We start from the raw sequence: 72089 nt of genomic DNA, 5'->3' as shown, positions 1-72089 counted from the left end.
CAATGTTACACTTCCGCTATGCAATAATGCAAGATACAGATTGTGAATCCACCATTTCACCAGACAAGTCCTCAACAAAAAAAAATAATCAAGTAAATCGAACCAAAATCTCACCGAAATCGGAGGAAGAACTCTAGTGGGTAGTGGCACAGTGCCGAGATACAAGACTGGAACGAGCGAAAAAGGCCCAAGAGCTCGGGGAAGGAGAAGACCGAGTTTTCTGCTCTGATTCCGGCAAGCTGGAGAATCGACGACGGGCTTGGAGTTTGGGAGAAGTATTTCTTTTTTTTTCTTTCTAGAATGCTTGTTCTTATTTTTTTTCTTTTTTCTTGATTTTGTTGATAAATGAGAATCTTGCGATTCTTTTCTCCAAGTAAGATAACGTTTTTTATTTTTATTTTTTTGGATACAAATTAAGTTAGGGCTTATCATTGATAGGTTATCAATTATTATTTATGGGCTTTTTAAAAATAAGCCCATGAACATATCATTATATTTTTTTTTTAAGATTTTGGTACCCAAAATATTTGGGCTTGAGGCAATTGCCTCACTTATTACACAACAGATCTAAGTTTAGTATACAAAGGTTGGGGGCAATATTATCTCATCTCAACTAAGGTAACTATTCTACATGATATATGAAGTTGTGTTCTTCAAATGAGCAAATAATCATGTTTTACATTTTTCAATAAAGCTTAGCGGTTAAAATTACTCAATGCTAACATGAATTATACAATTCTCTCGGAATTGTTGATTTGATACACTCAAGAACTCATTAGCCATATATGTATATATACACATATTGCTATCATGTTTTCCATTTTGTTTATATGGTAATCTATCCTTCCAAATATTTTTATGTCCACATATTGAATATGAAATGGTTGATAAAGATGAAGTAATGTGACACATCAAAATGACCTGTGTTAAGGGAAAAAAATTAAAAAGCCTTAAATCTCAAGATAATAAGATAACTAATGTATTTAGTGGTGAATTTTCTATTGAAATAATTGTGAGATATGTATAGTTTTTGTGCAACTTTTTATAATAGATGTGTCATTATTTATCTTCTAAACTTCCAAACATATATGAACATTCTAACTCTGATAATCAGTAATGGAAGAAGAAAATATGATTAGGCCAGTTATTGGCTACTCATTTAAGATGAAATAAAGATTCATGTCAAATCTGAGAATTAAACAAAAGGAGGTTATGAAGTGGGTCTTATGGTTCTACAAAGGTGGACCCCTGGACTTAGGAATCCACGGCCATTGTGTTTGGTTGGGTTTTTAAGACAGAAACTATACAAGAACTGTTGAGTACTAGAGGAGATTAAATTATGTGTTTATGCTTAATGAAATGAAAACAAGATGAAAATTCAATTTACAAATTATTGAAACTCTTTCCATATTAATGGTTGAATGTGTTTCTCCCGGAGTCTGGATGATATTAATTAGTGAGTTTATTGAAGAAGAATTCTGTGAGTTGAAGGGTATAGAGAATGGACCAATTGGATTTTGGGATTTTGAAGTTCATTAAGTTTATCTTGCTATAAACTTAGAGTCATGTCATACACAACTTTGGAGGTTAAAAGAATCATGGGAAAATACTATATTACATTGGAATCAATTAAAGCTGAAATTGGAATTTTACACTAAACTGATGAAAATTCTACAAATTTGAAGGACCATATAGGAACGTTAAATTGAAAAATTGAGCAAAGAAATTGTGAAACACTTTAGTCACGTTTCTGAATGTTTTGGAGACTTGACACTTGGCCTAGGAGTTTTGACTGGACAAAAATCATTTTCTAAATTCAAAGTCTATTTCCACCAACTGTCCAGTATTATCCTTAATAAATTAGTTATTTGGTACACCACTTACAAAACTACCTATGCCTGGATGATGTTATGGAAGAGAGCTTCATTCCAGTTTTAGTACGTGTTGAACATTCTCCAGAAAATCTAACTCGATTGAAATTGTGAGCATTAGAAATAGTTTCTATAGTAACATTTATCGGACGGATAATAGTGTTCCCTTAAGTGTGTTCTTAATTCTTTTATTGATTTTCTTTTCCACTACTAGATTGATAATAGTGGAATTGGTTGTTTTTTTAGTGTGGAAATAGGTCACTTTGGCCCAAACTATTATAAATTTTATTGTCTTTTCTTTTGTTGTTTGACTACTCTTGTTTTTTTATACCGAATATATTATGGTGTTGCATATTATTCATATTTTTCACATTGTTGGTTGGTTTGCATCTCCTTTGTAATTAATATTTTGGTAACTTCCTAAACATTATTATGTAAACAAAATGATAGATCCTTCACTAAATTGCATAATCTTTCATAGAAGTCACATATTTACTTTACTTACTTGAACAAAGTTATCTTAAAATAATATTTTCATTATTAATTAAGATATTTTTTAATATCCAACTACAACGTGAACCATAATTTCATTATGGTGTGTTTGAAATGGTACAATCAATGGTTGGGTTGATGTTGGTAGAAACAGTAAGTACACTAATTAATACAACACTTTAGGGATGAATAGTGTTTTACTTATAAGCCTAGAGACTATATTGCACTTATTATTATTATTATTATTATTATTATTATGATATACAATGTAAAAGAAACATTATTAGAATTATTTTAGGAAACTCATGACAAATTACTATCATAATCTTTTTTATTTTATGATTGGCTAATACGTCAGACAATTATTGTTTTTTTTCTTTTCTTTTTTCTATCTAGATTTATATTTACAACATAACTATGTTAGAATCCCAAAAAACTAATAATATATATAATTATAATCAACAGATTTGACAAACGAAATATTATAAACTCTTTAACTCTCCTTTTTACCATATAACTTATGTCTAAAAACTATACATGACACTAGCGAAGGTGAAAGTAAGGCACAAACAAGATTCTCTAGAATACGCATTAATACATGCATTCTATGTTAGCATGTCTCTTTCACTAATTAGTGGTTTAGGATCTCAATAATAGAATTATTCAGCCATCCGTGCCAACAATAAGATAAAAAAAAAAGAATATTACATTGCTAAAATTTTCAGCGCGAGACTATATATTAATTATTTTTTATGTTTCAAAACTGATGAAAAAAAGAAATAAAAGAAACACATGAACTATTATTAATTAAGGAAATTATATTTAAAGAAATTAATAACCTTACCTTATCTACATTGATCATTTGTAATAAAAATGAACATGTATGAAATATGTTGATTTGTTGTAGGGAGAACTTAAGTTCTACAGAACAAGACTTGTTTATGGGGATTTAGAAAGAGGTAATTACTGGCCCCAAATTATAAACATCATTACGCATACACATGTAAGTTAAGAAGTGTACGGATTAATAAATGTCTATTTTATCGTATTATATCTTCAGAAGTTTAACATTTAAGACTTTAGGTCATAACAACATAAATTATGTATAGTTTCATCTCACTTCTATTATTACAATGTCGTTTAAAATTTATTTGTTTATATATGTATTGTTTTTATTTGGTCAGTGAAAATATGAGTTATTGAAGAGAGTTTTTTTATGTACTTTGAGTCAACTTAAATTTAAAGTTAATGAGAAGATATGCTTGTACACAAAAAAAAAAATTCTTAACTTAATATGAATCTGCATGTTGCTATTATATTCTTTATTATGTTTTCTCCTCCTTTTAACTTTTCAATTATTTTTATGTCAACAAGTTAAATTTGAAATGGTTAGTAAAGATGAAGTAATTAAAGATAGTGAGACAAATTGAAATTGTGTGTAAAAAACAATGTTAAGACGCCCTATACATAAACCAAATAAGACACGATTTGATGATGAATTTTCTTTTAATCTTATTTAAATGATTAAATATACAGTTTTCTTGCAGTTTTTTAATAATATATGTTTTAGTAGTTGTCTTCAAACTTTCGAGATTGATTTATAAATTGTCAAGGAAACAAGAAAGTTACCTATGATTTTAAAATTGCAAAAGAATCCATAAAAAAACTAAAAAAAAAAACATTTTAGAACTAACTAACTAGAATAAATTGGTCTTATTGATGAGTATTAATCAATCCTTCGTAAAATCTTAGAAGTGGTAAACACAAAATCTTGTTATTGCTCTATGAAGATTATCCACTTGCTTTCAAAGACTGGAAACTATTTGGGAACTCATGTATATGCTTAAAAAAATAAGATTGAACTATGAGTTAATTAAGGGCAATATATTCAGTCACTCTATCATCCGTAAGAAACAATTAATTAATAACCTTACCTTCTCTCCATTGTTCTTTTTTTTTAATCCACACTTGTTTAAGCTAGTATATATTATATTGTAATAAATATTAGGTATATATGCAGTATGTTGATTTGTAGTAGGGAGAATTTAAGCACTACAGAAAAAGACTTGTTCATGGGGATTCAAAAATAGGTAATGACTGGTCCATAATATAAACATCATTTTGCATACACTGACTGAATGTTTGATTTTCTGGATAGATTGATGTTTTATTTTGGGACGTTTCTATATACAACATATAATTTATGCAAAAAAACTTATATGATTGGAATGTAATATGATTAGATACAATATGATTGGAATGTAATATTCTTTTTGTTTTCATCATTTCACAATTTTTTATTTTGAATAGTATTTGCATTAGAAAGATGATCATTTAGGCGGTATATAAAAGTTATGATAGATTTATGGTAGGAAATTCATTAAAGTGATGTATTGATTGTTGAATGTTTTCCAAATAGATTGAAGGTGAGAACCTTTTATAAGTTGGAAGTGGTGAACACAAAATCTTGCTGTTGCTCTATGAAAATTATCCACTTGCTTGCAAGGACATGAAAACTATTTGGGAACTCATGTATATGCTTAAAAAGAAGATTGACATAAAGAAGTTGGAGAAATCAAGAAGTGTTGTTTGGAATGAAAATAAAGAAATATATATGTAGAGTCTTCTTTGGGCAACCAAATGATGGATCTTTCCCTAAAGGACATGTATCTTACAAAGTTGTTGTCTTGTCTTGTTGACATCATCGCTCTTTGTGTTCATATAGTTGTCTTAGTATGATATATTTCTTATTAATAAAAAATGTTCTTTTAATATTCAACCATGCAATATGAACTAAAGAATATGAATAAGGTAAGTAACACTACTACAACATTTTGATGAAGTCATGTTTTAATTATAAGCCTTTAGAGTACATTTTACCCATCGTTATACATATATTATGAAAAATAATAAGGTTTTCAATTGTGCATGTTTTGTCGTATTATAATATATAATTAAAACAAGTTGATCTATTATATTAATTAACTCATGACAAGTATCAAAATCTTGTCATTTTTAATTGACTAACATGTCAAAGGAGATGAATTTCAGTTTTTTTTTCAATCTAGATTTAGATTAATTTTAAATTTATGTTAGAAATGGCCAGAAAAGCATAATTATAATGTTATATAGTTATAATCAACAAACTTAAATAAATAATTGTTTTCAATTGCAGTTCTCTGTCTTACAACATAACTTTAGAAAGCATACATGCATAACAACTCTCAATGCTAAACAACACTACCATGATTCATTAGAATGTATATTAATACACTCAACTTCACATTGCCTCCTTTACTTAATTCTTCATTTAAGTTTCATCCTGCGTAACAATAGAATTATAAATTCAGTTATTCGAATCAACAATAAGAAAGGAACATTTTAGAACTTTGTAAGGTATGTTTTGTCATATGCATGCACTAACTCTAATAAATTGCTCTTATTGATGAGTATCAATCCATCCTTCATAAAATTTATACGGTAGTCATTTGAAAAATAAATATGATTGGATTGTAATATGATTAGATACAATATGATTGAGATGTAATATTCTTTTTGTTTTTATCATTTCACAATTTTTTATTTTGAATAGTATTTGCATTAGAAAGATGATCAATTTAGGTGGTATACAAAAGTTATGATAGATTTATGGTAGGAAATTCATTCAAGTGATATATTGATTGTTGAATGTTTTCCAAATAGATTGAAGATTAGACCCTTTTAAAAGTTGGAAGTGGTGAACACAAAATCTTATTGTTGCTCTATGAAAATTATCCACTTGCTTGCAAGGACATGAAACCTATTTGGGAACTCATGTATATGCTTAAAAAGAAGATTGATATAAAGAAGTTGGAGAAATCAAGAAGTGTTGTTTGGAATGAAAATAAAGAAAGATATATGTAGAGTCTTCTTTCAAGTTGGGAAACCAAATGATCTACAAGTTAATTAAGAGATGTTTATAGATTCTCCATGTCCCATTGCAAGGGAGTGTCTATTTCACTAGCAGTCCACTTCAAGGTGTTAAATGGAGACTACCCAAAGAATGAAGATAGATGCAACTGTAACTTGTTCCTTATTGCTTGTGATGGCTTGGAATAGGCCAATACTCATTGAGGATGAAAACAAGATTCATATCAAATCCGATAATGACACAAAGGGAGACTATATATGAAGTGGGTCCTATGGTTCTACAAAGGTGGAGTTGAGAAATTGAGGATCCAGGAACCGCGACTTTGTTTGGTTGGGTTTGTGGACAAATCATGCAAGGTTGTTGACAAAGAGGAGATCAAGGTATGTGTTTATGCTTACGGAATCAAAACAAGTTAGGAAATTTAATTTACAAATTATTCAAACTCTTTCTGGTTGTGTGTCTTTCTCTTGGAGAGTTTTATAGGAGGGGAATGGTTGAAAAGAGTATCTGGTGAGCTTATAATTGGTGAAGAATTCCATAAGTTAAAGCGCATACAGCATATGAAAGTATGAACAGGATGGGATGTTTGGATTTCAAAGAGAATTAAATTTCTCTTGTGATGAACACCAAGATAGATGATAGATAAGCTCTTTCACTTATGATCAAGGTGGATATTTATTATGAATGATGATCTATAAAGTTAGAATCATGTCCTAGACAACCTTAGAAGTTTGAGGAATCATGGAACCTGATTAAATTATTTTTGAAGCAATTAAAGTTGAAATTTGGTGATTAAAATAAGCAGCCAATTTTTTTTGAAAATCTGAAACACCACAGTAGAAAAATAAATGGTATCAATTAGTTAATTAGTTAAATTGAAATATTGAGAATAAATTTTATAAAACAATTTGGGCATGCTTTTGGATGATTTGAAGACGTTGACATGTGGCCCTAGGAGTTTTGGCTAAACAAAATCTATTTTTAATATCAATTTTTTCAATGTTAGTGGTTTATTACAATTCAAGAATTTGTATGTTATTTTGTACATTCCCTTCCATTTTATATGGGGTGAAAAATATAGCATTATCTAGAAACCTAGCCTCAATTTAAAATCGCGAGGATTGAGAAAATAATTACTTTAATATGTTTTTAATTAAAGAGAATTAATATGACACTAACAATTGTGACATTCCATTTTCATTTAAAGCGTTTCTAATGAGGATGAGAAAATGCTTTCTAAGTACCATTATACGGTTTGTCGTTAGTTTGTTCTTTTTGTGTATTTTGTTTTCTTATAAATCACCTAATTATTCACAGTACTAATTATTTTTACTTGTTTGGAGTCTTATTATTTGTTATTTGGTTGCTTATAAACTTTTCTTTTATATATCAAAGTTCCTTGTGTTAATGTTCATTACTCTTGTATTTCTCATTATTAGTTATTTTAAATAGGTTGTTTCACTAGTAAAAAATGTGTTTTTAATGGCGAAAATTTACGGCGGTATTTAAAACCGTAGTTAATACCTTGTTTTTAACTGTGGTATATAAAACCGCCTTTAAAAGTCTTACATTTAACTACGGTATATAAAACCACCTTTAAAAGTCTTACATTTAACTGTGGTATATAAAAACCGTAGTTAAAAGTCTTATCTTTAACTGCGGTTTTTTATATCGTAGTTAAAGTCTTATTTCTAACTATGGTTTTTTGTTTTTTATATCCGAGTTAAAATCTTACTTATATAGATCCACATTTAAAAGTTTTATATTATTATAAATCATAAAAAAAATTATTAATAAATTTTAATTTTTATTATTTTAAAAATTAATTGAGATAAGTTTCAAAAAAGAATATTAGATAAGTTAATTAAAATATATATACTTGTAAAATATTATTTTATCAGTTCAATAAACATACCTTACATAAATTAACAATGAAAAAAACAAAATAATAAAATATTATATTGAGACTTCATATTTATATATAGTTTTATATCCTATCCACTTGATTTAATTTATAAATAATTCTAAAAATAATATGAAATCTTATTAATATGTTTCTCTCTCATAATTAATGACTAATTAAATAATAAATTAATTTATTACTAATTACTTTTATAAAATAATATCTATATATATATATATATTAAGATAAAATATTTATTATTTTTTAACCTTTATAATTTAGTATACACTATTATATTTTTTAAGTCAAATAAATTTTAAAAATATAGAAAAACAAGTTTTTTTTATTTACATTATTAAAATATGTTTAATGAAGATTTGATATTGTCAAAACTATTTTTTTATTAATTAATGGAGATAAATTGTTATCAAATATTTATTTAGAATTTTTATTGTATTATTTTTTAAATTTATATTCCAATTAGATTCATAAAATAATATAATAAATCTAGTTTATTAATAGACTAATTCATCATTAATTATTTCATAAAATATTATTTTAAAGAAAGAATATATATATATTATATATATATATTATATATATATATATATATTATATACAATAAAATATATATAAAATATAAGTTTAAAGAAGTTACTTTGTCAATAATTATATATAATTATAAATTAAAATATTAACCTATTATATCGATTAAATTTATATTAAATTTAGTTTCATAATTTTATATACATTTAGTTTATTAATAGACTAATTCATCATTAATTATTTCATAAAATATAATTCAAAATAATAAAAAAATCTAGTTTATAAATTTATATTTATATATAAAAAATGTCTTATACAAAGTAATTTGTTTTGTGAATCACAATTATATAAAGATTTTGAATATTTTTTTATTTAAGATTAGTTAATGTAATTATCACAATTAATAGTAAATAATTTAATCACATTTACAATTATTATATCTAAATTTCAAATAATATAATATATATATATATATTATTTATTTTAATTGAAGATAAATATTTTATCATTTTAATCAAAATTTATATTTAAATTATGTCTTTTATAAAATAATATATAAATATATATTAAGATAAACTATTTATCATTTTTTGTATAAACCTTTATATAATTTGGTATTTACTATTATCTTTTTAAGGGAAATAAATTCTAAAAACATGAATAATTAGTCATTTTTATTTTATTTAGATTCTTAAAATATGTTTAATGGAGATTTGATATTGTCAAAAATATTTTTTTTATTGATTATTGGAGATAAATTGTTATCAAGTATTTACTTAGCATTTTATTGTATTATTTTTTTAACTTATATTTTAATTAAATTCTTAAAATAATATATATATATATATATATATATATATATATATATATATATATATATATATATATATATATATATATATATATATATATATATATATATATATATATATATATATATATATATATACTAATTAACATTATTAAGACTTTAAACAGTAATGAAATTAGTTATAACCACTAATATATTTATTATTATAAAATATATATAGTGATTGATTCAATAATTATATATTATTATAAATTTAAATATTAAACTATTATATCGATAAAAAAATTTAGTTTCATAATTTTATATATATTTAGTTTATAAATAATGGTAAAAATAATATTAAATTTTATTAATATTTAATTATTAATTAAATAATAAATTAAATAATAGACTAATTCATCTCAAATTAATTCATAAAATTAAATTTTAATTAATAACAAAAGTCTAATTTATAAGTTTATATTTATATAGATAACAAACGTCATAAAAACTAGATAGATTGTACAGTTCATCACAATTACATAAATATTTTTAATTTTTTTTATTTAAGATTAATTTTATATTAAATAATTTAATTATATTTACAAATAATATATCTAAATTTCAAATAATATAATATATATATATATATATAATATTCATATATTTTAATTGAAGATAAACTCTCTATCATTTTAGTCAAAATTTATATTTAAATTACTTTTATAAAATTATATATATATTAAAATAAACTTTTTATCATTTTTGTGTAAAATTTTATAATTTGATATATATATTATGACAAACTCTTTATCAAATAAATTCTAAACATATGGAAGACTAGTCATTTTTATCTCATTTACATTCCTAAAATATTTTAATAAAGATTTGATCATTTCAATGATTATTTTCTTATTGATTAATGGAGATAAATTGTCATCAATTATTTATTTAACATTTTTGTTATATTTGTTTTTTAATTTAGTTTAAACTCAAATACCAGTATTTGAAATTGTAATTTGTTTAATTATTAATAATATTTTTTGTATTTTAATTTATAAATTATAAAATACAATAAAAATATTTTTGGTTTTTAATTAATGAAAACTAAAAAAAATAAAAACTAATTAAGAAAGTGTGTGAAAGTATTTTTTTTATTTTTTTTCTAATTTATGTTTTGATAAATATTTAGGATTTTTAATAATCTAGTAATCATAAGTAATAATAAAAGCGAAGGAAAAATATAAACTTTTTAATACGAGAATATAAATATATTTTATAAAAAATTATTGTTTATAAAATTTATAATTATATATCAGTTTATTTAATATTAGTGTTTATTTTTTATAATATTTGTACTTTATAAAATAAAATAAAATTTTTAATTTTTAAATATGAATAAAAAATATAAGAATTTAATTAAAAAATAAAATGCATATAATATCTTTGAATTATATAATATGTAAATTTATAAATATAATTGAGAATTATTGTATTTAATATTATGTTATTTTTAATTATATAAAATAATAAAAATATTAAGGAATTAAGGGTTATTTATTCAACTTCACCCAGTCCTCCATTTTCTTCTCCACGGTTTCACCTTCCTCTTTTTGTGGAGCTTAACCTACCCTAGTTGATCAGTTGATCGAGCACTATCTAAATTCTTATTCTCTTTTTCCATTATCTACATTCCCTATTATTTTTCTAGCGCTTCACCTCCGTACATTTGAAGAAGATTTTTGCATTGTTTCATCTAGCTTCCTGGTACATTTAAAGAAGATTTATGCATTGTAAGTATAGTACACCCTAGTACATTTGAAGAAGATTTCTGCATTGTAAGTATAGTACTTTTGTTTCATTGGCCAGGTCCTCCATCTTGTAGATAATGATTATTTGTAAGTTTGTAAAGATGCATTTATTAAGTTGTGTTATGGTGTATTAATAGAAGCATTAAAGAAATTTGGTCATTGAATATAATTAACTTTATTTATGAATTTTATGTTATCAAAATGTCGTTGTTGTCATTGATATAAATTTGAAAAAACTAATGTTCTAAATTTATTTCCTCATTTTTCTCCATGATTTTATTTAAGTGATAGTGATCTCTTTTGGAATAAGACAAGGACAAATAGATGGAACAATAAATTTTCTTTGAGGGAAATTTGCAGCGCCACATTTTCATGTTAGTATGAATTCTCTCTTCCAATTAATTTATCAAATGTAATTTATATCAATTTATTTAATATAGTAAATATTTTACTTATTTCTTGTTTGTTAAAAGAGAGTAAAAAAGTGTAATTTGTTACTAATTGATAAATTTGTATTTGAATCTTTTATAGGTGGGAGAAGGAAGAAAAGGAAGAGGGAGAAGGAAGAAAAGGAAGAGAAGTTGTTTCAAATTTCGGAATTTGATCATTTTTATTGATATAATAATGTTTATTTTGTATGACTTTAAATTCTATATAATTATATTTTGATGTAATTATATTTGGATATAATTATATTTTTAGGTAATATTATAATATAAAAATGGAGTGTTAATTATATAATATTATTTTGAATGATTTTTATTGTTGTCAATTGAATATTAACTACACTTATAATCAACTATTTTTAAACTCTAATTTGTAATTAGAGACAATTATTTGTGATAAAAATATTGTTTTTATATATAGCCAACTAACTGTTAACTTATGAACACTATTAATTGTAGTTATTAAACAGAAGTTAAAGACTATTACTTACGTTAAAAATATCGCATTTATATATAGTCAACTAACTATTAACTACGGTTTTTGTACCGCCTTTATAGCCACTATTAACTGCGGTTTTTAAACCGTAGTTAGAAACTATTACTTGCGGTGAAAATCCCGCCTTTATAAGTAAACAATTTACTACGGTTTTAAGAACCGCAGTTAAAGACTATTAACTGCGGTCTTATAAACCGTAGTTAGAGACTATTAACTGCGGTTCTATAAACCGCAGTTAAAAGTTAGTATCTGCGGTAAATTTACCGCCCTTAATTGTCAAAATCTCTTTAACGGCGGAACTATTAACGGCGGTTGACTACGGTAATTTTACCGTCGTAATTGTCTTTTAGCAACGGTAAATTATACAATAATGGCGGTAAAAACAGCCCTTAAATGTTACTTTTTTACTAGTGTTTGTATTTAATTTTTTGATTAATTTTTCAACTTGATTACTTAGCCAAAATGATGGATCTTTCCCTAGAGGACATGTATCTTACAAAGTTGTTGTCTTGTCTTGTCTTATTGACATCATCGCTCTTTGTGTTCATATATATTTTACCTTAACAAGTTGTCTTAGTAGGATATATTTCTTATTAATAAAAAATGTTCTTTTAATATTCAACCATGCAATATGAACTAGAAGAAGATGAATAGGGTAAGTAACACTAATAACATTTTGATGAAGTCATGTTTTAATTATAAACCTTTAGAGTACATCTTACCCATCCTTATACATATATTATGAAAAATAATAAGGTTTTCGATTGTGCATGTTTTGTCGTATTATGATATATAATTAAAAGAAATTGATCTGTTATATTAATTAACTCACGACAAGTATCAAAATCTTGTCACTTTTAATTGAATAACATGTCAAAGGAGATGAATTTCAGTTATTTTTCAATCTAGATTTAGATTAATGTTAAATTTATATTAGAAATGGCCAGAAAAGCATAATTATAATGTTATATAATTATAATCAACAAACTTATATTGATAATTGTTTTCAATTGCGGTTCTCTTTCTTACAACATAACTTTAGAAAGCATACATGCATAACAACTCTCAATGTCAAACAACACTACCATGATTCATTAGAATATATATTAATACACTCAAACTTCACATTGCCTCCTTTACTTAATTCGTCATTGAAGTTTCATCCTGCGTAACATTAGAATTATAAATTCAGTTATTCGAGTCAACAAGAGATATATAATAAATCATTGCATTGTAAAATGAATACCTCCTCTCCATTACAATCGGAGCATATAAACTCATCTATTTGTTTTACTTGATTTATAGTCATACCAAGACAAGAATGATGGTACCTACATAAAGATAAAGATAGATGAAAAAATCTCCAATTTAGTAAAACTTAATATTAAATAAATTCTAAACTCACTTATAGGGCACATTACTAATTACCCAGAAATGTGGTGTTCCTAATTCCAACCTTAAAAAAATCAATTGGTAATCCTAGAAAGATTATTACCAGTTTTTGCATTCTTCACACTGCACCATAAAATGGTCTGGGTTCTCAGGTATTTGGCATTTACAATACCTTCAAAATATAAGACCAATCAATCCCAAAAACTACAAAATCTATAACAAATTAGACAGAACCAAACACAATATACTTACACTCTAACGCGAATAGGTAAAAAAAGACCGATTGCAGCTTTGTATTCAAATCGGCAATAGTAATCCTTAGCTCCAACCCTCTCTAGCTTGGTGTAATTCTTGAAAGAATGAACCATACACTTACCTTGAATCGTGTAAGCACTCTGAAACTCATAGTGGTCAGACAAGAACAGTTCTTTCTCACCATGGAATAGTTTACGACCTCCGTTGGAATCCTCCGGCCTGTAATACCATCTTATCTGAACTGTCACATTATTTATATTGTCTATCTGGATCTTGTTAATCTGAGCCACATAAGGAGTAGTATTGCTCTCCGGTGATCGCAACAGCACATTGTCTCCAGCTTCAGAAACAAACCATAATGTATAAAGATATCATAATAACAAAAAGAAAGAAAATCGACAGCCATAATGTATAAAGAAACAAAAAGAACAATCATATGAAAAAAGAGACAGATTCAATTACCTTTGACGACTTTGTTGGTGCCTCTGATAGTGTAGGAGTCTAGGTTGCGTTTGACTGCACTGGTTTTGGCCATCTAGTGAGAGAAAGTGAGGGTAATGTAGGGTAGGGTTAGGAGAAATAAAGAATAAATGGGCTATTGTTCTCTTATGTAGTACTAAAATTTACGGCAGCCATGGGCTAAACCCTAGAAATTCGTCAATAGCTGTGTATGGTTACGGCGGCCATGGGAAAAACCCTAGATATTTGTCAATAGCTGTGTATGGTTACCGCGGCCATGGGATAATTGTTTTGCTTTGATGAAAACATAAATAACGTCCAGGATTATTTGGATTTGTTGAATTTTTTTGCTTAAACTTATCATTAGTTACTCAAAGTTCAAAGTACACTCAAAATTTTAGTAAAATTTATTATTTAGTTATTGTTTATTTTGAAAGTGAGTAACTATCATTCTTTCACGTTTTTGTAAAGATGGCAAGCACTGAGAAATAACAATAAGAGGTTGTCTTAAGTTTAGTTCAAAAGATTGTTAAACACAATCAACTTAAATATTATTTTAAATGATTCAATTTTCAATAAACAAATATAATAAATTTTAAATTAACTCGAAAAGATTCTTTAGGAGATTGAGTTACCTCTTCACTGTTGATATCATCAAATTGTCTCTTTATCCGAATGATGCGTTTTTTCGGAAAATAGGTTCAATTCTCATTTCACTTGCAATATGTTCGGCTTCAACCAAGACTTGATCAAATCCAGATTCTCTAAACTCTTGGAGAAAAAAATAAGCCCCTTTCACTGTCTAATAGCAACATCAATATCCATTTTTTCTGATTGGAGAGACTTACTGACAATGTTAATCTCATATAATAACTTGTACCAAATTATTATTCCGGTTAGGAATTCAAAATTCTCAAGTTCAAATGATGCCAAACCCTCAGTTTCACTCTTTATTTTTGAGTCATAAGAAGTGTTTGCCAAATCAATTAAAGCATCTCGTATTTTTAAAGTCTGGTCTTTTATGGGCTTCACACTTTCAACATGGCTTTCCCATCGTGTTTGTGATAATGGCTTGACCGTAAGACCTTGTACATGATCTTTGAAGATTTTCCACCGCTTGATAGAAGAAGAGAATAATGAATCTATGATTAACCACAATGTTACACTTCCGCTATGCAATAATGCAAGATACAGATTGTGAATCCACCATTTCACCAGACAAGTCCTCAACAAAAAAAATAATCAAGTAAATCGAACCAAAATCTCACCGAAATCGGAGGAAGAACTCTAGTGGGTAGTGGCACAGTGCCGAGAAACAAGACTGGAACGAGCGAAAAAGGCCCAAGAGCTCGGGGAAGGAGACGACCGAGTTTTCTGCTCTGATTCCGGCAAGCTGGAGAATCGACGACGGGCTTGGAGTTTGGGAGAAGTGTTTCTTTTTTTTTCTTTCTAGAATGCTTGTTCTTATTTTTTTTTCGTTTTCCTTGATTTTGTTGATAAATGAGAATCTTGCGATTATTTTCTCCAAGTAAGATAACGTTTTTTTTTTGTTTTTTTGGATACAAATTAAGTTAGGGTTTATCATTGATAGGTTATCAATTATTATTTATGGGCTTTTTAAAAATAAGCCCATGAACATATCATTATAATTTTTTTTTAAGATTTTGGTACCCAAAAATATTTGGGTATGAGGCAATTGCCTCACTTATTACACAACAGATCTAAGTTTCGTATACAAAGGTTGGGGGCAATATCATCTCATCTCAACTAAGGTAACTATTCTACATGATATATGAAGTTGTGTTCTTCAAATGAGCAAATAATCATGTTTTGCATTTTTCAATAAAGCTTAGCGGTTAAAATTACTCAATGCTAACATGAATTATACAATTCTCTCGGAATTGTTGATTTGATACACTCAAGAACTCATTAGCCATATATGTATATATACACATATTGCTATCATGTTTTCCATTTTGTTTATATGGTAATCTATCCTTCCAAATATTTTTATGTCCACATATTGAATATGAAATGGTTGATAAAGATGAAGTAATGTGACACATCAAATTGACCTGTGTTAAGGGAAAAAAATTAAAAAGCCTTAAATCTCAAGATAATAAGATAACTAATGTATTTAGTGGTGAATTTTCTATTGAAATAATTGTGAGATATGTATAGTTTTTGTGCAACTTTTTATAATAGATGTGTCATTATTTATCTTCTAAACTTCCAAACATATATGAACATTCTAACTCTGATAATCAGTAATGGAAGAAGAAAATATGATTAGGCCAGTTATTGGCTACTCATTTAAGATGAAATAAAGATTCATGTCAAATCTGAGAATTAAACAAAAGGAGGTTATGAAGTGGGTCTTATGGTTCTACAAAGATGGACCCCTGGACTTAGGAATCCACGGCCATTGTGTTTGGTTGGGTTTTTAAGACAGAAACTATACAAGAATTGTTGAGTACTAGAGGAGATTAAATTATGTGTTTATGCTTAATGAAATCAAAACAAGATGAAAATTCAATTTACAAATTATTGAAACTCTTTCCATATTAATGGTTGAATGTGTTTCTCCCGGAGTCTGGATGATATTAATTAGTGAGTTTATTGATGAAGAATTCCGTGAGTTGAAGGGTATAGAGAATGGACCAATTGGATTTTGGGATCTTGCTATAAACTTAGAGTCATGTCATACATAACTTTGGAGGTTAAAAGAATCATGGGAAAATACTATATTACATTGGGATCAATTAAAGATGAAATTGGAATTTTACACTAAACTGATGAAAATTTTACAAATTTGAAGGACCATATAGGAACGTTAAATTGAAAAATTGAGCAAAGAAATTGTGAAACACTTTAGTCACGTTTCTGAATGTTTTGGAGACTTGACACTTGGCCTAGGAGTTTTGACTGGACAAAAATCATTTTCTAAATTCAAAGTCTATTTCCACCAACTGTCCAGTATTATCCTTAATAAATTAGTTATTTGGTACACCACTTACAAAACTACATATGCCTGGATGATGTTATGGAAGAGAGCTTCATTCCAGTTTTAGTACGTGCTGAACATTCTCCAGAAAATCTAACTCGATTGAAATTGTGAGCATTAGAAATAGTTTCTATAGTAACATTTATCGGACAGATAATAGTCCTTAGAGAAGCTGTAGGGATGCTCAAATCCAAGTTTTAAGGTCTCAAACAGAAAATTCGAAAAATCTGAAAGCTTGAAGCTTGAATGTTGGGTATTTGATTTCTTCGATTTGAAGGTGGAGGGTGGATTCCTTGGTTTCGAATGACTCAAGGGGTGTATTTAAAACTTCCCTAAGTAGGTGGAAGCTTCGAGTACACTAAATCAGAAAAAATCTATTAATGACATTTTGGTTGTTCTTGATCCCACTTGAAGATATAAGGATAAATCACCCCTATGGGGGAGTAGTAAAAATGATCACCGAAGTATGATGATCATTGTATCTTTTGAATCAGCCGAAAAGGTAGACTATCGGCTGAGTTTCAAGTTGGAAAAATTGAAGACGGATCTTCATCCTTATATTTGCGGCGTCGCGATGAGGAAGACGATCGGAGGACAAAACAATGTCGTTTTGTAAGCGTTTGGCATTATGTCAGCAGTCCATCAAGGTGGCATTGCGTCTGGGCATTTCGTTAACGATCTAGCTAATGGGCTTTAACTGATCTGGTGTCTCGTGAGCACGCGCTCGTTCCACTACAACGGTCTACGCGAGCGTGCCTGAAGCGTTGAATGGAGATCCAAAGCTCATCCGATGACTTCGGCTGTGGCTGTAACTTTATCTTCTGATTTTAGCTACACCCGATTATGAATTTTATTTTTATTTTAAAACCTTAAGGGTTTGTTTGAAATTGAATTTTCTTTTACCCTTTGGGGTTTAATTTTGATTTTGTAAATCCACAAAATATTAAAATAAATATGGCAAATATTTTACCAATTTATTTTATTTTATTTTTGTGTTAAATAAATAATTTTGGGGATGAAATAGGTACCTCATTCGTCCTAAATTATTTATTTTAATCCCAGATTTTTCTAAAATTATTTTAAAAGAAATGAGTACAACATTTGTCCCAAATATTTTATTTTTATTATTTTGACCATTTTTTTTAATTAATTAGGTCTTATTTATCACAATTATTTGTCTAATTAATTATTTTAAATAGATTTTTGGCAAGGGTTTAATTATTTTGATTATATTTATTCAAAAATAAATTAAAATGATAATTTTAATTTTATAAATTGGTACGTAGATTTTTAATGCTTATATTTATATATATAAACAATAACTTATCAACAAAATCAAATAATATATAACTACAAATGTACTTCACGTCTTAATCGAAGCATTTACATTACCGTGTTTTGAATGATAATCCACTTGAAGCGGCAATGTTTGAAATATTTTTGGTGAAATATTTTTACCGATATAATTCGTGCAAATAAATAATTGGCCGAATTGTGATTCGAACATGAGATATGCCTTCCGTCTCACATTATTGCGTCCAAACTTCGAACCACTACGCCAACGTGCCATTTCATTTTTTTTTCTCCAATTTTATTCTCCAATTTTATTCTTTCTACCGTTGATAACTCTATTTTCCTAATTAAGAAAAATATATTATTCTTCATCTACTCAACTCTATCAACAAACGAATATAAATGATATCTTAATATCATAATAAAAAAAGTAATATATATATATATATATATATATATATATATATATATATATATATATAAATAACAAAGACAATCTCGTTATATGCTTATATAAATAAATAGACTTTTTTTTTTTTTTTTTTTTTTTTTTTTTTTTTTTTTTTTTTTTTAACAATCACCGTACCACATTCTTATTAATTATAACACTTAATTAATTAATTTAAGAATGTATAATTTATAATTAATTATTTTAAAATTGAAACAATACGTTTCAATTATATTTAATTTTAATTACTATATTTAAATTATAAAAATTATTTTTTTATGAAAATTTAAAACTAACTTTTTAGTTATTTTTTTATTTTCATTTATTGTTACTAATAATTTTAGTAACCAACAAGCTTAGAATTAAAATAAAAACAAATGATTATTTTCTAATTTATTTTATAGATAACTACCATGTTTCTTGAAAATATATATATATATATATATATATATATATATATATATATATATATATATATATATATTAGCTTATAAAATTATGCTTTGAAAAAAATGTTGTTAATAATTAACATTACATATATACAAAAAAAAAAAAAGAATTATCTTTATTAGTCAATACTTCTATTTCTTTCGATGAACAACTTCAACTTGTCGAAATAAGTCATACTTAGAACTACAACATCACAACTCGTATTTTTAAAATATCGAAGATAAAAACTTCGGCGGCGCAAACTACTACATAAAACTGTTTTAAGATTGATAGTATTTTTGTCTTTAAATTACATAAATATATAACTAAAAAAATACAATATTACAAATAAATAAAAAACACTAAATGTATATGAACAACGAAATCATCGAATAAAGATAGATTTAATGCATGTGTTAGACATATTTCCCTTAAACAGTTCTATCATCTCCTGTTTGTACTAGAATTTATCGTAAATGGCTGTCTCTGAGGGTACAACGATTCTAGTAGTGATTCTAAACTAGAATAACTACGCATCGAACATGACAAAGATACATGAATCCAATCACCGGATTTCAACAGAAATGGTCTAGTCAAGAACTCGAAGATAATTCACAAATATAAAAAAAATGGAATTCTAGAGTGTGAAGTGATATAATGATATTGTGGTTAGTGAAATGAATAAAGAATGAGTATACATGACTGACTGAGAATTAAATATTATAATTTAATAATTCAAACATTTATTAGCAATAAACATTGCTTATTAATTTGCAAATTAGTTCGTAACTAATTAACATCATTACTTATATATTATGTGCTGAAATGCTATTTAATTTAATTAGTCATACGATTTAGTCAATTGATAGACCAATTAAAGTTGAATGTTTTATCATAACTTTATACTTTAATTTTTCTGTTTAGTCATTAATTTTAATTATACAATTAAAATTTTATTATAATTTGGATTAACACCTTTAATTCACGTTTGAATTTAGGGTGAATTTTATTTTATTTACTAATATTTTTATTTATTTTCATTAATAAAATTAACTTAATTTTATCAATATTTTTATTTAATAAAAACACTATTTGAATCAATTTTTCAATTTTATATTGTGTTCTTATCCTTTACAGAAATTGGTGATAAAACTTTATTGGTTATGTGTTGTTAATTAATTCCAATTTTGATTCATATAAGATGAAAAGTCATAATGACAATCTAGATTTTATTCATTTATAATTTATAATTTTAGTTTTCATTTTGAAATCTTATGTGTTTTCAAATAATTCTTGAAATGGACTTCAATTGGTATGTTCAAATAGTTTAAATAATGCTTGGACACATGTATAGTCATCTATGGCCATTCTTTGAAGCTACAATATAAATCAAATGTGTTTTGATATTTTCGAAATATGAATATTAATAAAATCTGGTAAATTTTGACAGATGATTACGATCATAGAATATCTTCAATGTTTTTGAATTTTAGATATGTTAGATTATCCTCTTATTTACAAATTTAAGTAAATCGATATTTTTCAAAATGATACCTAAAGACCTCTTAGAAAGCCATAAGAAAATGAGTTTTTAATAAAAACCTGATTTTTGTCATTTTGTAGAATTTATTGGGGAGCCAACTAAGAACTCATTTTAATACTGATTTGAACATTTCACACGATCAAGATGATTCATATAACTACAACTTTTTTTTTATTACTTTTTTTTTTGTCAATTCTAACTTTATGTAGGTCATATATGAAGGCAAGACAGTGAGATTCTTGAACTAAGAATTTATTAATTCTTGTTGTCATAGTTTCATAGATATTTGATGGTAAATTGAATATTGATCTAAACTCATTAAATTTGTGTACATCATGAATAACCTAACTATTAAATTTATTAATACTAAATATTGGAATAATTTTAGGTTTTCATCACATCTTACCCTCCCGTATACATGTATGCTTTCTATACAATTTTTTAGTATTTTCTAATAATGTGCCATTCGAAACGTAGAAGTATGATTAGGAGCAGAACGAGTATGAGCCTTAAAAATAGGTTAGAAATAAGCTTTTGTTTTTGGTGCATATCGAAAATAGATTTCTGTAAATAAATTGTGTAAAAGTAGTCATGTCTAAAGTGAGAAACTTCATAGTAAAGTCTTTCCATTCATACATACGTGTGAGCCACAGTTCCGAGACTCTTTTCCGCACTTAAATTAGTACAAAACCTAACAAGAATCTCTAAAATAAAGACAGAAAAAGCTAAAAGATGAATAGCGCGACTCATAAAACAAGATTGGTAGAAATTCCGACGTACATGACCGTTTTGGGACATACATGTTGTGTCCACCCTATTTAGAGGTGTGTCCCTAAAAAGTTTTGCAAATGTTTGAAGCATTGTTATAGGTCCAAAATGCACTAAAATATTGCAATCTCAATGTTATAAATAAAGAGTAGAAAAATAGTGATTTTTTTACCATATATTTATTATTATAAATTCAACTAAAGCATGTATTTATTATGAAATTCATAATTTTAAACGTTAAAATGATAACACTGTTTAATTTAATTTTCATCAAATTCTTGTTTTCTATGAATGTTAAATTATCTTATCTTAAATGGTATCTCCTTCATTCTCTCTCTATATATGTTAAATTATCTTATTCTCTCCTTCTACCAGGATTAAATCATTGAATACAGTTACTTGACAACTAACAAATTCTTCAAAAAAATTATAATTTGTATGGAGTCTTCTCAAGTAATCTCAAAGTTAGTATCTCAGATATTCAAAAAGGAAGATTGATAGAGTCCTCTAAGAATTCGGTTGGTCATGCAAATCTAAACGAATTGGAAGGGCTCATACATAGACGTGTAATTACAAAACAAAGATATTAAATTCATAATATTTGGTTAGTTATGATAAAAAGGAGTAAGGACTTAATCTATATTTGGTTTGCTCTTATAATAATTTGAAATTTATATAAAGATTCTAATTGTTGATTCATACATATTTTTATACTTTTTGAAAAGATTTTAGAAAGAATTTTTAAATTTCAAATAAAAAGGTCTAAACTTCATGTCCCGTAGAAAAAAAATGTTAATTTCTCGACTTCAATTACTCTAAAAATGATTAAGAGTCACAATATAATATGGTTTAAAGAAACAATATGGTTAATAGGCACTACATAAATTTTGTTATTTCTCATATATTTATGTTGTTGGGAGAAAATTTATAAGTGTATAAACAATAATTATGTTCAAAAAATTTAGTATCACTTGAAAGAAATTGGGTCACTAAAAAGAAAAAAGAAATAATTTTTCTTTTTTCTTGTCAAAGGAAAGGAAGACCGACAAAAAAAAATATCAAAATTCTTAAAGCATACAAGCATTAGAAGAATACATCATGTAGATGAGAAAGAAAAGAACTCAATAAGACTCTTAAATACTTTAGTTGCATATATGTCGTCTCCCAAATTCTTTCATTTCCCCTCCATTTTATTAATCGAGTTATCATTCAATTCTGATAATTGTGAATTTGATTCGTCACCAACTCACATAAATTCACCAAAACAATTGTGGTCAATGAGAAGTAGGTTTTGAATTTGTTGAAGGTTAAGTTTATTTCAAATCATCGGTGAATCGATTTCTTTTCATTTCATTGCAATCCAATGTGCGACAGAGTTGAATTATCTCTTAGTCAAAACTATTTTGAAACCCTTGTTAATTTCTAAACATTTAAGAATGTCTATTTTTATCGGTTTCACCTTCGAGTATGTGTTTGTTTAACTTTGACCTTTTGAGATTTTTAATAGCCAATTGACAGTTAGAGAATATGATAATATCATGGAGATGTAGTTCCTCTACTATTTTCGTTGTTAGTCTTAAAGCCTCCATTTAATTAATTATGACATCAATACCAAAGATATTGTCACTCCTATAATAATTTCTCTACTTGACATGCACAATATCACTATAACATAAATATTTTTTTACTCTTATTGATAGACGCATCCACATGTGCAATGATTTATTTAGGTGAATTTGTTATTGTGCTTTTTACAATTCACTTATTTTTTGCGAACTTTCTTTCAAAGTTAGCCTGACCATATGCTCGGAGTTCTTGTGCGACAGTTATAATAATCCGGTTCTCGTACAAAATTTTGATTTCTAAATGTAAAATTTTTTCTTGCCTTCCATATCTCTTAGTATGTATATCCATACAATTTTTTTTAAAATTAATGTCTTTCTTTTCATTATTGTGAAGATACTTAATTTTAATATTTGATTTATGCCAAATATGTTTTACAAAATCACAATCAAGAAAGTGTGTTTATATTTTTCATTTGAGTTTTTACATTATTTACATTAATTGTCAATGATCACATTTTTTTTGAAAGATTCGTTTTCCATGCCACTACTTCATTCAAGACTCTCCACATATTTTATTTGTATACTTCTTTGAAAATATTTTAGAAGAATTTTTAAATTTCAATTAAAAAGATATAAACTTCATATCCCCAAATTTAGAATGTAGAAAAAAATGTTAATTTCTCAACTTCAATTACTCTAAAAATGATTAAGAATCACAATATAATATTGTTTAATGAAGCAATATGGTTTATAGGCACTACATAAATTGTGTTATTTCTCATATATTTATGTTGTTTGGAGAAAATTTAATAAGTGTATAAACAATAATTTTGTTCAAAATATTTAGAATCACCTGAAAGAAATTGGGTCACTAAGAAGTAAAAAAGAATTATTTTTTTTTTGTCAAAGGAACACCAACAAAAAAATATCAAAATTCTTAAAGCATACATAAGAACAATAGATAAAGTAGATGAGAAATAAAAGAACTCAATAAGACTCTAAAATACTTGTGTTGCATATATGTCATCTCCCAAATTCTTTCATCTCCTACCTACTTGTGTTCGTAGCTCGATCGGAGGTCAAGCCTGTAGTCCGACAAAAAAACAGAAGTCGTCCGTAGAAAGTGATACGTGAATTTCTCAGTAATACTTCGCTACTACCGTAGTTGGCGGAAATAACTTAATGGTAGAGCATATCATTGCTGTTAGGATCTAGGTCGCCGCTGGTGGACCGGGGGTTGGACCGGTTAGCGATTCTCACTCGTAGGGTGGTGGTTAATCCGGTTAGAGATTAACACCGGGGTTTCAATACTACACAACCTGTCACAAACCCTTGAACTAGGTTCAAGCGCGGAAGAGGTTTGCTTTCAGGTTGAAGCGGTACACTTGTATGATAGGCACGGTCGGTTTCGGATGATGAAGATTTGGAGATGGTGGGTCGGTTTTGGCAATCTGGATGTTCGGTATGGTTAGTATAGATTCGGTTTGGAGCGGTATGGTTAAGTTATTCGGTTATGTAATGAAGCCAACAGAAAGTAAATAACACAAAAGGTTTTATGGATGTTCGGAGATAAAACTCCTACGTCACCCCTTCCTCTCGAAACCGCGAGAAGGATATTCACTAAGGAATACAAGTACAATCCGATCGAGACTTATTTCCTGCTCGATAATACTCTTACAATTCACACCGAAATTGTAGAACACACTTTAGCTTTCAACACTTAGGCTTTCTAGAATAGCACACTGTTATCACTTGTAGTAAATGCTCTTAGCTTTCGTTATCCCAATGTATGTCACTCGATGTCCCAATATTTGTCCCACGTTTACTCTTCTTCAACTGCCTCCTTTTATAGGTGAAATATGCCAACGGTCATATTTCACTGCCTTGAATCTGATTGGCTGGTCAGCGGTGCAGTGATTCAGTGTCTCAGACCTGCGGTCGTCACAGACCTGCCGGTCTGTTCTTCCGGTCTGTAAGACAGACCTGCTGGGTGTGTCTTTTACTCAATGTAGGCACTGTCTGTTTGGACAGTTGTCTGTACTTTGAAGATTTCCTTTCTGGCTTATCCCGAAGTAGAAGGATTCGGTAGTACGGTTTTTCTGCAGCCTACAGTCTTTCCTCAGACTTGCATGGATATGGAAGTATTCAGTCTGTTCCTTTGGTATCATTCTCAATAGATACCCGAAATGTCTTCTTGTACTGGTCGGCCACTTGACTTGGCCGAATGTCTTTTGATAGTGAAGTAACCGGACTTCTTCCGGTTATTCTTGTCTTGTGGATGATCGGCTGTTTGATGGTTCCGGTTTTGAGCTTTGGCCGATCCTTTGTGCGGTCACGTTCCGAATACACTTGATCGGTTTGGTATCTTGACCGGTTAGGTTTCTTCAGTCAGTTCTTTTGTTCATCCGGTCCGGTTCCTTGTTCCTGCATGGGAAGTTTGTTTAAGTTAGGTTTATTTGAACCGGTATGAATTTATCTAACAATTGCCAAGGCTGAGGTTGAGGGTTCAAGTCCTTCTTTCCGCTCCTGATTTTATCGTTTATTTAGTGGTTACGAGTGGAGTGCATAAGCCCCCTTAGAGTACAGGGACAACAACAAACAACCCCTTGGTTGGTTCCAAACCTAAGGTGTAGTAAAGTAGTAAAAGTTAAATTTTAAGCCCACACCGTCAATGAAGGAGCACTAGCGTGAAAGGATAGGCAGGCTACCCCCACCGATCGGAGAATAAAAGGCAAAATTGGACAGGTATTCAGGGTTACCAACCCAGTCGACATCTGAAAATACAGTTAGATGAGTCGAAGACCGAGCAACAAAAGTGAGACCGAACCCAAGGGTACCTTTGAGATACCGAAGAATGCGTTTGACAGAAACCATATCAGTTGTGATATGAGCATACATAAATTGGCAGCCCTAATTCAAAGCATAGATAATAGCAAGGCGAGTAATAGTTAAGTATTGTAGAGCTCCCATCAGGATGCGGTATAAAGAGATATCAACAAGAAAATAACCCTTCAAAGTAGACAGCTCCATTTTATTCATCGAGTTATCTTGATTCAATTCCGATTATCGAGAATTTGATTTGTTACCAACTCACTTAAATTCACCAAAATAATTGTGGTCAATAAGAAGTAGGTTTTGATTTTATTGAAGATTAAGTTTATTCCAAATCATTAGTGAATCGATTTCTTTGCATTTTATTGCAATTAATTGTGCGACAGAATTGAATTATCTATTAGTCAAAACTATTTTGAAACCTGGTTAATTTATAAACATTTAAGAATGTCTATTTTTATTGGTCTCACCTTCCAGTATGTGTTCAACTTTAACCTTTTGATATTTCTAATATCAAATTGACAGCTAGAGAATATGATAATATCATTGAGATTTAGTTCCTCTACCATTTTCGTTGTTAGTCTTAAAGCCTCCATTTAAGTAATTATGACATCAATACCCTTAAAAGATATTATCCCTCCTGTAATAATTTCTCCACTTGACATGCACAATATCACTAGAACATAACTTTTTTTTACTCTTATTGATGGCCGCATCCAAATGTGCAATTATTTGATTTGGGTGAATTTGTAATCGTGCTTCTTACAATTCACTTATTTTTTGCGGAATTTTTTTTCAGTTTAGCATGACCATATGCTTGGAGTTCTTGTGCGGAAGTTATAATAATTCGGTTCTGTACATCATTTTAATTTCTAAATGTAAGATTTTTTCTTGCTTTCCAAATCTCTGAGTATATCCACACAATTTTTTAAAACTAATCATCCTATTTCATTTCAATGTTTTTTAAATTTAAGAGTATCCAATCCTGAAAAAAAAATCATTTTTGTGAGGATACTTAATTTATGCCAAATATGTTTTACAAAATCACAATCAATAAAGTGTGTTTATAATTTTCATTTGAGATTTTACATTAATTACATTAATTGTCAATGATCACATTTTTTTTGAAAGATTCGCTTTCCATGCCACAACTTCATTCAAGACTCTCCACATATTTTATTTGTATACTTTTTAAAAAGATTTTAGAAGAATTTTTAAATTTCAAATAAAAATGTCTAAACTTCTTATCCCCAAATTTAGAATGTAGAAAAATATATTAATTTCACAACTTCAATTACTCTAAAAATGATTAAGAGTCGCAATATAATATGGTTTAATGAAGAAATATGGTTTATAGGCACTACATAAATTTTGTTATTTCTCATATATTTATGTTGTTTAGAGAAAATTTAATAAGTGTATAAACAATAACTATGTTAAAAAAATTTAGAATCACCTGAAAGAAATTGGGTCACTAAAAAGTAAAAAAAGAATTAGTTTTTTTTTTGTCAAAGGAACACCAACAAAAAAAATATCAAAATTCTTAAAGCATACAAGCATAAGAACAATAGATAAAGTAGATGTGAAATAAAAGAACTCAATAAGACTCTTAAATACTTGATTTGCATATATGTCGTCTCCCAAATTCTTTCATTTCCTACCTACTTGTGTTCGTAGCTCGATCGGAGGTCAAGCTTGTAGTCCGACAAAAAAACAGAAGTCGTCCGTAGAAAGTGATATATGAATTTCTCAGTAATACTCCACCACCACCGTAGTTGGCGGAAATAACTTAATGGTAGAGCATATAATCGCCAAGGCTGAGGTTGAGGGTTCAAGTCCTTCCTTCTGCTCCTGATTTTGTCGTTTATTTAGTGGTAACGAGTGGAGTGCATAAGCGAGTACAGGGAGAGCAGCAAACAACCCCTTGGTTGGTTCCAAACCTAAGGTGTAGTAAAGTAGTAAAAGTTAAAGCTTAAGCCTACACAGTCAATAAAGGAGCACTAACGTGAAAGGAAAGGCATGCTACCCCACCAATCGGAGAATAAAAGGCAAAATTGGACAGTTATTCAGGGTTACCAACCCAGTCGGCATCTGAAAATGCAGTTAGATGAATCGAAGGCCGATCAACAAAAGTGAGACCGAACCCAAGGGTACCTTTAAGATACCGAAGAATGCGTTTGACAACAACCATATCAGTTGTGATATGAGCATACATAAATTGGCAGCCCTAATTCAAAGCATAGATAATAGCAAGGCGAGTAATAGTTAAGTACTATAGAGCTCCCATCAGGATGCGGTATAAGGAGATATCAACAAGAAAATAACCCTTCAAAGTAGAGAGCTCCATTTTATTCATCGAGTTATCTTGATTCTATTCCGATTATCGAGAATTTGATTTGTTACCAAATCTCTTAAATTCACCAAAATAATTGTGGTCAATGAGGAGTAGGTTTTGATTTTGTTGAAGGTTAAGTTTATTCAAATCATTAGTGAATCGATTTCTTTGCATTTAATGCAATCTAATGTGCGACAGAATTGAATTATCTCTTAGTCAAAACTATTTTGAAATCCTTGTTAATTTATAAATATATAAGAATGTCTATTTTTATTGGTCTCACCTTCCAGTATGTGTTCAACTTTAATCTTTTGACATTTTTAATAGCAATTTGACAGCTAGAGAATATGATAATATCATTGAGATCTAGTTCCTCTACCATTTTCGCTGTTAGTCTTAAATCCTCCATTTAAGTAATTATGACATCAATACCCTTAAAAGATATTGTCACTCCTGTAATAATTTCTCCACTTGACATGCACAATATCACTAGAACATAACTTTTTTTTTACTCTTATTGATGGTCACATCCAAATGTGCAATTATTTGATTTGGGTGAATTTGTTATCGTGCTTCTTACAATTCACTTATTTTTTGCGGAGTTTTCTTTCAGGTTAGCATGACCATACGCTTGGAGTTCTTGTGTGGAAGTTATAATAATTCAGTTCTCGTACATAATTTTAATTTCTAAATGTTAGATTTTTTCTTGCTTTCCATATCTCTTATTATATCTACACTTTTTTTTTAAACTAATTATCCTCTTTCATTTCAATGTTTTTTAAATTTAAGAGTATCCAATCCTGAAAAAAAAATCATTATTGTGAGGATACTTTATTTGAATATTTAATTTATGCCAAATATATTTTACAAAATCACAATCAAGAAAGTGTGTTTAGATTTTTCATTTGAGCTTTTACATTAATTACATTGATTGTCAATGATCACATTTTTTTTGAAAGATTCGCTTTTCCATGCCACTACTTCATTCAAGACTCTCCACATATTTTATTTATATACTTTTTGAAAAGATTTTAGAAGAATTTTTAAATTTCAAATAAAAATTTCTGAACTTCCTATCCCCAAATTTAGAATGTAGAAAAAAATATTAATTTCTCAACTTCAATTACTCTAAAATGATTAAGAGTAGCAATATAATATGGTTTATGTGCACTACATAAATTTTGTTATTTCTCATATATTTATATATTTATGTTGTTTTTAATAAATGTATAAACAATAATTATGTTCAAAAAAATTTAGAATCACCTAAAAGAAATTGAGTCACTAAAAAGACAAAAGAGAATTAGTTTTTTTTTTTTTTTTTGTTAATGGAAGACAACTAAAAAATATATAAAAATTCTTAAAGCATACAAGCATAAGAACAATAGATCATGATAAAGAAAATAACTCAATAAGACTCTTAAATACTTTAGTTGCATATATGTCGTCTCCCAAATTCTTTCATTTCTCCTCCATTTTATTCATCAAGTTATCTTGATTCAATTTCGATTATCAAGAATTTGATCCACCAACTCACTTAAATTCACCAAAACAATTGTGGTCAATGAGAAGTAGGTTTTGAATTTGTTGAATGTTAAGCTTATTCCAAATCATTGGTTAATCGATTTCTTTGTATTTCATTACAATCCAATGTGCGATAGAGTTGAATTATCTATTAGTCCAAACTATTTTTAAATCCTTGTTCATTTTTAAACATTTAAGAGTGTCAATTTTTTTTATCTCACCTTCAAGTATATGTTCAACTTTGACGTTTTGAGATTTCTAATAGTCAATTTGACGTTTTGAGATTTCTAATAGTCAATTGACAGCTAGAGAATATGATAATATCATTGAGATGTAGTTCCTCTACCATTTTTGTTGTTAGTCTTAAAATCTCCATTTTAGAAATTATGACATCAACACCCTTAAAAGATATTGTCCATCTTGTAATAATTTCCCCACATGACATGCACAATATCACTACAACATAATTTGTTTTACTCTTATTGATGGCCACATCTACAATATGCAATGATTTTATTTGGTTTAATTTTTTATTGTGCTTCTTACAATTCACTTATTTTTTTCGGACTTTTCTTTCAAGTTAAGCTGACCATATGCTCAAAATTATTGTGCGACAGTTGTAATAATCCGATTCTCATACATATTTTGAATTCTGAATGTAAGATTTGTTCTTGCCTTCCATATCTCTCAGTATATCCACATATTTTTTAAATTAAGAGTATCAATCCTAAAAAAAAAAAAATTTATTATTGTGAGGATACTTAATTTGAATATTTTGTTTATTCAAATGTGTTTTACAAAATCACAATCAAGAATAGTGTATTTAGTTGTTTCATTTGAGTTTTTACATTGATTACATTAATTATAAATGATCATATTTTTTTGAAAGATTTGTTTTCCATGTCACTACTTCATTCAAGACTTTCACATATTTTATTTTTGGTGGGATCTTAAAGTTCCAAAATTTTCCACAAATATCAAAATCATTTTGTAAATTATTCTCATTGTTGATTCGAGTCTTAGTTACAGAACTAGAATTAACATTATGGCCATCATTAAATCAATGCCAAACATTAATATCATATTCCTCTACACTTGATAAAGGAATTGACAAAATTTCTTATCATTAATGAAATTTTTCTCAAGAATTTTAATATTCCAGTTTTTCTCATCATCTAGTAAAAATTCATTGGCATGAGTTTGAGGAAAATTATCTGTGTTGTTTAGTTTGGTACCGATGGAATACATTTATGTTCACAAATCTTGGTTTTCTTTGCATTTAGATGTTTCCATCTCATTTTATCATCTAGAAGACCCTTGCCCCCAAATAATATTCTACTAAATCCATGATGAATTAAATTTGTCTCTAGCATCCCATAATGATGAGTTTTGAAAGTATATAGCCTTAAAGGTTTTTGTTCACAAAAGAGTCTTGACTGTGTGCTAATCTCCAAGCTTATTTGGATAACATATATCTATTGATGCTTTTTACCATCTTTGAATTCCTCTATTTTCAAAACTAATTTTCAACTAAAAATGATTTATTAGTGAAGTGATTCGTTTAAGGATTGAGATTGTAAAATTAAAAATATTCATAAGATAGTTTGGAAGTGATTGTAATATACTTTTAATTAGAACTTCATTTGCAGCTTGTGATAAAAATTTGACTCTCCATCCGTGAACACATCCTTCAATATTCCCTAATAAATTATTATGAATTTAATTTTTATCAATCCATCCAATGTGATCTTTTCCTTGCATGTGGGCTAAGAGGAATGCTTATTAATTTAATGAGATTTTGTTGGATTATTAGAAGTGTATTTTGACTAATGATGATGCATGACTTATTAAGATTAATGACACGACATGATGCATGACAATACTTATTGAGAGCATCCATGTTTTTTATAGTCTCCCTCCCTTCTATTAGTTTACCCAAATAAAAGTGAATCATCTGCGAATAGAATCCCCATAATATTTCTAGAAACAATTAATTTATTAATAAATTTAATCAAGCCTTTAGTAGAAAAAGTTAAAAGATATGAAGAAAGAAGATCTTCCTATCAAATGCCTATAGTGGGGTAATTGTTGTCAATGACTTTCCATTAAGATTTATTTCAAATAAGACCGATGATATTAATTCCATAATTGTGTTGGTCCATTTATTAGAAAATCTTATTTTAATCATGGTTTGGAAAAAGATGTACCTCACTCCAATTTTTCGTATGATTTTACAATATAAAATTTAAGATTAAATTCAAATATTTTTTCCACTTTCTCTTTCTAAACATATGCATGATTTCTTGTGCAATGAACACATTGTTTTGAAAATAAATATACATTGTGTCTCTGAGAAGAGTTAATTCATACATGGTTGTAATCAGGTAGCCATGATTTTATGATGATTTTATATGCAAACTTGCATAAGATGACTTGTCTAAACTATGTAACTTTTGTTAGATTTTTCACTTTTAAAATGAGGCTGATAATTGTCTTGTCGAGGCTTCTCTTAATCTTGGGATTGTGGTAAAACAGTCTAGATAAGCCATTAGGACCCAGTGCCTTATTTAGATCCATGTGAAATATAGCTTTTTTAATCTCTTCATTTATTGAGTTTAGGTTAGCATTTCATTCCACTCATATGTGACTTTTGGTTCAATGTAGCCGATGATAGATTCCATGTTTCTCATTCCACTATATTTACATAAATCTTCATAATATTGTCTAATTAAATTGTCAATTCCACTCTCACTTGTTTTTCATGTTCTAAAATCATCAACCAACCCCTAAATTCTATTTGTTTCTCTCCTACAAATGGTACTCGTTTGGAAGTATCGTGTGTTTTTATCTCTAGATTGAAGGTATTTTATTTTTACTCGATCCTTCTAGTACTTTTCCTATATTTCCACAAAAGATTAATTTTCCTTTCTATATTAATTATATTCTCCATGTGTGATGTGGTGGAGCAACATCTTATAAATGAATGAGGTGTCTCTAAAGATTATTGATCTTTTGTTTATTATTCATTTATTTGGTTCTCTTACATTCTTTCTTGATCCTACGATTTATGTTCTAACAAAGAGAGAAAAAACTTTGTCATATGTGTCCCAATTATATTTAATAGAATTAGTATATGAATCATTATCAAGCCAATAAGATTCAAAACTAAATGTTTATATTGTGATCTCAATAGGGGTGTGATCGAAACCTATAGCTGAATGTGAAAAAAATAGTTGCACGTGGATATGTTCCTCTATACTCAGAATTACAAAAAGCTATATCATAAATTTTATGTACCCATTTGTTTCCTTCTCTTCTATTGAACCATGTATAATGGCTTCCTCCATGGAGTATTTTCGTCTAGTTGCATGAACTAATGAAGTTTTTTTAATTTTATCATTCGAGCTTGATTAATTTGTTAGTTTGATTTATGGTCTGTGGTGTATATGGTATTATTGAAATCACCACAAACAATCCTTTGAATATTATTTGTGGAAACTGTATTTACAATTATATTCCAAAGTTGACTTATATCCCTTCCTTATGGACAACCATAAATAAAATATAGTTTCCAAGTATTCTTTAGCCTTGGCATTTGGACTAAACTATCGATAAAAATTTGTGTGAAGTTATTAAAGGAAATATTTACATCGTTCGACCAAAAGACTACAACGCCTCCGTCTAGTTCAATTAGTGAGATGAAACAAGTTTTTGGTAATTGTGTATCTCTTGCAATTTTTGAACTTGGTTTTCATTCACTCTTGTTTCTAGTAATCAAAAAAAAAAAAAATTCCATCATCCCCACACATCCTTAAGTTGAGAAATTGTCAAGGCGGGACCAAACCCTTGAAATTTCCAACAAATACAACTCATTGAACAGTTTGAGGCATTTTAAAGATTATCTTAGTCAACTTTTCAACTTTTTTCCCTTTCTCGACTGACTGTCTCATTTTTTTCTTTTACTCATAATTTTTGACTCCTTCCTCTTTTTCATTATTTCAACTCCTTCCTTATTTTTTCGACTCCTTCTCTTTTTACGAATCCTTCTCTTTTTTTTTAACTTTTTTTACTCCTTTCCTCTTTTATTTTTTTATAACTCCTTCCTCTATTTTTTCCTTCATTGGAACTCTTTTCACCAAGAATTTGACTTTGTGGCTATGGACCAACTCTTGAATATTCATTTCAATGTTGTTCATGTAATTTTATGTATTTTCTTCCCATATAAATTCACTTTCATATCAATAATGGTTCGAAGACACATTGTTATTCAATGTTGTACCATTTTTTTATTTCTTATTGGATAGATTTGGAGAATCTTGGACCTTTCTCTAATTGCATCGTTTTGGATTTTCTATGTCAGTTTGCACCGCTTCATTAAATGACGCTTTCGTAGGTAGGGTGATTTTTCTAATAAAGATTGGTAGTGAATGTGTATTTGGTTTGGGAGAGTGAATGTGTATTTGGTTTGGGAATATCTATGTCACTCTTTCGATATAGCGAACTTATGAGTATTTTTTGGTTGTATGGGTTTAATGGGGAAACACAATTTATCCGGTTTTCACTACATTCTCCTTAATGTTTTCATTACTATTGGGAAGGTTTTTAGTCTTACTTGTTATATATGATATAATCTGACCCTTTCTCAGTCACGGTCTCATCAAGTTTAAATGATTCATATGGCTTAATTTGATTATATACCTCTTTTTGATAATCACAAAAATTTTCTACCATATTGGTTTTGATATCATCATCTCCTATGTGCTCGACACAGGTTTATCGGAATTTGTTAGATAAAAGCAATACATTAGACTTTTAGATTTTACCATGGCATGTATTGGGTTGAACTAAATGAGTAAGTATTAAGCCAAAATCCGAATTTTGTTCCCTCGATATCATGTCCATGTGTACCGAAACCAAAGAAGACATCACCTAATTTCTCGTATTTGTAAGTTACCCAGTTATTTGATTTGCCTTCTCTTGTGATATTCGTTCCTGTCTTTATTGGTTTTGTTACATCAACGTTGACTCGGATCCTAACAAACTTTAATATCCCTTTATGATTGATCGATCATTCATCAATCTTTATTGTTTCTCCTACGCCAGCCGTTATGCTTCGACTAGCTTCTTCTGTGGATAAGCCTTGAGTAAGGCCATGAATTTGGATACAAATCGACATCTTTGAGAGATCAATGTCTTTCTTAGATCGATATTATTCCATATCTTTCCTATCATTATCTAGTTATGATAGGATCGGCTTAATCAATAGAGGCGAGGGAAAGACTATTGATGATGACTTAGGAAAAACGATTTGATAGAAATCTTGTTAAGGATTTGAATCACTTCCTATTCTACGCAAACCCTTGTAAACACTTGAAACAGAATCAAGCACACAGAAATGTTTACTTAGGTTTGAAGCTAAGAACCAAGAATGAAAAGATGACAAAAAGAAACAACACATCAGTTTGTTTATGGATGTTCAGAGCAAACTCTCCTACGTCACCCCTTCTTCCAACCACCGGAAGGATTCACTATAATATGCTTCGAATCAAATATAGTTTGCACGAATAGCTCACTGTTGAACAGAACAGACTCTGTTCAACTTACAATATGATGAAGAATATCTCTCAGCTAAAATGATGTTTTGATTCTAACTCTCTCTTGATTAACACACAGTAAAGCATGAAAGAAGCTAACAATTTCGATAGAGTAATTTGAGTATCAATAGATCGATTGATTTTCCGACTGTTCGTCCGTTGTCCTTGAGATTCTTTAAATAAGGAACAAGTACTAAAGGTCGAATCTTCATAATGACACGAGGAAAGATTCCATTGGAACGCCTCTATAGTACACAGTAGACTCTAAATACAAGGATCGTGGCCGTACACAACTGGTAGTGCGCCGAATATTCTTCAGAGATGTACCTGCAAAACAAGTAGTGTGAAAGATATTCGCTTACGTGGCATTGGTTGATTGGTTGCAGCTGGCTGTCGTACTAATCTTCACTAAAAAGTAGAACAGGAGTAGTATACAACTAGAGCACGTGGGTAGGTGGGTGCTAGATTCAAGCAATTGCTTAAGCATGGCATTAGACGTATTTCAATTAGACGACCTTGTCTAAAGAAATCAGACGTCCCCGACTAATAACATGATCCATTAGACCACCTGGTTTAATGGGATTAGACTTCACGTCTAATTACAATTCACTTCAGACTAGTCTGAAGGAGTTAGACTGCTCGTTTAACTTTCACTAGTTAGACCGCACGTCTAACTTTCACATTCCATTAGACTCCACGTCTAATTACAGTTCCCTTCAGACTAGTCTGAAAGAGTTAGACTGCACGTCTAACTTTCTCTAGTTAGACTGCACGTCTAACTCAACTAGTTAGACTGCACGTCTAACTCCGCTAGTTAGACTGCGCGTCTAACTGAACTAGTTAGACTGCACGTCTAACTCAACTAGTTAGACCGCACGTCTAACTCCACTTGTTAGATTGCACGTCTAACTCCACGCGTTAGACTGCACGTCTAACTCAACTAGTTAGACTGCACGTCTAACTCAACTAGTTAGATTGCACGTCTAAATCAGTTAGTTAGACTACACGTCTAATTCAGCTAGTTAGATTGCACGTCTAATTCCGTGTGTTAGACTACACGTCTAACTCCGTGTGTTAGACTGCACGTCTAACTCCGTGCATCTAATGCCAAATCGGTCTAATGAACCTCATTAGGACCACGTCTAATAAAGTCTGATTTCGATACACCTGCACCAAAGACAATTAAACGCATAGATTAAGTTTTTTATCCATTCATCATCAAAATTCCAATAGTCAAACTATTTCGATACTTAGTCAAAATAATTTGACCCAACAATTTCCCCATTTTTGATGATGAGATTGAAACTTTTGCATAGAAAATAAGTTAAGCATTCATCATATAAAATGCAGAGTAAAACTTGTTCATCCATCTTACACAACCACTTTCCAAAACCAATATTCAGAAACATAGTTAAAGAAACATAGTTTAAGAGTTAACAAAGTAGGAGAAAAGAGATTATTGTTCTTCCCTTTTCACTCGAGGATCGACCGGGAAAGAAGTTCCTTCATAGCTCGTCCCTTCACATGTCATTTCTTGACCGGTTAACAGATTGCGAAAAGGAGGAAGAGGGTGACCACCACGACCATTTCCGACACTTCAGCCACCACGAGTGCTTCCACTATTTTGGCCTCCGCGATCACTACCACTACTTTGACCTCCACGATCACCACCGCTTCGACCTCCGCCTCTTTTAGTTGGCCTTGGGTTATCATCATCAGATGGATTTCACTTAGATTTAGTGCCAGTTGCTACACCGTCATCTCTTCTGTCTCTACTAGACTCACCTTGAGTAATACAATTCTGTTCTTTCTCAGCACCAGCTTTCGCATTCTCTTCAGCTTGAAATTTCCTTGCGTTAGAGTTAGCATACTCAAGTCTTTCAGCATCTGTTCTTGTCATGTTGCCTTGAATTTCAACCAGCTGATTCTAAATCAATTCCATTGCTTCCATAACATCTCTTTGATTATCAAGATTGATTTGTCTTTCAAGGCTCATCATTACCGATTGTCGATTGAAGAGCTGCTTTTCAAATTTGGAAAAATTTGAATTTGAGATATGAGCCTCATATGTATTCTTATTCAATGTCTTATCCAACTCTTTAAGGATTTTGACATGTTCATCAAAGTCTTTTTCTATCCTCTTTTTGGTTCTTCATGATCTGTACCATATTCGATCCCAGAGTTACTACATTTTTCTGAAGAGTTGTTAACAGAGATGTCGTCGACTTCAGGAGCTTGGTATTGTCAGCCGAAGTTCCTTCATTGGATAAATTATCTAGCGATTCTGCTGCAATGCTCTAAATAGGGTTAAATTGGGTATGAACCTGTAGGGATTGCTCGGGTTCATCCTTCTCAGACTCATTTTCAGATTGATTTTGCTCTTCTTCTTCCAACTCCTTTTCTGCTCTTTTAAATATTTCGTACAGATTTCCCGTACTGTGAAGAGGATTGAGAATATTCTCATAGATATTACTAGCATTAATCTCAGGAAATGGTAGAGGTTTGACTGTTCTAGTATTTTGATCTTGTTCCCCCTCAGATGAGGAACTCTCTTCGGAATCTTTGTCTTTTGAGGATTCCCCCTCAGATCTGACAATCTCAGGCTGACTGACTTCAGCCTCTTTTCCTTGAAATCCCTCTGTTCTGACAGTAGGGGATTTCACTACCTCTTCTTGTTCAGGCTCTTGAATAACTTCTTTTTCTTCCATGGACGGATTCTCTTGAATAGGTTCCTCATATAGCCCGATAACAGGTTGAGCCAGTGAGCCAGTAGACATCTTTCTTCTGCAGAGAGACTTCCAAGTTCTATCAGAAGAGCAGCAACTTTCTCATCTATATCAGCATGATCAATAGAGATATCCAATGGTTCGTCTTCATCGGAGGAACTACCAAAAGGGCTAGCTCATGAGCAATTAGCTCCATCCACATACCGAGTGACTACAAAAATATAGTCAGCCATGATCTCGTCCAATCTCTTTAAAGCTTTTACTTCCACTTCAGCACAACTCTCAATTGGATTGAAATTTGCTTTTCTTGCTTCAAGAATATGAAAGATATCTCTTCCTCTTAGATTGGATTTTATAAGGTTTTTTCTCTTTAGAGCTTCAGAAACCTCCGAAGTTTTGGCCCATTTGAGGACTTTCTTTTCATTGAATACAAGCTTACGCCATTGACTACTTATTCCTGAACCCGTGATGACCTTATCATACTGGATTGACAATCTGTTCTGGATCTAAGAGTCAAAAATTTCTATCTTTTCAGCCACTATAGTTTTGACTTGATTCATCATAAGGTCAACAATGCATGTTGCCTCAGAAACGTCTTCATTTTCATCAGTTACAACCTCCTTCCCTTTTCCAATAACCTCAGTAGATTTTGGGAAGGGTCTTGGTTCTCCAAACACAGATTTTATAGATATTATTTCTGTATCGCGCTATACCGAAATTTTGGAAAACTCGTACCGATAATTTTGGTATCTGTATTATGCCGTATTAATTTTTTCGGTATTAAAAGTTAAAAACCCATGTGTAATTTCAAAATGTTGCAAAAACAAGCATTCCATATATGGATTTGCAAAGCCTAAGTAGTTGATTATGTACAAGCAAAGGAAAAAATGACTTATGTACAAATATCTTCAAAGGAAAACAAAAAAGTAATCCAAAAAAAGAGTAAAATTGTTCATACAAAATATAAAAAGTTGATGAAAAAGTTTTCATAGTATAAAAAATGAAATTTTATAATTCAATCACAAATTTATATTAAATATAAAAATATATTAATCTTTCATCCTCAAACACTTTGTTTATCTTAAAGACTCCCTCCCTTAAAAGAGAAACAATACAACATAAGAAAAATCTAACTCTGATAGTGTTATTATCTGTCTTCTAACTTTTTAAGTGCACATGAGATGGGTTGTGTTAGTAAAACAAGAAAGTAATATATGAAAATTTTAAATCTTTGAAGTATGTATTATAATTATATATACCCTAATTGGAATAGATTGCTTTTTGAGAATATCAATTATATATTTTTGGATTTTTATTTTGTAAAATGACTCACATTTTTTTAACATTAAAATATTGATATTATATCACTATTTTTTTTGTAGTGAAATATCTTTGATCAAATTGAAAAAGGAGTGGGCTAGACTAATAATTAATTAGAAGGCAATACTGTGGTAGATATTTATTTGGTGGCAATCTATTTTATTATGTTTTTACTCATCATTTTCTTTTATGAAATTATCTATTAATTGAAATATTGTCAAAATTACAAAGAGGAAACTATTTACAAGAGGAAGCCAAATTGTATTAAATTTTATATTGATGCCCATTATTCTTGTTTTTCACATTGTTGGTAATTGGTTTAGATCTGTTGTTTATATTTGATATTTTGGTGTTTTCTAAGCATTATTCCGTAGACAAAATGGTAGATACTTCCCTAATTAGCATGTATCCTGCAAAGTTTGTTATCTCATGTTGGATATATTACTCTGTGTTCAAGTAGAACTCATATACTTTAACTTATCTTAACAAGTAGACTTAAATGAACTCTGCCTTTAATTTGGATCCATCAGATATGCTCTTAGGCGACATCTTCATCTGCAGTGTTAAGGTAAGTTTATCATATATCTTTTTCTTTTATCTCCCCTTTGAATTCAACTTTATCCAGTACCACAAATTTTAAACATATTATACATTTTATGTTTGGGTTTCTTAAGTTGCTCATTGGTCTAGGTAATTGTTTTCAGTCTCAATCCGAATTTTTATCAATTTTATTTCTTCAATCATTTTTTTTTATTATCAATTCAATTATATTAGAATGCTAAGGAACAACAATTTAAATTTCGGAGTTCGCATCACTCCCGTGGATTTAAAATCCAATAAAGAAAGAACTGAGATGTTTTTACAACTATGTGATGAGGAGAAGTTAAAAGAAAATTTCAGTAATAAGAGTCTTTCATCCATTGGTTACAATAACGTGAGTGAGGGTTTGTGGACTCACACAAAATCTTTAAAACAAGTGGCATTTAAAGAAAACAAGGTATTGAAAGATTGAACTTCTAAAACACAGTTCTAAACATAAATGCATGGGTTCGGATGATCAACAAATTATAATAGCTCCAAAATCTAAGTAGAAAAAACATTAAGGTAAGTGCTATTTTTTGTTCATTTTCATAATAATAATAATAATAATAATTATTATTATTAGTCCATATATAAAAACTAGTTAGACTATTTTACATAGTTTAATATTTGTTAAACTAATATTAAATTTGCTTATTATTTTGTGTTGAACATGATCATGTCAAACTTAATAAGTTTAAGTTTGTTAGTATTGAAAATATTTATGAAAGATTATTCGGCGACATCATAGCTACCGGTGAGCCCATGTTCAATGTTGGAGTGGATACAAATGAAAGTTCGGGTGATTCTTATGATAGTCCATTCACTCCAGTGGATGTAGATGGAACAACGCGTTTAGGAAAGTCTGAAAAGAATAGTGAGAGTAAATGTAATAGGATGTTAAAAGAAGGAGGTGAGATCAAGACGCAAACAAGTCAATGAACATGTTAATATCTTTACTATAAATTAAGATACTTTTAATATCTAACCATCCAACATGACCATAATTTCGTCCTCCTGATGTTTGAAATGGTTTAGTTAATGATTCAGTTGGTGTTGATACATAGGGCAAATACACTAACATAACATTAATATTTATGTTAAAACATGTCACAAAAAAAAAATTAATAATCAATATACAATTATAATAAATAGATTTGATGGGAGAATTGTTTTCAACTTTGACTCTCCTTTTTACTACATAACTTACACCTAGAAACCATATATGACACTAACCATAATAAATGAATGTAAAAGTCAAACAAGGCACTAACATGATTATCTAGAATATACATTAATATTTGCCTTCAAATTTCACCATGGCCTCTTTCACTACATTCTTAGCCAGTTAGGTTTTACTTGTATTAGAATATAACTATTCAGTAATTTCGTTAATAAAATCTTCAGTTGAAAAGATTATATATATAATTTTTTTGATGTATCCAAATTGATAAAAAAAAAAGAAACACTTGAACTATGAGTTAATTAAGGACAATAAATTCAATTACTCTATCATCCATAAGAAACACTTAATTAATAACCTTACCTTCTTTCCATTGTTCATTTTTTTTTAATCCACACTTGTTTAAGCTAGTATATATTATATTGTAATAAATAGGTATATATGCAGTATGTTGATTTGTAGTAGGGAGAATTTAAGCACTACAGAACAAGACTTGTTCATGGGGATTCAAAAAGAGGTAATGACTGGTCCATAATATAAACATCATTTTGCATACACTGGCTGAATGTTTGATTTTCTGGATAGATTGATGTTTTATTTTGGGACGTTTCTATATACAACATATAAGTTATGCAAAAAAACTTAAATGTTTAGGCAAAATGATGTTTATATTATGGTATAACTTGGGGGTAAAGAGTGTAAGATAAAAAATGTTCCTTATGAAATTATTTCAGAAAATGAAGTTGAGATTGTTGCTGAACCTCTGGTTGGAGATTTATCACGAGTCAAGAGGTGTGTCAATGTCACTTATGTCGTATATTAGATAAGTTTAACATTTAAGAATTTAGGTTCTAATAATAAAAGTTATGTATATATAGTTTCATGTCACTGCTATTTTTACACTGGTTTAACATTTATTTGTTTTTATGTGTTGTTTTTATATATTGAGCCAATGAAAATATAAGTTTGATAATTGAAGAGAATGTTTTTTAAGTATACTGAAATTGAGAGTTAATGAGAAGATTTGTTTCTACACATAAAAAAATGCATTAGGTAAATATGAATCTACTAGTTAGTACTATCATGTTCTTCGTTATTGTTATCTCGTCCTTTTAATTTTAAGTTAAATTTAAAATGGTCGGTAAATGTGAAGTAATTAATTAAAGAGAGTGAGACAAATTGAAATGATGTGTTTCTAAAAAATAATGTTAAGAAACCCTATACCTAAAACAAATAAGACACGAACAACATAATTGTGATGATGAATTTTCTTTTAATCTTGTTTAAATTGTCAAAAATATATATGGTTTTCGTGCAACTATTTTTGTAATAATATCCGTGTTAGTAATTGTCTTCAAACTTTCTAGATGGATTTACAAATTGTCAAATTAACAAGAAAGTTAATAATGATATTAATCTCTAATAAAAACAAAAAAAAGGAACATTTTAGAACTTTGTAAGGTATGTCATGCACTAACTCGAATAAATTGCTCTTATTTATGAGTATCAATCATTCCTTCATAAAATTTATATGGTAGTAATTTGATAAATAAATATGATTGGATTGTAATATGATTAGATACAATATGATTGGAATGTATTATTCTTTTTGTTTTCATCATTTCACAATTTTTTATTTTGAATAGTATTTGCATTAATTAGAAAGATGATCATTTAGGCGGTATATAAAAGTTATGATAGATTTATGGTAGGAAATTCATTCAAGTGATGTATTGATTGTTGAATGTTTTCCAAATAGATTGAAGGTGAGACCCTTTTAAAAGTTGGAAGTGGTGAACACAAAATCTTGCTGTTGCTCTATGAAAATTATCCACTTGCTTGCAAGGACATGAAAACTATTTGGGAACTCATGTATATGCTTAAAAAGAAGATTGACATAAAAAAGTTGGATAAATCAAGAAGTGTTGTTTGGAATGAAAATAAAGAAAGATATATGTAGAGTCTTCTTTCAAGTTGGGAAACCAAATGATCTACAAGTTAATTAAGAGATGTTTATAGATTCTCCATGTCCCATTGCAAGGGAGTGTCTATTTCACTGGCAGTCCACTTCAAGGTGTTAAATGGAGACTACCCAAAGAATGAAGATAGATGCAACTGTAACTTGTTCCTTATTGCTTGTGATGGCTTGGAATAGGCCAATACTCATTGAGGATGAAAACAAGATTCATATCAAATCCGATAATGACACAAAGGGAGAATATATATGAAGTGGGTCCTATGGTTCTACAAAGGTGGAGTTGAGAAATTGAGGATCCAGGAACCGCGACTTTGTTTGGTTGGGTTTGTGGACAAATCATGCAAGGTTGTTGACAAAGAGGAGATCAAGGTATGTGTTTATGCTTACGGAATCAAAACAAGTTAGGAAATTTAATTTACAAATTATTCAAACTCTTTCTGGTTGTGTGTCTTTCTCTTGGAGAGTTTTATAGGAGGGGAATGGTTGAAAAGAGTATCTGGTGAGCTTATAATTGGTGAAGAATTCCATAAGTTAAAGCGCATACAGCATATGAAAGTATGAACAGGATGGGATGTTTGGATTTCAAAGAGAATTAAATTTCTCTTGTGATGAACACCAAGATAGATGATAGATAAGCTCTTTCACTTATGATCAAGGTGGATATTTGTTAGGAATGATGATCTATAAAGTTAGAATCATGTCCTAGACAACCTTAGAAGTTTGAGGAATCATGGAACCTGATTAAATTATTTTTGAAGCAATTAAAGTTGAAATTTGGTGATTAAAATAAGCAGCCAATTTTTTTTGAAAAACTGAAACACCACAGTTGAAAAATAAATGGTATCAATTAGTTAATTAGTTAAATTGAAATATTGAGAATAAATTTTATAAAACAATTTGGGCATGCTTTTGGATGATTTGAAGACGTTGACATGTGGCCCTAGGAGTTTTGGCTAAACAAAATCTATTTTTAATATCAATTTTTTATGTTAGTGGTTTATTACAATTCAAGAATTTGTATGTTATTTTGTACATTCCCTTCCATTTTGATATGGGGTGAAAAATATAGCATTATCTAGAAACCTAGCCTCAATTTAAAATCGCGAGGATTGAGAAAATAATTACTTTAATATGTTTTTAATTAAAGAGAATTAATATGACACTAACAATTGTGACATTCCATTTTCATTTAAAGCGTTTCTAATGAGGATGAGAAAATGCTTTCTAAGTACCATTATACGGTTTGTCGTTAGTTTGTTCTTTTTGTGTATTTTGTTTTCTTATAAATCACCTAATTATTCACAGTACTAATTATTTTTACTTGTTTGGAGTCTTATTATTTGTTATTTGGTTGCTTATAAACTTTTCTTTTATATCAAAGTTCCTTGTGTTAATGTTCATTACTCTTGTATTTCTCATTATTAGTTATTTTAAATAGGTTGTTTATTTGTATTTAATTTTTTGATTAATTTTTCAACTTGATTACTTAGCCAAAATGATGGATCTTTCCCTAGAGGACATGTATCTTACAAAGTTGTTGTCTTGTCTTGTCTTATTGACATCATCGCTCTTTGTGTTCATATATATTTTACCTTAACAAGTTGTCTTAGTAGGATATATTTCTTATTAATAAAAAATGTTCTTTTAATATTCAACCATGCAATATGAACTAGAAGAAGATGAATAGGGTAAGTAACACTAATAACATTTTGATGAAGTCATGTTTTAATTATAAACCTTTAGAGTACATCTTACCCATCCTTATACATATATTATGAAAAATAATAAGGTTTTCGATTGTGCATGTTTTGTCGTATTATGATATATAATTAAAAGAAATTGATCTGTTATTAATTAACTCACGACAAGTATCAAAATCTTGTCACTTTTAATTGAATAACATGTCAAAGGAGATGAATTTCAGTTATTTTTCAATCTAGATTTAGATTAATGTTAAATTTATATTAGAAATGGCCAGAAAAGCATAATTATAATGTTATATAATTATAATCAACAAACTTATATTGATAATTGTTTTCAATTGCGGTTCTCTTTCTTACAACATAACTTTAGAAAGCATACATGCATAACAACTCTCAATGTCAAACAACACTACCATGATTCATTAGAATATATATTAATACACTCAAACTTCACATTGCCTCCTTTACTTAATTCGTCATTGAAGTTTCATCCTGCGTAACATTAGAATTATAAATTCAGTTATTCGAGTCAACAATAAGATATATAATAAATCATTGCATTGTAAAATGAATACCTCCTCTCCATTACAACCGGAGCATATAAACTCATCTATTTGTTTTACTTGATTTATAGTCATACCAAGACAAGAAGGATGGTACCTACATAAAGATAAAGATAGATGAAAACATCTCAAATTTAGTAAAACTTAATATTAAATAAATTCTAAACTCACTTATAGGGCACATTACTAATTACCCAGAAATGTGGTGTTCCTAATTCCAACCTTAAAAAAATCAATTGGTAATCCTAGAAAGATTATTACCAGTTTTTGCATTCTTCACACTGCACCATAAAATGGTCTGGGTTCTCAGGTATTTGGCATTTACAATACCTTCAAAATATAAGACCAATCAATCACAAAAACTACAAAATCTATAACAAATTAGACAGAACCAAACACAATATACTTACACTCTAACGCGAATAGGTAAAAAAAGACCGATTGCAGCTTTGTATTCAAATCGGCAATAGTAATCCTTAGCTCCAACCCTCTCTAGCTTGGTGTAATTCTTGAAAGAATGAACCATACACTTACCTTGAATCGTGTAAGCACTCTGAAACTCATAGTGGTCAGACAAGAACAGTTCTTTCTCACCATGGAATAGTTTACGACCTCCGTTGGAATCCTCCGGCCTGTAATACCATCTTATCTGAACTGTCACATTATTTATATTGTCTATCTGGATCTTGTTAATCTGAGCCACATAAGGAGTAGTATTGCTCTCCGGTGATCGCAACAGCACATTGTCTCCAGCTTCAGAAACAAACCATAATGTATAAAGATATCATAATAACAAAAAGAAAGAAAATCGACAGCCATAATGTATAAAGAAACAAAAAGAACAATCATATGAAAAAAGAGACAGATTCAATTACATTTGACGACTTTGTTGGTGCCTCTGATAGTGTAGGAGTCTAGGTTGCGTTTGACTGCACTGGTTTTGGCCATCTAGTGAGAGAAAGTGAGGGTAATGTAGGGTAGGGTTAGGAGAAATAAAGAATAAATGGGCTATTGTTCTCTTATGTAGTACTAAAATTTACGGCAGCCATGGGATAAACCCTAGAAATTCGTCAATAGCTGTGAATGGTTACCGCGGGCCGCGGGCCGCGGCCATGGGAAAAACCCTAGAAATTTGTCAATAGCTGTGTATGGTTACGGCGGCCATGGGAAAAACCCTAGATATTTGTCAATAGCTGTGTATGGTTACCGCGGCCATGGGATAATTGTTTTGCTATGATGAAAACATAAATAACGTCCAGGATTATTTGGATTTGTTGATTTTTTTTTGCTTAAACTTATCATTAGTTACTCAAAGTTCAAAGTACACTCAAAATTTTAGTAAAATTTATTATTTAGTTATTGTTTATTTTGAAAGTGAGTAACTATCATTCTTTCACGTTTTTGTAAAGATGGCAAGCACTGAGAAATAACAATAAGAGGTTGTCTTAAGTTTAGTTCAAAAGATTGTTAAACACAATCAACTTAAATATTATTTTAAATGATTCAATTTTCAATAAACAAATATAATAAATTTTAAATTAACTCGAAAAGATTCTTTAGGAGATTGAGTTACCTCTTCACTGTTGATATCATCAAATTGTCTCTTTATCCGAATGATGCGTTTTTTCGGAAAATAGGTTCAATTCTCATTTCACTTGCAATATGTTCGGCTTCAACCAAGACTTGATCAAATCCAGATTCTCTAAACTCTTGGAGAAAAGAAATAAGCCCCTTTCACTGTCTAATAGCAACATCAATATCCATTTTTTCTGATTGGAGAGACTTATTGACAATGTTAATCTCATATAATAACTTGTACCAAATTATTATTCCGGTTAGGAATTCAAAATTCTCAAGTTCAAATGATGCCAAACCCTCAGCTTCACTCTTTATTTTTGAGTCATAAGAAGTGTTTGCCAAATCAATTAAAGCATCTCGTATTTTTAAAGTCTGGTCTTTTATGGGCTTCACACTTTCAACATGGCTTTCCCATCGTGTTTGTGATAATGGCTTGACCGTAAGACCTTGTACATGATCTTTGAAGATTTTCCACCGCTTGATAGAAGAAGAGAATAATGAATCTATGATTAACCACAATGTTACACTTCCGCTATGCAATAATGCAAGATACAGATTGTGAATCCACCATTTCACCAGACAAGTCCTCAACAAAAAAAATAATCAAGTAAATCGAACCAAAATCTCACCGAAATCGGAGGAAGAACTCTAGTGGGTAGTGGCACAGTGCCGAGAAACAAGACTGGAACGAGCGAAAAAGGCCCAAGAGCTCGGGGAAGGAGACGACCGAGTTTTCTGCTCTGATTCCGGCAAGCTGGAGAATCGACGACGGGCTTGGAGTTTGGGAGAAGTGTTTCTTTTTTTTTCTTTCTAGAATGCTTGTTCTTATTTTTTTTTCGTTTTCCTTGATTTTGTTGATAAATGAGAATCTTGCGATTATTTTCTCCAAGTAAGATAACGTTTTTTATTTTTATTTTTTTGGATACAAATTAAGTTAGGGTTTATCATTGATAGGTTATCAATTATTATTTATGGGCTTTTTAAAAATAAGCCCATGAACATATCATTATAATTTTTTTTAAAGATTTTGGTACCCAAAAATATTTGGGTCTGAGGCAATTGCCTCACTTATTACACAACAGATCTAAGTTTCGTATACAAAGGTTGGGGGCAATATTATCTCATCTCAACTAAGGTAACTATTCTACATGATATATGAAGTTGTGTTCTTCAAATGAGCAAATAATCATGTTTTGCATTTTTCAATAAAGCTTAGCGGTTAAAATTACTCAATGCTAACATGAATTATACAATTCTCTCGGAATTGTTGATTTGATACACTCAAGAACTCATTAGCCATATATGTATATATACACATATTGCTATCATGTTTTCCATTTTGTTTATATGGTAATCTATCCTTCCAAATATTTTTATGTCCACATATTGAATATGAAATGGTTGATAAAGATGAAGTAATGTGACACATCAAAATGACCTGTGTTAAGGGAAAAAAATTAAAAAGCCTTAAATCTCAAGATAATAAGATAACTAATGTATTTAGTGGTGAATTTTCTATTGAAATAATTGTGAGATATGTATAGTTTTTGTGCAACTTTTTATAATAGATGTGTCATTATTTATCTTCTAAACTTCCAAACATATATGAACATTCTAACTCTGATAATCAGTAATGGAAGAAGAAAATATGATTAGGCCAGTTATTGGCTACTCATTTAAGATGAAATAAAGATTCATGTCAAATCTGAGAATTAAACAAAAGGAGGTTATGAAGTGGGTCTTATGGTTCTACAAAGATGGACCCCTGGACTTAGGAATCCACGGCCATTGTGTTTGGTTGGGTTTTTAAGACAGAAACTATACAAGAATTGTTGAGTACTAGAGGAGATTAAATTATGTGTTTATGCTTAATGAAATCAAAACAAGATGAAAATTCAATTTACAAATTATTGAAACTCTTTCCATATTAATGGTTGAATGTGTTTCTCCCGGAGTCTGGATGATATTAATTAGTGAGTTTATTGATGAAGAATTCCGTGAGTTGAAGGGTATAGAGAATGGACCAATTGGATTTTGGGATCTTGCTATAAACTTAGAGTCATGTCATACATAACTTTGGAGGTTAAAAGAATCATGGGAAAATACTATATTACATTGGGATCAATTAAAGATGAAATTGGAATTTTACACTAAACTGATGAAAATTCTACAAATTTGAAGGACCATATAGGAACGTTAAATTGAAAAATTGAGCAAAGAAATTGTGAAACACTTTAGTCACGTTTCTGAATGTTTTGGAGACTTGACACTTGGCCTAGGAGTTTTGACTGGACAAAAATCATTTTCTAAATTCAAAGTCTATTTCCACCAACTGTCCAGTATTATCCTTAATAAATTAGTTATTTGGTACACCACTTACAAAACTACATATGCCTGGATGATGTTATGGAAGAGAGCTTCATTCCAGTTTTAGTACGTGCTGAACATTCTCCAGAAAATCTAACTCGATTGAAATTGTGAGCATTAGAAATAGTTTCTATAGTAACATTTATCGGACGGATAATAGTGTTCCCTTAAGTGTGTTCTTAATTCTTTTATTGATTTTCTTTTCCACTACTAGATTGATAATAGTGGAATTGGTTGTTTTTTTAATGTGGAAATAGGTCACTTTGGACCAAACTATTATAAATTTTATTGTCTTTTCATTTGTTGTTTGACTACTCTTGTTTTTTTATACCGAATATATTATGGTGTTGCATATTATTCATATTTTTCACATTGTTGGTTGGTTTGCATCTCGTTTGTAATTAATATTTTGGTAACTTCCTAAACATTATTATGTAAACAAAATGATAGATCCTTCACTAAATTGCATAATCTTTCATAGAAGTCACATATTTACTTTACTTACTTGAACAAAGTTATCTTAAAATAATATTTTCATTATTAATTAAGATATTTTTTAATATCCAACTACAACGTGAACCATAATTTCATTATGGTGTGTTTGAAATGGTACAATCAATGGTTGGGTTGATGTTGGTAGAAACAGTAAGTACACTAATTAATACAACACTTTAGGGATGAATAGTGTTGTACTTATAAGCCTAGAGACTATATTGCACTTATTATTATTATTATTATTATTATTATTATTATTATTATGATATACAATGTAAAGAAATATTATTAGAATTATTTTAGGAAACTCATGACAAATTACTATCATAATCTTTTTTTATTTTATGATTGGCTAATATGTCAGACAATTATTGTTTTTTTTCTTTTCTTTTTTCTATCTAGATTTATATTTACAACATAACTATGTTAGAATCCCAAAAAACTAATAGTATATATAATTATAATCAACAGATTTGACAAACAAAATATTATAAACTCTTTAACTCTCCTTTTTACCATATAACTTATGTCTAAAAACTATACATGACACTAGCGAAGGTGAAAGTAAGGCACAAACAAGATTCTCTAGAATACGCATTAATACATGCATTCTATGTTAGCATGTCTCTTTCACTAATTAGTGGTTTAGGATCTCAATAATAGAATTATTCAGCCATCCGTGCCAACAATAAGATAAAAAAAAAGAATATTACATTGCTAAAATTTTCAGCGCGAGACTATATATTAATTATTTTTTATGTTTCAAAACTGATGAAAAAAAGAAATAAAAGAAACACATGAACTATTATTAATTAAGGAAATTATATTTAAAGAAATTAATAACCTTACCTTCTCTACTTGTTTATGGGGATTTAGAAAGAGGTAACTACTGGCCCCAAATTATAAACATCATTACGCATACACATGTAAGTTAAGAAGTGTACGGATTAATAAATGTCTATTTTGTCGTATTATATCTTCAGAAGTTTAACATTTAAGACTTTAGGTCATAACAACATAAATTATGTATAGTTTCATCTCACTTCTATTATTACAATGTCGTTTAAAATTTATTTGTTTATATATGTATTGTTTATATTTGGTCAGTGAAAATATGAGTTATTGAAGAGAAAGTTTTTTTTAAGTACTTTGAGTCAACTTAAATTTAAAGTTAATGAGAAGATATGCTTGTACACAAAAAAAATTCTTAACTTAATATGAATCTGCATGTTGCTATTATATTCTTTATTATGTTTTCTCCTCCTTTTAACTTTTCAATTATTTTTATGTGAACAAGTTAAATTTGAAATGGTTAGTAAAGATGAAGTAATTAAAGATAGTGAGACAAATTGAAATTGTGTGTAAAAAACAATGTTAAGACGCCCTATACATAAACCAAATAAGACACGATTTGATGATGAATTTTCTTTTAATCTTATTTAAATGATTAAATATACAGGTTTCTTGCAGTTTTTTAATAATATATGTTTTAGTTGTTGTCTTCAAACTTTCGAGATTGATTTATAAATTGTCAAGGAAACAAGAAAGTTACCTATGATTTTAAAATTGCAAAAGAGTCCATAAAAAAACTAAAAAAAAAACATTTTAGAACTAACTAACTAGAATAAATTGGTCTTATTGATGAGTATCAATCAATCCTTCATAAAATCTTAGAAGTGGTAAACACAAAATCTTGTTATTGCTCTATGAAGATTATCCACTTGCTTTCAAAGACTGGAAACTATTTGGGAACTCATGTATATGCTTAAAAAAATAAGATTGAAGTATGAGTTAATTAAGGGCAATATATTCAGTCACTCTATCATCCGTAAGAAACAATTAATTAATAACCTTACCTTCTCTCCATTGTTCATTTTTTTTAATCCACACTTGTTTAAGCTAGTATATATTATATTGTAATAAATATTAGGTATATATGCAGTATGTTAATTTGTAGTAGGGAGAATTTAAGCACTACAGAAAAAGACTTGTACATGGGGATTCAAAAATAGGTAATGACTGGTCCATAATATAAACATCATTTTGCATAAACTGGCTGAATGTTTGATTTTCTGGATAGATTGATGTTTTATTTTGGGACGTTTCTATATACAACATATAAGTTATGCAAAAAAACTTATATGATTGGAATGTAATATGATTAGATACAATATGATTGGAATGTAATATTCTTTTTGTTTTCATCATTTCACAATTTTTTATTTTGAATAGTATTTGCATTAGAAAGATGATCATTTATGCGGTATATAAAAGTTATGATAGATTTATGGTAGGAAATTCATTCAAGTGATGTATTAATTGTTGAATGTTTTCCAAATAGATTGAAGGTGAGACCCTTTTAGAAGTTGGAAGTGGTGAACACAAAATATTGATGTTGCTTTATGAAAATTATCCACTTGCTTGCAAGGACATGAAAACTATTTGGGAACTCATGTATATGCTTAAAAAGAAGATTGACATAAAGAAGTTGGAGAAATCAAGAAGTGTTGTTTGGAATGAAAATAAAGAAAGATATATGTAGAGTCTTCTTTGGGCAACCAAATGATGGATCTTTCCCTAAAGGACATGTATCTTACAAAGTTGTTGTCTTGTCTTGTTGACATCATTGCTCTTTGTGTTCATATAGTTGTCTTAGTATGATGTATTTCTTATTAATAAAAAATATTCTTTTAATATTCAACCATGCAATATGAACTAAAGAATATTAATAAGGTAAGTAACACTACTACAACATTTAGAGTACATCTTACCCATCGTTATACATATATTATGAAAAATAATAAGGTTTTCAATTGTGCATGTTTTGTCGTATTATAATATATAATTAAAAGAAATTGATCTATTATATTAATTAACTCATGACAAGTATCAAAATCTTGTCATTTTTAATTGACTAACATGTCAAAGGAGATGAATTTCAGTTTTTTTTTTCAATCTAGATTTAGATTAATGTTAAATTTATGTTAGAAATGGCCAGAAAAGCATAATTATAATGTTATATAGTTATAATCAACAAACTTAAATCAATAATTGTTTTCAATTGCAGTTTTCTATCTTACAACATAACTTTAGAAAGCATACATGCATAACAACTCTCAATGCTAAACAACACTACCATGATTCATTAGAATGTATATTAATACACTCAACTTCACATTGTCTCCTTTACTTACACTGGTGAAAAAGGGGTCAAAACCGAGAGTTAAAACTCTCGGTTTTGACCCTATAACTTTCGGTGAAGACACCTTACCGAAGGTTTTAGTTACCCTCGCTATCCCTCGGTTTTGACTCTCTCGAGACTTCCATAAAGAGAAAAACCGAGAGTTATATGAAAACTTTCGGGTTTTTCTTTTTGCGGAAAACCGAGGGTTTTACAAATACCTTTCGGTTTTTCTATTTGTGGAAAAACCGAGGGTTTTACAAAGACCTTTCGGTTTTCCTCTTTTGTGGAAAAACCGAGGGTTTTACAAAGACCTTTCGGTTTTCCTCTTTTTACAAATAACTTTCGGTTTTTCTCTGTGTGGAAAAACCGAGGGTTTTGTAAAGAACTTTCGGTTTTTCTCTATGTGGGAAAACCGAGAGTTATTTACAAAACTTTCGGTTTTCCTCTTTGGATAAAAACCGAGAGTTTTCCAATAACTCTCGGTTTTCTCCTTTTCAAGAAAACCGAAAGTTATATGAAAACTCTCGGTTTTTACCCGAAGAGGAAAACCGAAAGTTTTGTAAATAACTCTCGGTTTTCCTCTTTTGGATAAAAACCGAGGGTTTGTCATATAACTCTCAGTTTTCCCTTTGGCTAAAAACCGAGAGTTTTCTAATATCTCTCGTTTTTTCCAAAAAGAGAAAAACCGAGAGATTTCAATATTACTTTCGGTTTTTTCCCCTAAATTTTTAAAAATGTGCGGATTATTTTGCTCGCAACCAAAACCTGTTCAGCCAAACCAATATATTAATGATAAAAGAAATGCAGCATACATTAAACGATCACATTAATTGATCATGAACATTACAAAATTCGAAACCAAACCCGAACAATCTTTATAAATTCAACTACTAATGAAAACATGTTCATAATCGAAACAACCTTAGCTTGTGGGGGGAGGAGGTGGTTGTTTCCTCATATATAATTCGATTCTCTCCATTCTTGCGTTCATCTCTGACTTCTCCCTCTCCATTTTTTCGGTAATCTCTAACTTCTCCCTCTCCATTCTTTCCACAATTTCTTGCTTTTCTGATTGCAATTCTTCCATTTTGCGCCTTCTTTCTTCATCTCTCTTCTCCAGTTCCTCCAGCTTGAGCTTCATTATTTGATTCTCTTCTAACAATCGCTCATTGTTTCGCTGTGAACTGTTTCCACTACGACGATCATCACGAAAGTGTGTGGGTCGGACGCCTGATCCCATTCCGAACACTACCCCGTGTTTTTGTTGTCCGAACACCCTCTCCGTCAATTCAAAATCCGATATTCCCGGTTCGTTACTAACAACCTCTTCCATCTCAGCCTGCACAATTCAAATAAAATATCATTTCTATAATAAAAAACTAGGCATATTCAATTCACTTACAATTTTCTCTTGCACGTGTTCGTCCGGGACGGGTGTTGGGCTTTCTTGTGTCGGTTTTGGTGTACGGGTCCTCTTGAATACTTCAATTACAGACGGTGGCCGTCCCATTTCAATCGTCTGTTGAAATAAATGATTTATATAATTAATAACAATCTTTATATTAAGTTATTACAAATAATGTACTTACCAACTCGTCTTCAATTTGTGCAAACGGTCTATTTCCCGTTCGATGCGGGAATTTCAGATTCTTTCGGTTCTTCATATTTGTAGAACTGTGTCTCTGTATTTGAAATAACAAATGAAGTTAGATTAATTAATATCAACTTTTATTTGAATTATGAAACCGTACCTTAAACGTTTCTGTGAAGAAATGGTTGCGACACACAAACTCCCAATCATCTCGATCGTAGTCTGGTGGAGGATTAGCCAGTACCACCGCCTCGTCTCCATTGTGGACGCGGATATAATTCTTGTTCAAATCCGACCGCCATCTATCCCATATCTGATTGGCGTGTCCCAACCCCGTCTTTCGAAAAGACTCAATGTCACCATTAGTCGCTTCGAACGGATCCTGAAAAAAATAACATCCAAATGTTAAAAATAATTATTTAATGACGTAATGTATAATCAAGTAATAATTATTAACCTTGATAGCAGTCCACAGTGAATCCAATTGGTCTGCACTTAAAGCCTTCCACTTGAGAAGACGGTGTGAGACGGCTGCGGGATCCCGGATAATCGACCCCACATGTCTAGACCACCGTGTCCTTCCCACGTCTGTACCGCCTGGCCTCCCATCCTTCTCTCTAAACGTTAGAGGGATCCTCGTCCCCGCTAGCCTCTTAGACAGCGCAATATTCTAGTTCTTCCCCCGTCTCTTGCGGGCAGAAGATTCTTCAAAATTATCAAAATCTTAATTAAATATGTCAATCAATTGAAACACTAACTAATTTGTAAACGAAATACCTGTCGATGATGGGTCGGGAGTGGTCCCGTGCTCCTCCTCGTCATCCTGTTCCTCGATAGGCTCCTCAAGACCCTCGTCTTCAGCCTCATCGCTAGGCAGGTTATCAGCGAATGTGCTCTCTATAAACTCTTGGAGGTCATCATCGTCTTCAGTCTCGTATGTTCGGGAAGGCGCAGTAGCTATCGGGACCACAAGAATCGGTGGTTGGTCTCTAGAAGACGATCCTCATCGCTTTAACGACTCGGATTGGGAAAGTAGGTTTTGGTAACTCTTATCCAATTTCTTGGGTGTCTTCCTCATACTCTTCCAAGTTGTTTTAGGACCTTCAGACATTCTTAATTCACACCATTAATAAAAATGAGTGAATAATTGAAATAAAGTAGTAATAAAAATGAATATAAAGTTAAAAACATAATTAAATCTACCTAATTAATTAATCTGAACTATATGTTTGTAAACCGCGGTTTTATTTTTGTCACAATCTTCCAACCGGGTCGGGCTGACATATCAGGGGCGTAGAATACTTGTTTTGCTTGACTCGCCAATATATACGGATCTTGACTTTGGGTTTTCAAAATTTGGTTTACATTTACACTTACGAAGCCATATTTATCCACTTTCACTCATAGTTCCCCCGAGTGTGTATCAAACCACTTACACTTGAATAAAACAACTCGTTTGTGAGAATAGTATTGTACTTCGATTATATCCGTCAAAAACTCCGTAGTATGACATAGTTTCAGATCCGTTGTACCCCTCAACAACCACCCCACTATTTTGAGTTGTCAAACCTTCGTCGTGTTTTTCTGTACAGAATTTGAATCCGTTTACTTTACACCAAACATACATAGACGAGTACATACTTGGACCTTCTCCTAAGATCTTGAGGTCTCTTGATATGTCGTTAATTTCTGCTAAATTGGCGACCTATATATCCGAAATGAAGTTGTTAATATGAATAAAAAGAGTTAGGATATATGGTTTGTAATTTACTCACTCGATGCTTGAAATATGCTGCAAACGTTTCTCCACTGGACTCGTTGTTATAATCTCTGCAAACAGATCGAATTTTAAATAACACACTCTTTAATGCTAATTAGTAACAGCAACATTGAATCTTACATGTAAAAAGGTTCTGCTTCGGGACAATTTTTCAAAATGTAAGAATGAGCTGTAACTCGATCGATATAATCCAAGTTGTATACTTTTCCGTTAGATAGGTCTTCCAATGATGCAAATATTGAAATCCCCGAGATTTCAGGTTGTGCATTTTCTTGATCTTTTTCCTCCATATACCTGGCACATAAACTAATACTTTCGTTAACAAGATAGCTCTCGCTTATAGAGGCTTCGGGGTGGTTATTATTCCGCAAATATCTTTTCATTGTACCCATGTAATGTTCAAAGGGATACATCCATCGATACTGAACAGGTCCTCCAAGCAAAGCCTCAAATGACAAGTGAACCGGGAGATGCATCATGATGTCGAAGATTGACGGCGGAAAAATCATTTCAAATTTGCAAAGTGTCAATGTAATATCCATGTACAATTGTTCTAGGTCCTCTTGAATCAACTCTTTGAAGCACAACAACCGAAAGAAACGAGACAAATTTACTAACGCATCATACACATACTCTGGAAGCAATCCACGAGTTGCTAAAGGAATTAGATATTCCAGCAAAATGTGACAATCATGACTCTTTAATCCCGAAAGCTTTTTCTGTTCCAAATTTACACAACCCCCGATATTTGAGCAGAACCCATCAGGCAACTTGAGATCTTTCAAAAAGTTACAAAGACGTATTTTATTTTCGGATGTCAAAGTGAAAGGCGCTTCTGGATAATGAACAACTCCTTCATCATTTATAGGATGTAACCATGATTTTATGCCTAAGAGTTCTAAGTCTTTACGGGCTTTAGGACCATCCTTAGTCTTCTCTTTCACATTCATTATTGTTCCCAACACGCTATCACAGATATTTTTCTCAATATGCATCACATCCAAATTATGTCTCAATAATAACGATTTCCAATAAGGCAGACGGAAGAAAATGATAAGTTTGTTCCAACTGTCTCATCGCGTTTCATGATATATCTTGGTTCTCTTGCTCATATTCGCACTAAGAATGATGTCTTCTAGGTCTTGTGCTTGCTCATAACTTTCTTGCCCCGTTAACAATCTAGGGGGATCTCTATAATCAGTTAGACCATCAAACGACTCTTTTTGCCTTCTGTATTTGTGCTTCGGTGGAAGGAAGCGTCTATGACCCAAGTAACATTGTTTGGAACCATGAACCAATCGAAGAGATACTGTGTCGTTGTTACAACAAGGACAAGCGAATTTACCTTTCGTACTCCAGCCTGATAAATTCGCGTATGCGGGAAAGTCGTTAATGGTCCACAACAACGCAGCTCGCATGTTAAAGTATTGCGAGGTGTGTGCATCAAACGTTCTCACTCCTGTTTGCCACAGTTAATGCAACTCTTCGATCAATGGCTGGAGAAATATGTCAATTGCATCTCCCGGACTCTTTGGACCCGGAATTAACATAGATAAAATGAAATTGCTAGAATCCATGCAAGTCGTGGGTGACACATTATATGGGACGAGAATTACCGGCCAAACACTGTATGATTTTTTTCCATTTGCAAATGGTTGAAACCCATCGCTTGATAAACCAAGTCTTACGTTTCGAGATTCTGAAGCAAAATCTGTATAATTTTCATCAAACGTCTTCCAAGTTAAGGAATCAGCGGGGTGTCTCAACGTATCACTGTCAACTCTTCCTTCTTTATGCCGTCTCATCATTGGAGCCGTTTTTGAGGACATGTATAGTCTTTGCAGTCTTGGTATTAAAGGGAAATATCTCAACACCTTTTTTGGAATGAATTTCCCGTTTTGCTTCTCCCGAACTGTCCCACTTGTTTGGTCGACTTTCCATCTTGAAAAACCGCAAACTCTGCACGAATCTTCATTTATGTCGTCCTTCCAAAATAGCATACAGTTGTTCTTACATGCGTCTATCTTGTCATATTTAAGCCCGATATCAGTAACGAATTTTTTACTTTCGTAGTATGAGTTTGGCAATTGAGCGTCAATCGGTAATATGTAGTCTTTAAGCAGACGCAGCAACATATCGAACGAAGAATTCGTCCATTGACATACATTTTTTATGTGAAGTAGTTTCAGTAGTGCCGATGATTTCGTTATTCGAGCACCTTCATACAATGGCCGTTTGGAATCATCAAGCAATTTATAAAATCTTTGCGCATCTTCGACTGGTTCATCGTTGCTCGGGACGTCATTAACGTTGGGGAACATATCGTTTATAAATTCGTGCATATAACGTTCTTCGTTGACCTGTTCATTAACTGTATTATTCATCTCCTGTATCGGATCGTTGAATTCCGGCACGGCATCCTCCGACTGATCATCGTCGTCATCATCATCGTAGTCATCGGCATCTTCATCGACATCTTCATTAACCACTTGAGTAGTACGTCTCTTTTCTCCATGAAAATACCAATACTCATAATGAATATTTATTCCATAAACGATGAGGTGAGTCTTCACTTCGTCTATTTCCATAAACGGCGTGTTCAAGCATTTTACGCAGGGACATTTCACGGTTTGTCGGGATGTATTCCTAACAGCATACTCGAGGAATTTGTCAACACCTTCCTCGTAATCTGGATGATCTCGACGTAAGGTCATCCAGCTTTTATCGGGTACTTCCATATTTCTAATAAAATGGAAAACAACCCGCATTATTATTTACTTAAATTTGTCTAAATTAATTAGGCTTACATAATGTTAACATAATTTCTAACTAATCTATCATTATCCAACCAAAATTGAATTTAATCTAATATTATAACCAAAATTACACATAAACAAATAATAATAAACCTAACATAAATCTAACTTAAATCTAACATACATATATTCTAACATTATTTCATTCATACACATTTCAAAACCTATTTAAATTATAATTCAACATTATTTCATTCATACACATTTCAAACCTAATCTAACATAATCTAACATAATCTAACATAAATCAAACATAATACCTAATCTAACATACTTCAAATCTAACATAAATTAAACATGAAACTAACCTAACCATATAATAAACCAACAAGAACTAACCTTGCACAAACAGAGCGACGAAGAAGAGCAGCGGATGTAGATCGACGGGCGGGCAGCGGGCGGCTGAAATTCCTAATCCAAACCTAATAACAATAACCAACATTAATATAACCAAATATTCAAACCAATAAATCTAATCAAATCAAACTCCAATCAAACTTCAATCTAACCAAAATCAAAATTTTAACCTAAAATTCTAACCTAAACTTCAATCATATCTAACCTAAATCAAACCTCAATTAAACAACAATCAAACCAACAAACATTCAACCAAACATATATCAAATCAATCCAAGAAAATAATCAATCCAAAACCTAAACTAACCAAAATCAAACCAAACATATATCAAATCAATCCAAGAAAATAATCAATCCAAAACCTAAACTAACCAAAATCAAACATATTTTCAACCTAATCTAACATAATCTAACATAATCTAACAAAATCATACCACCAAACTCAATATAACCTAAAACCAAATCCAACAACCAATTACAAAAATCAAATCCAATACATAATCTAAACTAATCAATCTAACAATAATATAAACCTAATGTAACAATTCAATATAATTAATCCAAAATCAAACTAATATCACCTAAACTAACCAAAATCAACCAAATTTTCAACCCAATCAAACAAATATAACCTAAAATCAAACAAATAACCTAAAATCAAACAAATAACCTAATATCAAACAAAATACCTAAAATAAAAATCTAACAAAAATCTAACAAATATCTAACAATAATCTAACCTAATTGCAAAAATCTAACAAAAATCTAACAATAATCTAACCTAATTTCAAAAATCTAACAATAATCTAACCTAATCTGAAAAATCTAACAAGAATCTAAAATTAATCTAACCTAATTGCAACAATCTAACACTAATCTAACCTACTTTCAAAATAAATAATAAACTAACCTTGTAGGGCGGCGGCGGCGGCGGCGGCAGAGATTCTTCAAGTTTCGGCGGCGGCGGTAGAGGGCGATTCTTCAAAAGCTTCGGTGGTCTTCGGCAGGGCGGCGGCGCAAGGTGTTCCGCAGGGAGTAGGCGCGACGTCTTGTTCGTCGGGAAGAGAGAAGAGTGCGGCGGAGATGAGAGGAGAAGAGAGAAATAAAATCGGGAAAAAGAAGAGGAGGAGGCGCGATTTTTTAATTTTATGATGTAATTTCCGAGAGTTGTATATAAAACTCTCGGTTTTACCCTTATAGAACCCGAGAGTTTTATATACAACTCTCGGTTTTACCCTTATTAAAACTCGAGGGTTTCATGTATAACTCTCAGTTTTTAATGTTTAAATTCCAAGAGTTTTAATATAACTCTCGGTTTTTGATTTTTTAATACATTTTTACAATTAAATTTAAATTCACAAAAACGAGAGGCTTTTGTAAACCTGTCGTTTTTTATGCATATTTCCGAAAGTTGTATATTTAACTTTCGGTTTTACAACATGACAAATTGTAAAATTATTTGAATTCTCACTTTCTAATAACGTTGAACAACATTAATTTAACACATTTGATATCCTTAAAACATTTCCCAATCCATATAATCAAACATTACACAAATACATAGGATAATCAAACATAAACATTCATATACACTTCTATATATAATCAAACACATTCATAAACATTTTAACATTAAAGACAATCTAAATTTTTAAAATAAATTATATTACTTAGGAGTCTAGATTGGAAGGTGGAAAACCAATTAATTTAACAATTTTGTGAAATGATAATTCCGAAAGTTATATAATTAACTTTCGGAAATATCGATCAAAACCGAAGGGTTTATATAAAACCCTTGTTCTTGAGAAATATAAAACCCGAAAGTTTATATAAGACTTTCGGTTTTGAGGGTTATTTCCGAAAGTTAATTATATAACTTTCGGAATTAGCACTTGACAAATTGTTAAATTCTTTGGTTTTTCACCTTCTAATGAGCTTTAACAACATTAATTTAACACATTTGATGTCTTTAAAATATTGCACAATCCATATGATCAAACATTACATACATTCATAAGATAATCAAACATGAACATTCATATAGACGTCTCTATAATAATCAAACACAATCATAAATATTTGAACATGAAACACAATATTAATTTTTAAAATACAACACAAAATTGATTATATTAGTTAGAAGTTAAGATTGGCGGGTTAAAAACAAAATTATTTAACAAACTATTTTGTGTTAAAACCGAAAGTTATAAAATTAACTTTCGGTTTTAATGTGTATTTGCGAAGGTTCAAAATATACCTCTCGGTCTTGACCTTGATTAGAAGATTTTGGGGAATTGTTAAAACCGAAGTTTTATTTGAAAACATTCGGTTTTTACCCTTCCCCATACTTAAATTTTTTTTAAAGAGGGGTCAAAACCGAAGGTTTATTTGAAAACCTTCAGTTTTTACCCTTCCCCATACTTAGAAAAAAATCAGATTTTTTTAAAGAGGGGACAAAACCGAAGGCATTTGTCCATAGCTGTGTATGGTTACGGCGGCCATGGGAAAAACCCTAGATATTTGTCCATAGCTGTGTACGGTTACCGCGGCCATGGGATAATTGTTTTGCTATGATGAAAACATAAATAACGTCCAGGATTATTTGGATTTGTTGAATTTTTTTGCTTAAACTTATCATTAGTTACTCAAAGTTCAAAGTACACTCAAAATTTTAGTAAAATTTATTATTTAGTTATTGTTTATTTTGAAAGTGAGTAACTATCATTCTTTCACGTTTTTGTAAAGATGGCACTAGCACTGAGAAATAACAATAAGAGGTTGTCTTAAGTTTAGTTCAAAAGATTGCTAAACACAATCAACTTAAATATTATTTTAAATGATTCAATTTTCAATAAACAAATATAATAAATTTTAAATTAACTCGAAAAGATTCTTTAGGAGATTGAGTTACCTCTTCACTGTTGATATCATCAAATTGTCTCTTTATCCGAATGATGCGTTTTTTCGGAAAATAGGTTCAATTCTCATTTCACTTGCAATATGTTCGGCTTCAACCAAGACTTGATCAAATACAGATTCTCTAAACTCTTGGAGAAAAGAAATAAGCCCTTTAACTGTCTAATAGCAACATCAATATCCATTTTTTTCTGATTGGAGAAACTTATTGACAATGTTAATCTCATAAAATAACTTGTACCAAATTATTATTCCGGTTAGGAATTCAAAATTCTCAAGTTCAAATGATGTCAAAACCTCAGCTTCACTCTTTATTTTTGAGTCATAAGAAGTGTTTGCCAAATCAATTAAAGCATCTCGTATTTTTAAAGTCTGGTCTTTTATGGGCTTCACACTTTCAACATGGCTTTCCCATCGTGTTTGTGATAATGGCTTGACCGTAAGACCTTGTACATGATCTTTGAAGATTTTCCACCGCTTGATAGAAGAAGAGAATAATGAAACTATGATTAACCACAATGTTACACTTCCGCTATGCAATAATGCAAGATACAGATTGTGAATCCACCATTTCACCAGACAAGTCCTCAACAAAAAAAAATAATCAAGTAAATCGAACCAAAATCTCACCGAAATCGGAGGAAGAACTCTAGTGGGTAGTGGCACAGTGCCTAGAAACAAGACTGGAACGAGCGAAAAAGGCCCAAGAGCTCGGGGAAGGAGAAGACCGAGTTTTCTGCTCTGATTCCGGCAAGCTGGAGAATCGACGACGGGCTTGGAGTTTGGGAGAAGTATTTCTTTTTTTTTCTTTCTAGAATGCTTGTTCTTATTTTTTTTCTTTTTTCTTGATTTTGTTGATAAATGAGAATCTTGCGATTCTTTTCTCCAAGTAAGATAACGTTTTTTATTTTTATTTTTTTGGATACAAATTAAGTTAGGGCTTATCATTGATAGGTTATCAATTATTATTTATGGGCTTTTTAAAAATAAGCCCATGAACATATCATTATATTTTTTTTTTAAGATTTTGGTACCCAAAAATATTTGGGCTTGAGGCAATTGCCTCACTTATTACACAACAGATCTAAGTTTAGTATACAAAGGTTAGGGGCAATATTATCTCATCTCAACTAAGGTAACTATTCTACATGATATATGAAGTTGTGTTCTTCAAATGAGCAAATAATCATGTTTTACATTTTTCAATAAAGCTTAGCGGTTAAAATTACTCAATGCTAACATGAATTATACAATTCTCTCGGAATTGTTGATTTGATACACTCAAGAACTCATTAGCCATATATGTATATATACACATATTGCTATCATGTTTTCCATTTTGTTTATTGAAGAAGAATTCTGTGAGTTGAAGGGTATAGAGAATGGACCAATTGGATTTTGGGATTTTGAAGTTCATTAAGTTTATCTTGCTATAAACTTAGAGTCATGTCATACACAACTTTGGAGGTTAAAAGAATCATGGGAAAATACTATATTACATTGGAATCAATTAAAGCTGAAATTGGAATTTTACACTAAACTGATGAAAATTCTACAAATTTGAAGGACCATATAGGAACGTTAAATTGAAAAATTGAGCAAAGAAATTGTGAAACACTTTAGTCACGTTTCTGAATGTTTTGGAGACTTGACACTTGGCCTAGGAGTTTTGACTGGACAAAAATCATTTTCTAAATTCAAAGTCTATTTCCACCAACTGTCCAGTATTATCCTTAATAAATTAGTTATTTGGTACACCACTTACAAAACTACCTATGCCTGGATGATGTTATGGAAGAGAGCTTCATTCCAGTTTTAGTACGTGTTGAACATTCTCCAGAAAATCTAACTCGATTGAAATTGTGAGCATTAGAAATAGTTTCTATAGTAACATTTATCGGACGGATAATAGTGTTCCCTTAAGTGTGTTCTTAATTCTTTTATTGATTTTCTTTTCCACTACTAGATTGATAATAGTGGAATTGGTTGTTTTTTTAATGTGGAAATAGGTCACTTTGGACCAAACTATTATAAATTTTATTGTCTTTTCATTTGTTGTTTGACTACTCTTGCTTTTTTTATACCGAATACATTATGGTGTTTCATATTATTCATATTTTTCACATTGTTGGTTGGTTTGCATCTCGTTTGTAATTAATATTTTGGTAACTTCCTAAACATTATTATGTAAACAAAATGATAGATCCTTCACTAAATTGCATAATCTTTCATAGAAGTCACATATTTACTTTACTTACTTGAACAAAGTTATCTTAAAATAATATTTTCATTATTAATTAAGATATTTTTTAATATCCAACTACAACGTGAACCATAATTTCATTATGGTGTGTTTGAAATGGTACAATCAATGGTTGGGTTGATGTTGGTAGAAACAGTAAGTACACTAATTAATACAACACTTTAGGGATGAATAGTGTTGTACTTATAAGCCTAGAGACTATATTGCACTTATTATTATTATTATTATTATTATTATTATTATTATTATTATTATTATGATATACAATGTAAAGAAACATTATTAGAATTATTTTAGGAAACTCATGACAAATTACTATCATAATCTTTTTTTATTTTATGATTGGCTAATATGTCAGACAATTATTGTTTTTTTTCTTTTCTTTTTTCTATCTAGATTTATATTTACAACATAACTATGTTAGAATCCCAAAAAACTAATAATATATATAATTATAATCAACAGATTTGACAAACAAAATATTATAAACTCTTTAACTCTCCTTTTTACCATATAACTTATGTCTAAAAACTATACATGACACTAGCGAAGGTGAAAGTAAGGCACAAACAAGATACTCTAGAATAATACATGCATTCTATGTTAGCATGTCTCTTTCACTAATTAGTGGTTTAGGATCTCAATAATAGAATTATTCAGCCATCCGTGCCAACAATAAGATAAAAAAAAGAATATTACATTGCTAAAATTTTCAGCGCGAGACTATATATTAATTATTTTTTATGTTTCAAAACTGATGAAAAAAAGAAATAAAAGAAACAAATGAACTATTATTAATTAAGGAAATTATATTTAAAGAAATTAATAACCTTACCTTCTCTACATTGATCATTTGTAATAAATATGAACATGTATGAAATATGTTGATTTGTTGTAGGGAGAACTTAAGTTCTTCAGAACAAGACTTGTTTATGGGGATTTAGAAAGAGGTAACTACTGGCCCCAAATTATAAACATCATTACGCATACACATGTAAGTTAAGAAGTGTACGGATTAATAAATGTCTATTTTGTCGTATTATATCTTCAGAAGTTTAACATTTAAGACTTTAGGTCATAACAACATAAATTATGTATAGTTTCATCTCACTTCTATTATTACAATGTCGTTTAAAATTTATTTGTTTATATATGTATTGTTTATATTTGGTCAGTGAAAATATGAGTTATTGAAGAGAAAGTTTTTTTTAAGTACTTTGAGTCAACTTAAATTTAAAGTTAATGAGAAGATATGCTTGTACACAAAAAAAATTCTTAACTTAATATGAATCTGCATGTTGCTATTATATTCTTTATTATGTTTTCTCCTCCTTTTAACTTTTCAATTATTTTTATGCGAACAAGTTAAATTTGAAATGGTTAGTAAAGATGAAGTAATTAAAGATAGTGAGACAAATTGAAATTGTGTGTAAAAAACAATGTTAAGACGCCCTATACATAAACCAAATAAGACGTGATTTGATGATGAATTTTCTTTTAATCTTATTTAAATGATTAAATATACAGGTTTCTTGCAGTTTTTTAATAATATATGTTTTAGTAGTTGTCTTCAAACTTTGGAGATTGATTTATAAATTGTCAAGGAAACAAGAAAGTTACCTATGATTTTAAAATTGCAAAAGAATCCATAAAAAAACTAAAAAAAAAACATTTTAGAACTAACTAACTAGAATAAATTGGTCTTATTGATGAGTATCAATCAATCCTTCGTAAAATCTTAGAAGTGGTAAACACAAAATCTTGTTATTGCTCTATGAAGATTATCCACTTGCTTTCAAAGACTGGAAACTATTTGGGAACCCATGTATATGCTTAAAAAAATAAGATTGAAGTATGAGTTAATTAAGGGCAATATATTCAGTCACTCTATCATCCGTAAGAAACAATTAATTAATAACCTTACCTTCTCTCCATTGTTCATTTTTTTTTAATCCACACTTGTTTAAGCTAGTATATATTATATTGTAATAAATATTAGGTATATATGCAGTATGTTAATTTGTAGTAGGGAGAATTTAAGCACTACAGAAAAAGACTTGTACATGGGGATTCAAAAATAGGTATTAATGACTGGTCCATAATATAAACATCATTTTGCATAAACTGGCTGAATGTTTGATTTTCTGGATAGATTGATGTTTTATTTTGGGACGTTTCTATATACAACATATAAGTTATGCAAAAAAACTTATATGATTGGAATGTAATATGATTAGATACAATATGATTGGAATGTAATATTCTTTTTGTTTTCATCATTTCACAATTTTTTATTTTGAATAGTATTTGCATTAGAAAGATGATCATTTAGGCGGTATATAAAAGTTATGATAGATTTATGGTAGGAAATTCATTCAAGTTTCAAGTGATGTATTAATTGTTGAATGTTTTCCAAATAGATTGAAGGTGAGACCCTTTTAAAAGTTGGAAGTGGTGAACACAAAATATTGATGTTGCTTTATGAAAATTATCCACTTGCTTGCAAGGACATGAAAACTATTTGGGAACTCATGTATATGCTTAAAAAGAAGATTGACATAAAGAAGTTGGAGAAATCAAGAAGTGTTGTTTGGAATGAAAATAAAGAAAGATATATGTAGAGTCTTCTTTGGGCAACCAAATGATGGATCTTTCCCTAAAGGACATGTATCTTACAAAGTTGTTGTCTTGTCTTGTTGACATCATTGCTCTTTGTGTTCATATAGTTGTCTTAGTATGATATATTTCTTATTAATAAAAAATGTTCTTTTAATATTCAACCATGCAATATGAACTAAAGAATATTAATAAGGTAAGTAACACTACTACAACATTTTGATGAAGTCATGTTTTAATTATAAGCCTTTAGAGTACATCTTACCCATCGTTATACATATATTATGAAAAATAATAAGGTTTTCAATTGTGCATGTTTTGTCGTATTATAATATATAATTAAAAGAAATTGATCTATTATATTAATTAACTCATGACAAGTATCAAAATCTTGTCATTTTTAATTGACTAACATGTCAAAGGAGATGAATTTCAGTTTTTTTTTTCAATCTAGATTTAGATTAATGTTAAATTTATGTTAGAAATGGCCAGAAAAGCATAATTATAATGTTATATAGTTATAATCAACAAACTTAAATCAATAATTGTTTTCAATTGCAGTTTTCTGTCTTACAACATAACTTTAGAAAGCATACATGCATAACAACTCTCAATGCTAAACAACACTACCATGATTCATTAGAATGTATATTAATACACTCAACTTCACATTGTCTCCTTTACTTACACTGGTGAAAAAGGGGTCAAAACCGAGAGTTAAAACTCTCGGTTTTGACCATATAACTTTCGGTGAAGACACCTTACCGAAGGTTTTAGTTACCCTCGCCATCCCTCGGTATTGACTCTCTCGAGACTTCCATAAAGAGAAAAACCGAGAGTTATATGAAAACTTTCGGGTTTTTCTTTTTGCGGAAAATCGAGGGTTTTACAAATACCTTTCGGTTTTTCTATTTGTGGAAAAACCGAGGGTTTTACAAAGACCTTTCGGTTTTCCTCTTTTGTGGAAAAACCGAGGGTTTTACAAAAACCTTTCGGTTTTCCTCTTTTTAAAAATAACTTTCGGTTTTTCTCTGTGTGGAAAAACCGAGGGTTTTGTAAAGAACTTTCGGTTTTTCTCTATGTGGGAAAACCGAGAGTTATTTACAAAACTTTCGGTTTTCCTCTTCGGGTAAAAACCGAGAGTTTTCCAATAACTCTCGGTTTTCTCCTTTTCAAGAAAACCGAAAGTTATATGAAAACTCTCGGTTTTTACCCGAAGAGGAAAACCGAAAGTTTTGTAAATAACTCTCGGTTTTCCTCTTTTGGATAAAAACCGAGGGTTTGTCATATAACTCTCAGTTTTCCCTTTGGCTAAAAACCGAGAGTTTTCTAATATCTCTCGTTTTTTCCAAAAAGAGAAAAACCGAGAGATTTCAATATTACTTTCGGTTTTTTCCCCTAAATTTTTAAAAATGTGCGGATTATTTTGCTCGCAACCAAAACCTGTTCAGCCAAACCAATATATTAATGATAAAAGAAATGCAGCATACATTAAACGATCACATTAATTGATCATGAACATTACAAAATTCGAAACCAAACCCGAACAATCTGTTATAAATTCAACTACTAATGAAAACATGTTCATAATCGAAACAACCTTAGCTTGTGGGGGGAGGAGGTGGTTGTTTCCTCATATATAATTCGATTCTCTCCATTCTTGCGTTCATCTCTGACTTCTCCCTCTCCATTTTTTCGGTAATCTCTAACTTCTCCCTCTCCATTCTTTCCACAATTTCTTGCTTTTCTGATTGCAATTCTTCCATTTTGCGCCTTCTTTCTTCATCTCTCTTCTCCAGTTCCTCCAGCTTGAGCTTCATTATTTGATTCTCTTCTAACAATCGCTCATTGTTTCGCTGTGAAATGTTTCCACTACGACGATCCTCACGAAAGTGTGTGGGTCTGACGCCTGATCCCATTCCGAACACTACCCCGTGTTTTTGTTGTCCGAACACCCTCTCCGTCAATTCAAAATCCGATATTCCCGGTTCGTTACTAACAACCTCTTCCATCTCAGCCTGCACAATTCAAATAAAATATCATTTCTATAATAAAAAACTAGGCATATTCAATTCACTTACAATTTTCTCTTGCACGTGTTCGTCCGGGACGGGTGTTGGGCTTTCTTGTGTCGGTTTTGGTGTACGGGTCCTCTTGAATACTTCAATTACAGACGGTGGCCGTCCCATTTCAATCGTCTGTTGAAATAAATGATTTATATAATTAATAACAATCTTTATATTAAGTTATTACAAATAATGTACTTACCAACTCGTCTTCAATTTGTGCAAACGGTCTATTTCCCGTTCGATGCGGGAATTTCAGATTCTTTCGGTTCTTCATATATGTAGAACTGTGTCTCTGTATTTGAAATAACAAATGAAGTTAGATTAATTAATATCAACTTTTATTTGAATTATGAAACCGTACCTTAAACGTTTCTGTGAAGAAATGGTTGCGACACACAAACTCCCAATCATCTCGATCGTAGTCCGGTGGAGGATTAGCCAGTACCACCGCCTCGTCTCCATTGTGGACGCGGATATAATTCTTGTTCAAATCCGACCGCCATCTATCCCATATCTGATTGGCGTGTCCCAACCCCGTCTTTCGAAAAGACTCAATGTCACCATTAGTCGCTTCGAACGGATCCTGAAAAAAATAACATCCAAATGTTAAAAATAATTATTTAATGACGTAATGTATAATCAAGTAATAATTATTAACCTTGATAGCAGTCCACAGTGAATCCAATTGGTCTGCACTTAAAGCCTTCCACTTGAGAAGACGGTGTGAGACGGCTGCGGGATCCCGGATAATCGACCCCACATGTCTAGACCACCGTGTCCTTCCCACGTCTGTACCGCCTGGCCTCCCATCCTTCTCTCTAAACGTTAGAGGGATCCTCGTCCCCGCTAGCCTCTTAGACAGCGCAATATTCTAGTTCTTCCCCCGTCTCTTGCGGGCAGAAGATTCTTCAAAATTATCAAAATCTTAATTAAATATGTCAATCAATTGAAACACTAACTAATTTGTAAACGAAATACCTGTCGATGATGGGTCGGGAGTGGTCCCGTGCTCCTCCTCGTCATCCTGCTCCTCGATAGGCTCCTCAAGACCCTCGTCTTCAGCCTCATCGCTAGGCAGGTTATCAGCGAATGTGCTCTCTATAAACTCTTGGAGGTCATCATCGTCTTCAGTCTCGTATGTTCGGGAAGGCGCAGTAGCTATCGGGACCACAAGAATCGGTGGTTGGTCTCTAGAAGACGATCCTCATCACTTTAACGACTCGGATTGGGAAAGTAGGTTTTGGTAACTCTTATCCAATTTCTTGGTTGTCTTCCTCATACTCTTCCAAGTTGTTTTAGGACCTTCAGACATTCTTAATTCACACCATTAATAAAAATGAGTGAATAATTGAAATAAAGTAGTAATAAAAATGAATATAAAGTTAAAAACATAATTAAATCTACCTAATTAATTAATCTGAACTATATGTTTGTAAACCGCGGTTTTATTTTTGTCACAATCTTCCAACCGGGTCGGGCTGACATATCAGGGGCGTAGAATACTTGTTTTGCTTGACTCGCCAATATATACGGATCTTGACTTTGGGTTTTCAAAATTTGGTTTACATTTACACTTACGAAGCCATATTTATCCACTTTCACTCCTAGTTCCCCCGAGTGTGTATCAAACCACTTACACTTGAATAAAACAACTCGTTTGTGAGAATAGTATTGTACTTCGATTATATCCGTCAAAACTCCGTAGTATGACATAGTTTCAGATCCGTTGTACCCCTCAACAACCACCCCACTATTTTGAGTTGTCAAACCTTCGTCGTGTTTTTCTGTACAGAATTTGAATCCGTTTACTTTACACCAAACATACATAGACGAGTACATACTTGGACCTTCTCCTAAGATCTTGAGGTCTCTTGATATGTCGTTAATTTCTGCTAAATGGGCGACCTATATATCCGAAATGAAGTTGTTAATATGAATAAAAAGAGTTAGGATATATGGTTTGTAATTTACTCACTCGATGCTTGAAATATGCTGCAAACGTTTCTCCACTGGACTCGTTGTTATAATCTCTGCAAACAGATCGAATTTTAAATAACACACTCTTTAATGCTAATTAGTAACAGCAACATTGAATCTTACATGTAAAAAGGTTCTGCTTCGGGACAATTTTTCAAAATGTAAGAATGAGCTGTAACTCGATCGATATAATCCAAGTTGTATACTTTTCCGTTAGATAGGTCTTCCAATGATGCAAATATTGAAATCCCCGAGATTTCAGGTTGTGCATTTTCTTGATCTTTTTCCTCCATATACCTGGCACATAAACTAATACTTTCGT

The 72089-nt window shown here is 30.3% G+C and overlaps 2 protein-coding genes across 2 annotated transcripts; both read right to left on the bottom strand.

Moving 5' to 3' along the window:
• Positions 1-13756: 13756 nt before the first annotated feature.
• On the bottom strand, positions 13757-14447 carry LOC124940558 (chromatin remodeling protein EBS-like). The gene is made up of 3 exons (XM_047481082.1): positions 14375-14447; positions 13910-14252; positions 13757-13829 (listed from the first exon to the last, which is right to left on the bottom strand). Exons 1-3 carry the CDS (start codon positions 14445-14447, stop codon positions 13757-13759), a joined length of 489 nt encoding a protein of 162 aa, XP_047337038.1.
• A 31568-nt stretch (positions 14448-46015) lies between these two features.
• Positions 46016-46706, bottom strand: LOC124940471 (chromatin remodeling protein EBS-like). The gene is made up of 3 exons (XM_047480994.1): positions 46634-46706; positions 46169-46511; positions 46016-46088 (listed from the first exon to the last, which is right to left on the bottom strand). The coding sequence occupies exons 1-3, from the start codon at positions 46704-46706 to the stop codon at positions 46016-46018; spliced, it is 489 nt and encodes a 162-aa protein (XP_047336950.1).
• Positions 46707-72089: the final 25383 nt, after the last annotated feature.

The sequence above is a fragment of the Impatiens glandulifera genome, chromosome 5, assembly GCF_907164915.1.
Source record: "Impatiens glandulifera chromosome 5, dImpGla2.1, whole genome shotgun sequence".
NCBI classification, from domain to species: Eukaryota; Viridiplantae; Streptophyta; class Magnoliopsida; order Ericales; family Balsaminaceae; genus Impatiens; species Impatiens glandulifera.
Note: the sequence above shows the minus strand (reverse complement) of the source record. Positions and strands in the feature narration are given on the sequence as shown.

What these genes read in the sequence shown, in the direction of transcription:
- LOC124940558 (XM_047481082.1), bottom strand. Translation starts at nt 14,447, where the DNA reads ATGGCCAAAACCAGTGCAGTCAAACGCAACCTAGACTCCTACACTATC. An exon ending in CACCAACAAAGTCGTCAAAG is followed by an intron (nt 14,253 to 14,374) that starts GTAATTGAATCT and finishes TTGTTTCTGAAG; the next exon opens with CTGGAGACAATGTGCTGTTG. An exon ending in TTACCTATTCGCGTTAGAGT is followed by an intron (nt 13,830 to 13,909) that starts GTAAGTATATTG and finishes TATATTTTGAAG; the next exon opens with GTATTGTAAATGCCAAATAC.
- LOC124940471 (XM_047480994.1), bottom strand. Translation starts at nt 46,706, where the DNA reads ATGGCCAAAACCAGTGCAGTCAAACGCAACCTAGACTCCTACACTATC. An exon ending in CACCAACAAAGTCGTCAAAT is followed by an intron (nt 46,512 to 46,633) that starts GTAATTGAATCT and finishes TTGTTTCTGAAG; the next exon opens with CTGGAGACAATGTGCTGTTG. An exon ending in TTACCTATTCGCGTTAGAGT is followed by an intron (nt 46,089 to 46,168) that starts GTAAGTATATTG and finishes TATATTTTGAAG; the next exon opens with GTATTGTAAATGCCAAATAC.